This window comes from Elgaria multicarinata, chromosome 3 (genome assembly GCF_023053635.1).
Source record: "Elgaria multicarinata webbii isolate HBS135686 ecotype San Diego chromosome 3, rElgMul1.1.pri, whole genome shotgun sequence".
Classification (NCBI taxonomy): Eukaryota; Metazoa; Chordata; class Lepidosauria; order Squamata; family Anguidae; genus Elgaria; species Elgaria multicarinata.
The window spans coordinates 161,276,900-161,348,988 of NC_086173.1; the positions used below are offsets into that span (position 1 = coordinate 161,276,900).

At 44.0% G+C, this 72,089-nt stretch overlaps 2 protein-coding genes across 2 annotated transcripts; both read left to right on the top strand.

Moving 5' to 3' along the window:
• The first annotated feature begins 3,079 nt into the window (after positions 1–3,079).
• LOC134395690 (zinc finger protein 345-like) lies at positions 3,080–24,960 on the top strand. Its single transcript, XM_063121851.1, has 5 exons — positions 3,080–3,365; positions 6,106–6,116; positions 16,486–16,783; positions 23,432–24,176; positions 24,261–24,960. Exons 1-5 carry the CDS (start codon positions 3,080–3,082, stop codon positions 24,958–24,960), a joined length of 2,040 nt encoding a protein of 679 aa, XP_062977921.1.
• Positions 24,961–32,255: 7,295 nt separating this feature from the next.
• On the top strand, positions 32,256–35,984 carry LOC134395691 (zinc finger protein 501-like). The gene is made up of 2 exons (XM_063121853.1): positions 32,256–32,538; positions 34,816–35,984. The coding sequence occupies exons 1-2, from the start codon at positions 32,256–32,258 to the stop codon at positions 35,982–35,984; spliced, it is 1,452 nt and encodes a 483-aa protein (XP_062977923.1).
• The last annotated feature ends 36,105 nt before the right edge of the window (positions 35,985–72,089 follow it).

Sequence of the window (72,089 nt, forward strand, 5' to 3'; positions counted from 1 at the left end):
TCACTACCAGAAGATGTAGTGATAGCCACCAATTTGAATGGCTTCAAAAGGAGGTTGGATAAATGCCTGGAGGCAAAGGCTATCCATGGCTACTAGCCCTGATGGTTGTGTGCCATCTCCAGTATTGGAGGCAATAAGCCTGTGTGCACCAGTTGCTGGGGAACATGGGTGGGAATGTTTGCACCATGTCCTGCTTGTTCATCCCTGGCCGATGGCTGGTTGGCCACTGTGTGAACAGAGTGCTGGACTAGATGGACCCTTGGTCTGATCCAGCAGGGCCCTTCTTATGTTCTTATGGATAGCAGTCAAAGTTAGTCCCAGGTAGAGTAGACCCTTTCATTTCACTCCAGAAATGACCAACACCTGGCCCCATTTAAATGAGCAAAGACATTGACTTGAGAAGTGAGGATTGGAAGGAAGGAGGAAAACTATAAATCCCTCCTTGTATCCAGCAAGAACTCAGCCAACAACCCAGTCTGAATATCCAGAAGAGAACTTCAGGGTTGGGCCTTTCCACCCAGGTTTGTTTATTTGGAATTTATCTCACTGGCTGCTCTGTTGCAGATGTTCTTCCTCACCTGGGGTGGTTGCTGCTTTGTTCCTGGTTGTGGCTCCGTCCTTGGCTGTAGACCAGTGGTTCCCAAACTTTTTCAGGTCACCGCCCCCTTGGTTCCACAAACTCATGCCCAGCGCCCCCCTACCCTACCCTATAAAAATCATTATTCAGAATAGTGGTTTCCAACGACCCACCAAGGAAGATAATAACAATAAAATTCAAAACAGTAACAATTGAATACTTTATTCAAAATCCAATTGGTGTGCCCTGCCATGCTGGCTGCAAACAGGCATTCACTCTCTTTTCCCTCCCTCCCTCGGCAAGCCTGGGGCAGGTGCTTCCCATTTAGAGGGGATTCTAGGAGTTGAAGGACTTTTTTCTGTCTAAACATGCATAAAATTGTGCCTTTAACTTATCATGTCACACTAGCATGAATATAGGAATCAAATAGGATTTCCTTCTTCAGTGGAACACACTTACTTAGGAGTAAGCACCATTTTGTTATAGGAAAGGATAATGTATTTTAATTAAAATTTAAAAATAAGTATCTGCCACCTGGTACAGAGTTTTCCTATGGAAAATCTGGCTGGGACTGAAGTAGAGGGGCACTAATTTTACTGTACTAATTGTCTTTAAATATGGTTAAATATCCCACAGTTACCTTGCTATTCTATTTCTACAGTTCATTTTCTCCTGTCTTTTCTTCACCCTCTCTTCGTTTTCAGGCTGAATCCTATGCACATTTACCTCAGAGTAAGTTCTATTGATCTCTACTTACTTCTGAGTAGACATACTTAGGATTGTGCCACAGCCCTGTTTTTATTGTGACACAAGATACACACATACCATGTTTACCAAAAGAATGCTTGAAAAAAGGGGGTTGGACACCCTGAAATAAGCAAGGGCAGATAAGAATTGTGTCAGCAAGCATTCTGGAAAAAGGTGCTGCTGAATCTTCTTTAGCCAGGAAGGACCTGGGGAATTGTAATCCTCTCTCCCTCCCCCTTTTCTTTTCTCTCCCGATCCTGTTGTAGTCCAGATTTTTTTGGGGGTGGGAGCACACACAGAGACACACAGCATCTCTCTCTCTCTCCAACCCCCCCTCCCCCCAAGCCTCACCAAAGTTGCCGGGCTGATTAGGACAGGAGGGCAGCAGTTCAGAGGGGAGATGGCCCCAATCTGCAACTCCTGACAGGGGAAGGGAGCCTGGTGATACCTTGCAGCAGCACAAGCAGTCCTGCTCCCCACCCAGCCTGCCGGCTGACTACTGTTCTTGGCAGCTGTTCTGCCGCCCGCTGTCCTCCACATGCTCCTTCCTCTCTGCCGCAGGGCTGCTGCTCCCACCTTGTGCAGCAACAATTGTGAGAGGTCTGCTGGGGCAGCTTGTAGGAGGGGAACAGCTCTGGCCCAGGGAGCGAGCGAGCGAGAGAGAGGGTGGCAGTGGCTCCAGCAGGGAAGAAGCCGTGGGCCCTCCTAGTCAGGAGAAGAGTGGGCAGAGCAGCTGAATTCGGCACTGTTTCCTGCTCTGCTGCCTCCTGTGGGCGCTTCCCCCACCCCCTAATTCTGGTGGGGCCGCAGTGGGCTTGAGATAGGAGGAGAGAGCGGCTGCGTGAATGAGAAAGTCCTTCCTGAGCAGGAGCGGTGTGGAGGGAGCAGCTGAATTTGCCGCTCTTTCCTCCTCGGTCCCAGGGTTTTAGTCCCTTCTGGAGAGACCACCTTGAGGGTCCCCTGCCGCCCCTTTGCCTGTTAGTGCCCCCTGCCAGCACCCCCCTGCCGTCCCTTTGCCTCTTAATGCCCCCCCATGCAATCCCACCGCCCCCAAGGGGGCAATACCACCCACTTTGGGAACCACTGCTGTAGACCTTCCTTGGCTTTTGGGGAGATATTGGTGAGTTCAAGGAAGATTTGGCCTCTCTGAAGTAAAACAAAGCAGAGTTAGGGAACTCCCTGGTTAGAAGGGAGGAAGATGACCAGCAAGGCAAGGAACTACAGGAGGAGTCACCACTCCCATGGCAGCATGAGAGGTGAAAGGAACTTATTTTTTCCCCATGGCAGGATCTACACTACTGCTTTAAAACAGTAGTGGCAACTGCTGGGGCCCAGGAAACACTCCATATACAGTTTTCAAACCATTTGGATTTCATAGTGATAGAGTAAGAAAAAAACCAATATTGTCACATACCTTTGCTTGGGAGAATATTGGAAAACATTTTATTTTTGTTTGTTTGTTTGTGTTTTTTTTGTTTTGCTTTGCTTTGCTTTATTTGGTTTCTGCATGTTTGTGTGTGTGTGTGTGTGTGTGTCTGTGTGCCTATATGTATTATATTTTGCTCTGTTGTGTCTTTCATTTATGGGTGTTTGGAAAAAGAAAAAAGATTTTTTTAAAAAAGGAGCCCTGTCCTCTTTTCCATATTGTCACCCTAGTTAATTGACTCCCCTCCCTGTTTTTCATCTCCCACATTTCTCAAGTCCAGGGTATCAGTTCCTTGGGATTCTCTTGTTTCTCCAGCTGACGAAGAGTAGATGAACAGAGACGATGGGGAGGAAAATAAGGCAGAAGAACAAGGACAGGAGGGGCCACGAGAGTCATCGGTGTCGGGAATACGAGAGAACCTTTCCCAATGCGGGGGACTGGAAGCTGCCTCAGCAAGTTTGGAAAGAGCAGAAGGTCGGCAGGAAATCCACCCAACGGAGGAAGCGGAAGGCCACAGTCAACCCAGAGTCAAAGCTATTCGCAAGAGGAAGAAGATGTTATCCCGTATGGAGATGCAACATCATTCTCAGAGGATTAATCCCCAAGAACTGTTAGGTAAAGTTGCCTAATTTGACTTCTACTGACTTTTTCAAATACATAGTACAGCACCCAAAATAGTCTCCAACAATTATAATATAATATAATATAATATAATATAATATAATATAATATAATATAATAATACTACCAGCTTTATCTCTGCTGCTGGGATTCTCTTACTTCTCCACTAAATAGTCGATGATAAGAGACGATGGGGAGAAATATAGGGTAGCACATCTAGAATTCTGTTGGAAGCACAACTACCTCAGTTGAGTGTGAACGGCGGTGTGAAATAGCTGGAATGAGGTCTCCTAGAGTAGGTCATCCTTCAGCAATCCTGGATGAACCATCACAGGGAGTCAGAGTATTCTGCTTATTTCCTAGGATCATAGAATTATAGAATAGCAGAGTTGGAAGCTACAAGGCGATCTTGTCCAACCCCCTGCTCAATGCAGGAATCCACCCTAAAGCATCCCTGACAGATGGTTGTCCAGCTGCCTCTTGAAGGCCTCTAGTGTGGGAGAGCCCACAACCTCCCTAGGTAACTGATTCCATTGTCTTACTGCTCTAACAGTCAGGAAGTTTTTCCTGATGTCCAGCTGGAATCTGGCTTCCTTTAACTTGAGCCTGTTATTCCGTGTCCTGCACTCTGAGAGGATCGAGAAGAGCTGCTTGTTGCTAGAGTAGGTTTCCAGGAACGAGCAGTGGGCAGGAACTCCATGTGAGGACAAAATTAGTTTAGATGAGTGGTCTTCAACTGGTGGTTCATGACCAAAAGTGAGTTATGAGATCAGTCCAGATGGGTCATAGCAAAGCTGTTGCCACCATGTTGGGCATGGAGGAAATTGTGAAAGTGGGTTCCATGTAGCAGGTTGGGAGTCCAAGGTGGGTCTTGGAGCTGGACCAGTTATGGACCACTAGTTAAGGTGAAAGAATTAATGATGCGAACACCCAACATTGAGGAGTTCTTCATGGACTACTTTGCTAGGCTACAAAGTGGTGAGCAAGAGTCATAAAAACAAACAAAATCCCCAGCCACTCTACATGCCAGGACTACAGTCTTGCAGGAGCATTTGGGACACAGGGACGAAGTGGGCAAATGAAGAGGGCAACAAACAAGCCAGGATTGAGAGCACAAACCAGGGTTTGTTCAGTTGTCTACCAGACAACCCTTGGATAGGGCTACAAACCATGGGCCATCATGGGCACAGGCAGATGCATCCGGTGCTGGGACTGACTCCTGCCTGAGTGCTCTGGAGCCTTCCGAGAGCAGTTGGGTGCCAGTCTGCACTGACCTTGACCTTTCCCCTTCCCCCCTCCCAGCTGCATTGATGACAGCCACCATTCACACAGTGGGGGAAAACATGCTATTATTATTATTTATTACATTTATGTACTGCCCCATCGGCAAAGGTCTCTCAGCCAGAGTGGAGGGAGAAAATATGCAATTAATCCAGCCTTGGTGAAATTGCCTTTTTCTTTCACTCCTCCTGCACCAATGGAGCCCTTAAAGGCTTTATTAAATGGCCCTTGAAGCTCCCAATTGGTGGGGGAGGGGGAGAAATGCAATTTCCCGAAGACTGGGGAAATCTCATATTATTTTTGCATTTATATTGCACGTTTCTCCCTCCAAGGAACCCAAGACGGCATACTTAATCCTCTTCCATTTTATACTCACAACAAGGACCCTGTGAGGTTGGTTGGGCTGAGTGTCTGTGACTGGCCCAAAGTCACCCAGTAGGATCTCCGGATTCCCAGTCCAACACTTCAGCCACTGCACCACACTGGCTGTAGTGTAGTGGTGGTGGCCACCACTAGAGTGGAGGGAAAAATCTGCTATGTCCCCAACCAGTTGCTGGGGAATATGGGTGGGAGGGTGCTGTTGTACCATGTCCTGTCTTGTTCGTCCCTGGCCAATGGCTGGTTGGCCATTGTGTAAACAGAGTGCTGGACTAGATGGACCCTTGGTCTGATCCAGCAGGGCTCTTCTTCTGTCCTTAACCTTGGGGAAATCACATGTATGCTCCTCTGCTCCAATTGGGCCTCAAAGACCCAGTTAATGTATCAGGGAAAGGCAATGCCTACTTTCCAGGGCCTCCAGAAAGTGCACAATTCTCCTGGCACAACCGGAAATCACGTTTTGCTGCCTTAAAGGCTGTCTTAATGCACGATGAGGAGGACCTTTAAGACCCTGATCAGCATACTGTGGGGTGGAGGCAAAGCTTATTTTCTGGGACTTCCAGAAAGTGCGCAATTCCCAATCTGCACTACTGGCCCCAGAACAATGTTGTATCTAAACCCTAAGTATTCGGAATTTACTTTAATGTTTGGATTCCCGTTCTGTGCTGTAAAAGATTGATTGAATCAGGAAATGTTGCTTTACCCGTCTGGCAGATGAGCAGACACTGGCTCCAGAGACCCTGTTTGGCCAACTGCAAATGGAAACAGATTGGGACGCAGCATTGAAAAAAAAGCTAATGGTGAATGGGGTGGACCGTTGTGGGGAAATTGGCCCTCGCACATCCCTGACCCTCGCACATCCGCTGGGCTTCCTTTTGCCATCAGAGTTGGGGGCTTTCCCTCAAAATTCAGCATATTGGTCAGGTTTTTTTTTGTTCATGTTTGCTTGGGAAAATTTACCTAAACAAGCAAAAACCTCATTCCTGCCAACAGATAACTTAAAAAATGAGGTGCATTTACTTTATAATTTATCCCCCAGCTTCTCAACTCTATTTTCTCTTATTGATTCCATCAGAGGATGTCCAGGTGAGTGAGGATGAGGGAAAACAACAGAGTGGACCACCACCAAGAAGAACTGGAAGTGAGGAGATCTGCAAACAGCCTCAAAAAAGGAAGCAGGCAGGAAACAGAATGCAGGGAAGGAAGGATAAATCCGTTCCCTCAGTGAGTTGGGTCTCCATTGAACGAGGGAAACAGAAAACAAAGAGACCAAGAAAGTGCCTTGATGCCCCTTTGAGAATCCACACGGGGAAGGAACCCAGCCAAAGCTCAGAGCCTGTGAAAAGTGACTCTCTCAGCAAAAAATCTATGAAACATCCAAGGCTTGATGCCATGGGAAAGACGCATAAATGTTTGGTGTGTGGAAAGAGTTTCAGATGGGATTCAGGCCTTAAAATACATCAGCGAATTCACTTAGGGGGGAAACTTCATAATTGTACAGAATGTGGAAAGAGGTTCACTCAAAAATTAAACCTTATCATACATAAACTGTACCATAGAATGGAGAAACCCTTTATATGCAAAGAATGTGGGAAAAGCTTCAGTCAGAAAGTACACCTTACCAGACATCAACGAATTCACACTGGAGAGAAACCGTATAAATGTGAACAATGTGGAAAGTGTTTCAGTCAAAGATCACACCTTAAGCACCATCGCATGTGCCATACAGGGGAGAAACCCTATAAATGTGAACAATGTGGAAAGTGTTTCCGTCAAAGATCAGCCCTTAAGCACCATCGCATGTGCCATACAGGGGAGAAACCCTATAAATGTGAACAATGCGAAAAACGCTTCAACTGTAAATCACACCTTAAACAACATCGTAGGTGCCATACAGGGGAGAAACCCTATAAATGTGAAGAGTGTGGAAAGTGTTTCAGTCAAACATCAACCCTTAAGCAACATCGCATGTGCCATACAGGCGAGAAACCCCATAAATGTGAACAATGCGAAAAAAGCTTCATCCGTAAATCAGACCTTAAAAAACATCACATGTGCCATACAGGGGAGAAACCCTATAAATGTGAAGAGTGTGGAAAAGACTTCAATCGGAGCTCATCCCTTAACAGACATCAAAAAACTCACTCAGGGAAGAAACATTTTTAGAGTAAAGAATGTGGAAAGACCTTCAGCCTGATCTAATCACTTAAGAGACATTGACGAATTTACACAAGTGAGAAACCCTTTCAATGCAAAGACTGTGGAAAGGGCATCAGTCAAAGCAACAACCTTAATGTGCACAAAAAAATCCATACTGGAGAGAAAAGTTTTCAATGCTCTTCATGCACAAAAGCATTCCGTCCAAAGTCCCAAGTTATTAACCATCAGAGCATTCATAAACAGGAGACTCTCTAGAATTGCTCAGGGTGTGAGAAAAGGTTGAGTTGTATAGCAAACCTTACCATACATAACAAAGGTTTTCATAAACAGGAGGTCTTTTGCATCTCAGAAGGAATTCCATGTAACAGGGTCTTTTGAGTGGATGTGATACACGGATCACCTAACCTCCGTTTCATGTGCTTTATAAATAGTACATTTTAGTGAGATGCCTCTTTAATACCTTAACTGTACTTCCATATTCTTAAGAAAATTTCATGGAAGGATATGTCTTATGAATGTGTAGAGATGCGTTCAGAGTTTGGAACTTACTGCAGTTTAGAGAATGCACACAGGGAAGTCTCCATATAAACACGTAAAAATATATATTCACTTGTACAGAAAACCTTATGGAACATATTGGTGTCCGTATAGGGGAACTGTCACATAAATGATCACACTGTAGGGGTTGTTTGGATGATGAATCAAGCCCCCTGAACTTGAGAATGCACACAAGAGACATCCCATATGTGGAATGTGGTAAGTTTCAGTCTCTGCAAACACATTCTTTGTCATCAAAGAGGACACATCCCTGTTAGAACCTTCAAATATAAAGAGTTGATCAGCTGGGATTTTGATTTGGGTGTTGTTGCTTTAACCCTTGGAAGGTATCTGCATGAAGCAGGGCCTTTTTAGTGGTGGTGGTATGTAGGATTCCCTCCCTCAGGCTAAATGGCTCATTTGCTGTTTTAGGCATTTTATGGGGGATGATTTTTAGAGCTTAATATTCTATGCATGTGGTTCATTAATGGTATTAATTGCATGTTTTATCTGAATGTTTTTAGTATATTAATAGTACTGTATCATTTTATGAAATTTGGCTTTGGGAGAAACTTGATAAAATAACTCCCCCCGCCCCAAGCTGGAGAAATGCCAAGCATCTTGTTTTGACATGGCAGCGTTCCCGTGAATTCACCCAGAGGAGAGAGGAAGAAGCGAAATATTGGAACGGCTTCTGTTTTTTCTCCATTATGGAGTTGAACTGGAAACCTGGTAGAGTACCTGTTGCTGTTTTTTAGACAGCTTATGTAACTTTTAATTTGTTTGATTAGTAATAAAAGTGTGTTTGTATTTTATGTTTTATAGTCCGTATTGCTCCTTTTCAACAAAAATGGTCACAGGTTGAAAATTTAGTGAGTTGGCCACATCAAACATTGTGAGACACTTGGACTGGATTGTCCGTTTGTTAAAGCTAAATCTCTATAAAGCTTAGCTTCCCAAACTGGAACGAGTGATGCCATGGGCTGGCAATCCCCTGGTCACTGCATGGAAGGGGAAACGTGCAAAATAAAGTCCCTGCTCACCTTTTGGCTCTTTCCACGCACACCCTTAATGAGCAATGGGCTAATGGAACAACAAGGCATAAAAGCATCCTGCTAACCTAACTAGACTTTGACTCTGTTCAGATGACACATTAAGCCACAGTGGTTAAGCGTTTTGAGCTAACAAAAACATGATGTATTCTACTAAAAAGATGTGTGTGTGTGTGTGTGTTCTCTCTCTCGCTCTGTGTGTGTGTGTGTGTGTGTGTGCCCTTACATGGCTTGGGACCACAACACCTGATGGAACGCCTCTCCCGACGTGAATATACCCGGTCACTACTTACAACATCTAAGGTCCTCCTCCAGGTGCCTACTCCGAGAGAGGCTCGGAGTGTGGCAACGAGGGATAGGGCCTTTTCGGTGGTGGCCCCCAGACTATGGAATGATCTCCCTGATGAGGCTCGCGTGACACCAACGCTGCTATCTTTCTGGCTCCAGGTTAAGACACCCACATATTTAGTTTTTTAATGGTTTTTAATGCTTTATGTGTGTATGTCCTGTGTTTTAGAATTTTTAATTTTGTATACTCGTTTTTATCTTTATTTTAGAATTTCTGTAAACCGCCCAGGGAGCCCTGGCTATTCGGGCGGTATCTAAGTGTAATAATTTATAATAATAATAATAATAATAATAATAATAATAATAATACAATAGAGTGTATTATTTTAAGAGTGTTGCTATTTCTTTTAAATAACTGAATTCAAGGAATCAAGCAATTATAGAATAGTAGAGTTGGAAGGGGCCTATAAGGCCATCAAGTCCAACCCCCTGCTCGTTGCAGGAATCCACCTTAAAGCATACCTGACTTTTAAGGTGGATTGCAGCCACATGAGGGCTTACATTGCAGAAAGTTAGTCATAACAACGTAACTGTCCTGCTAGATCAAAACTAAGTTCCATCTAGTCTAGGCGGCATACATAATCCTCCTCCTCTCCATTTTAACCTCACAACAACAACAACAACCCTGCGAGGTAGGTTGGGCTGAGAGTCTGTGACTGGCCCAAAGTCACCCAGTAGATCTCCAGACTCCCAGTCCAACACTTTAGCCACTACACCACACTGGCTGTGGTGTAGTGGTTGTGACCACCACTAGAAAGACCACGTTTCTTTCCCCAACCAGTGGCTGGGGAACATGGATAGGAGGGGGCTGTTGCCCCACGTCCTGCCTTGTTGGTCCCTGGCCAATGGCTGTGTGGCCGCTGTGTGAACAGAGTGTTGGAGGTACTCCTCAAGAGCAAGCAGAGTTTTTAGAAGCTTCCCAGCAGAAACAGTAGAATCCAAGAAAGCTCACAAACTGTTTAAGTTTCAAACAGAGCTTTACTGAAATATAGGTTGGTTTAATGAAATATATATTTACGGCACACACGTAGCATAAAATATTATACAGCACATACACATACTCACATTGGTCACAGGAGAGAGAGAGAAGAACACATAATCAGGAGCATTATATATATGACAACCTGTACAATCAGTCCAGCCAATAATTGGCAATTAGACCCACCCCACTAGGATCTAATTATTTCAGTGTCCAGATGGTGGCCTTGACATTTCCAGTATGTCTTCAGTCAGAGGGCATAACTAAAGCTGAGGAACAAAGTAAAACTGATCCGTTCCAGGATCCAACACCGAGTGCTTGACTAGATGGACCCTTGGTCTAATCCCAGTTGGCTCTTCTTATTCTTCATCTTGGGGACATTGCATTTATGCCCCCGACTGCTCCAATCAGGGCATCAACGTCCCTGTTGAGGTGTGAGGGAAAGGCTGCATTGCAGGGGCTCCAGGAAGTGTGCAATTCTCCTGGCACACCCTGAAAGCATGGTTTGCTGCCTTAAAGGCCCTCTAAATTCAAGATTAAGAGGGCCTTTAATGACCTGATCGGCATGGCGGGGAGAGCCAAAGCACACTTTTCAGGACCTCCGGAAAGTGCGCAATTCCCCATCCGCACTAATGGCCCCAGAACAATGTTGTATCCAAATCCTAAGGCTTCAGAACTTTCATTAATGTGTGGATTCTCGTTCTGTGCTGTAAAAGATCGATTGAATCTGGAAACGAAGATGTTGCTTTACCCATGTGGCAGATGAGCAAACACCAATTCCAGAGACCCTGTTTGGCCAGCTTCAATTGGAAATGGATTGGGAGGCAGAGTTGAAACAAAAGCAAATGTTGAATGGGGTGGGCCGTTGTGGGGAAATCTGGCGCTTTTTAGGTGTGCCAAATTTCCCTGCCATGTCCGCTGTATTCCCCAGAAATCCAGGAAATTGGTCAGGTTTTCTTGTTTGTGTTTGTGTGGGTAAATTTACGTAAACAAACAAACCCCTCATTCCTGCCGAGACTGGGCAACTGTCCCCCCTCTAATGTGAACTTGCAGAGGGAGGCACATTTGCTTGGCAGCAGCCGTGACAACGTGGGAGCCGGGGGGGGGGGGGAAGGGCCGCAGTGCTTCCCTCTCAGCTCCCATCCTGTGGCCACCAAGCACAACCCCTCATGGACTCCTTGCTGGTGACCGTAGCATTGGCAAGGAGAGCGTGAGGCGGGGGAGGTCTGTGCCCTGGCCCAACTCACACTGGTCGAGTTAAGCCAGGTTGTGGACAAGCAATCAAACCAGAGTGCAAAGGGGGGAGGGTGATCTGCCCAAGGACAGGCCTGATCCCCTGGATGGATTCCTCTGACATCCCTAAATGGATCATGCTGCAACCTCAGGGAGGAAGGAAGGAAAGATAACTTTAAAATTGAAATACATTTCCCCTATAATTTATCCCCCGGCTTCTCAACTCTGTTTTCCCTTTTTGATTCCATCAGAGGATGTACAGGTGAGTGAGGATGAGGGAAAACAACAGAGTGCACCCACCACCAAGAAGAACTAGAAATGAGGAGGTCTGCAAACAGCCTCAAAAAAGGAAGAAGTCAGGAAACAGTATGCAGGGAAGGAAGGAGAAATCCATTCCCTTAGTGAGTGGGGTCTCCCTTGGACCAGGAAAACAGAAAACAAAGAGACCCAGAAAGTGCCTTGATGCTCATTTGGGAATCCACACAGGGGAGGAACCCAGCCAAAGCTCAAAGTCCGAAAAAAGCGTCCTTCTGAGCAAAAAAATGATGAAACATCCAAGGCTTCAGCCACAAATCAAACCTTAGACAGCATCGCAGGTGCCATACAGGGGAGAAACTCTATGAACGTGAAGAATGTGGAAAATGTTTCAATCAGAGCTCATCACTTAAGATACATCAGCGAATTCACACAGGTGAGACCCTTTCAATGCAAAGAATGTGGAAAGGGCTTCTGTCAAAGCAACAACCTTAATGTGCATAAAAGAATCCATACTGGAGAGAAACCTTTTCAATGCTCTTCGTGCACAAAAACATTCTGTCTGAAGTCCCAACTTATTAAACATCAAAGCATTCATAAACAGGAGACACTCTAGAATTGCTCAGGGTGTGAAAAAAGGTTGACTTACATAGCAAAACTTACCGTACATAACAAAGATGTTCATGAACAGGAGGCCATAAAATGCACCCACTGTACTTCTAATTTTGATGTTGAATCCATCCACATGAGAATGCACACACACTATCTCCTTGGAACGTGGTAGAATGTTCAGATCTTCCACACACTTTACATGACGGAATCCAAATGCTTTCTCATCTGATCTTCACAATATTAGTTCGTTATCAGTTAGGACCATGCTTATGGTGGTCTTTTGCATCTCGGAAGGAATTCCATGAAACAGGGTCGTTTGAGTGGATGTGATACATGGATCACCCAACCTCCATTTCACTGGCTATATTAATAGTACGTTTTAGTGAGATCAAGCTTTTAATACCTCAATTGTACTTCCATTGTCTTAAGAAAATTTCATGGAAGGATATGCCTTATGAATGTGTAGAGATACGTTTAGAGTTCGGAACTTACTGCAGTTCAGAGGATGCACACTGGGAAGTCTCCATATAAACACGTAAAAATATATATTCACTTGTACAGAAAACCTTATGGAACATCTTGGTGTCTTTTCAGGGGAATGTCACGTAAATGCTCACACTGTAGGGGTTGTTTGGATGATAAATCTAGCCCCCTGAACTAGAGAAAGCGCACAGGAGAGACATCCCATATGTGGAATGTGGTAAGATGCAGTCTCTGCAAACACATTATTTCTCATCAAATTGGACACACAACTGTTAGAAACTCCAACTATAAATAGTTGAACATCTGGGATTTTGATTTGGGTGTTGTTGATTTAACTCTTGGAAGGTAACTGAATGAAGCAGGGCCTTTTTAGTGGTGGTGACATGTAGGATTCCCTCTCAGGGTGAATGGCTCATTAGCTGTATTAGACATTTTAGGGAGGATAATTTTATAGCTTAATATTCTATGTATGTGGATCATTGATGGTATTAATTGCATGGTTTAAATAGTTTAATTGTACTGTATGATTGTATGAAATTTGCCTTTGGAGAAACTTGAGAAACAGAACTCCACCCTCCCCCACAGGGGGAGAAATTCCAGGCGTCTTGTTTTGACATGGCAGTGTTCCCGTGGCAGCAGCCATACCATGAAATGCTGAGATGGTGTTGAGAATTCTGAGAATTGGGCCAAGCTATAGAAGTTTAAATGAAAACGTTGGGGGATTTTGAACTCACCCAGAGGAGAGAGGAAGAAACGAAATGTTGGAACGGCTTCTGTTTTTTCTTTATTATGGAGTTGAACTGAAAACCTGCTAGAGTACCTGTTGCTGTTTTTTAGACAGGTTATGTAACTTTGACTTTTTTGATTAGTAATAAAACTGTATGTGTATTTTATCTGTTATTCTCTTAATTCTCTTTGCTCCTTTAAAAAAAAATGGTCACAGGTTGGAATATCAGACTGCTGTTTCCTGCAGAGAGAGTTGGCCACATCAAACATTGTGAGTCACTTGGAGTGGATTCTCCATGTGTTAAAGGTAAGCCTCTATAAGAAGCGCCTTCCCAACCTGGAACGAGTGATGTCATGGGCTGGCAATCCCCTGGTCACCGCATGGAAGGGGAAATGAGTGAAATAATGTCCCCGCTCACCTTTTGGCTCTTTCCACACACACCTTTAACGAGCAATGGGTGCTAATGGAACAACCAGGGATAAAAGCATCTTGCTAACCTAACTAGACTTTAACTCTGTTCAGATGACACATTAAGCCACGGTGGTTAAGCATGTTGAGGCTACAAAAACGTAATGTATTCTATTACAAAGTACACAAGAGCTTATTATTTTAAGAGTGCTGCTATTTCTTTTAAGCAATTGAATTGCAGCCTCATGAGAGATTACATAGGGGTAAGTTAGTCATAATAACATATGATAAATGTTATATGTTATACATACGATATAACTGGCAAATAGAGGGAGAAAACGTGGAGGCAGTGACAGATTTTGTATTTCTGGGCGCAAAGATTACTGCAGATGCTGACTGCAGCCAGGAAATCAGAAGACGTTTACTTCTTGGGAGGAGAGCAATGACAAATCTTGATAAAATAGTTAAGAGCAGAGACACCACACTGACAACAAAGGTCCACATAGTTAAAGCAATGGTATTCCCCGTAGTAACCTATGGCTGCGAGAGCTGGACCATAAGGAAGGCTGAGCGAAGGAAGATAGATGCTTTTGAACTGTGGTGCTGGAGGAAAATTCTGAGAGTGCCTTGGACTGCAAGAAGATCAAACCAGTCCATACTCCAGGAAATAAAGCCAGACTGCTCACTTGAGGGAATGGTATTAAAGGCAAAACTGAAGTACTTTGGCCCCATAATGAAAAGAAAGGGTACCCTGGAGAAGAGGCTGATGCTAGGGAAAGTGGAAGGCAAAAGGAAGAGGGGCCGACCAAGGGCAAGATGGATGGATGATATTCTGCAGGTGACAGACTTGACCTTGGGGGAGCTAGGGGTGGCGACAGCCGACAGAAAGCTCTGGCGTGGGCTGTTCCATGAAGTCACGAAGAGTCGGAAATGACTGAACTAATAAACAACAACATGATATAATAACATCTGGTGGGAGGGTGCTGTTGCACCATATCCTGCTTTTTCATCCCTGGCCGATGGCTGCTTGGCCACTGTGTGAACAGAGTGCTGGACGAGATGGACCCTTGGTCTGATCCAGCAGGGCTCTTCTTATGGATAGCAGCCAAAGTTAGTCTCAGGTAGAGTAGACCCTTCCATTTCACTGCAGAAATGACCAGCACCTGGCCCCATTTAAATGAGCAAAGATATTGGATTGGAAGGAAGGAGGAAAACTTTAAATCCCTCTTTGTATCCAGCAAGAACTCAGCCAACAACACAGTCTGAATACCCAGAAGAGAACTTCAGGGTTGGGCCTTTCCTCCCAGGTTTGTTTATTTGGAATTAAACTCACTGGATGCTCTGTTGCGGATGTTCTTCCTCACCTGGGGTGGTTGCTGCTTTGTTCCTGGTTGTGGCTCCATCCTTGGTTGTAGACCTTCCTTGGCTTTTGGGGAGATATTGGTGAGTTCAAGGAAGATTGTGCCTCTCTTAAGTAAAACAAAGCAGAGTTAGGGAACTCCCTGGTTAGAAGGGAGGAAGATGGCCAGCAAGGCAAGGAACTACAGGAGGAGTCACCGCTCCCATGGCAGCATGAGAGGTGAAAGGAACTTATTTTTTTCCATGGCAGGATCTACACTACTGCTTTCAAACAGTAGTGGCAACTGTTGGGGCCCAGGAAACACTCCATATACAGTTTTCAAAACATTTCAAAGTGTCGTGTCCTGCTTGGTACAGGTCTGGCCCATGTTTGCAGATGTGTTGGGGTGTTCCTTTCACCAGATTCTTTAAAAACAAACTATCGCCTAAGTATTTTATTTATCCCTGTTGAAGCCCACGCAGCCCTAAGTTGGGTTAGAAACATGGCTGTTCAGGAGGGGATGGGGTTTAAGCTTTCCCCACACTTATCATTTTACCAAAATTTATTCCCCCCACATTGGGGTGATGGTTATTATAAAAATAAAGAACACATCTCTAATTGAATTGGGGCTGGGAGTGCTTACAGGGAGGTCAGGTAGTCACCATAGGGAACATCTGGCTTGGCCCTAAAGTGGAGCTTTCTCCTGTCTCCTGAGAATAGAAAGGACCTGGTCGTACTAGGCAGGGCTGTTGTAGCTTTAACAGTTGTGATGAAGAGGAAATTTCACCAGGTTTTGCATATATACAAATGACACCTGCTAAAATTCCCTTTTCTGTACAACTGTTAAAGATACAGGAGCCCTGTCCTCCTTTTCATTTGATCACCCTACAAATGGAAATGAAATCCACATGGGGTTAAACCAGTAATGTAGAAAATGTTAAAAGAGTAATTAGCAATTTGGATTTGATAGTGATAGAGTGAGAAAAAAACCCATATTGTCACATACCTTTGCTGGGGAGAATATTGGAAAACATTTTATTTTTGTTTGTTTTTTGTTTTTTGTTTTGCTTTGCTTTGTTTGGTTTCTGTGTGTGTGTGTGTGTGTGTTTGTGTGTTTCTGTCTACCTATATGTATTATATTTTGCTCTGTAATGTCTTTCATTTATTGGTGTTTGGAAAAAGAAAAAAGATTTTTTTAAAAAAGGAGCCCTGTCCTCTTTTCCATATGGTCAACCTAGTTAATTGACTCCCTTCCTGTTTTTCATCTCCCACATTTCTCTAGTCCAGGGTATCAGTTCCTTGGGATTCTCTTGTTTCTCCAGCTGACAAAGTCGATGAACAGAGACGATGGGGAGGAAAATAAGGCAGAAGAACAAGGACAGGAGGGGCCACGAGAGTCATCGGTGTCGGGAGTACGAGAGAACCTTTCCCCAAGTAGGGGACTGGAAGCTGCCTCAGCAACCTTGGAAAGAGCAGAAGGTCTGCAGGAAACCCACCCAATGGAGGAAGCGGAAGGCCACAGTCAACCCAGAGTCAAAGCTATTCACAGGAGGAAGAAGGTGTTATCCGGTGTGGAGCTGCAACATCATTCTCAGAGGATTAATCCCCAAGAGCTGTTAGGTAAAGTTGCCTAATTTGACTTCTACTGACTCTGTCAAATACATAGTACAGCACCCAAAATTGTCTCCAGCTATAATATAATAAAATATAATATAATATAGGGTGACCATATTTTAGAAACCAAAAAGGAGGACAACATGGTCGCCTCCCCAAGGGGGCGTGTCCAGCACCAAGGGGGCGTGCCCACCCGAACATAGCCTTGGTCACACAGCACACATTTAAGACAAATCTGTTCTACATAACATCTTAATGTTAAAATCACTGAAATAAAGAACAAGTGAGAGATTCAATGTATCTGAAATTAACTTCACTCACTCCTACTTTTGTAGGTTTTGCTGTACTTTGAAGCTTTTGCTATGCTTTTTGTGATACAGTCTCCCCTTCCCTCAAATATCTTATCTGACTGTGTCTTCACTCATTGCAAGCTGCTCTTGTTGTTAACAGGGTTTGGTACTGGCCGGCCGGATGGCTGGCTTTTTTTAATTTCAATTTTCTTAATAAGCTTGTGTATAATTGTCACAAGTTTCTCTACTCTAACATTAGGGTGGGTGTTGTGACAGTTTACCTAAAGACTGGAGATCCCCTTAATGCCAAGGGCTGAAACTGCTCAATATGCAAAACTCCAAAGAGGAGTTTTGACAACCTGAGTTTGAAGGATATGGCTCCAGCAGTTTTAAAACACAATAATTTTAAAACTTTGAACTTTAAAAAAAAATCCTTAAAAAACAATGGATGAACAGATCTGATTCAAACCTGGCATGGCTAAATCTCTCCTTAAGAGCTATCATGGTGCCAACTTTCAGCCCTTTATCTTTAAAAAAGTCATTTTTAAAAAATAATTTTAAAACCTCAAACTTTTTTAAAAATCCTAAAACTTAATGGATAGACATATCTGATTCAAACCTGGCATGGCTAAATCTCTCCTTAAGAGCTATCATGGTGCCATGCTTCATCTCTTTATCTTTAAAAATAACACACACACACACACACACACACACACACACACACACACATATATATATATATATATATATATATATATATATATATTTAAAAAATTAAATCCTCAAATTTAAAAAAAAATCCTAAAAATCAATTGATGAACATAACTATTTCAAATTTGGTATGGCTAAAGCTCTAACTACAAGCTATTATGGTGCCAACTTTCAGCTCTTTATCTTTAAAAATGACAGTTTTAAAAATAATAATTTTAAAACCTCAATTTTTAAAAAATTCCTAAAAAATCAATGGATGAACAGATCTGTTTCAAATTTGGTGTGGCTAAAGCTCTACCTAAATCCTATCATGGTGTAAAGTTTCATCTCTTTATCTTTAAAAATGACGAAGTTATAAGCATTTTTGTTAATTCCCATTAAAGCTGCTCTCTGGGAAAAAAACCAGATTTCCCCTTCCCCTCCCAGATTTGTCACCAAAAATCCAGTCATATGGTCACCCTAATATAATATAATATAATATAATACTACCAGCTTTATCTCTGCTGCTGGGGTTCTCTTAGTTCTCCAGTAAATAGTCGATGATAAGAGAAGATGGGGAGAAATATAGGGTAGCACATCTGTTGGAAGTACAACTGCCTCAGTTGAGTGTGAACGGCGGTGTGAAATAACTATGATGAGGTCTCCTAGAGTAGGCCATCTTTCAGCGTTCCCAGATGAACCATCACAGAGAGTCAGAGTATGCTGCTCATTCCCTAGGAGTTGGTTTCCAGGAAGGAGCAGTGGCAAGGAACTTTGTGTAAGGAGAAAAGTAGTTTAGATGAGTGGGTCGTGACCCAAAAGTGGGTTATGAGGTCAGTCCAGATGGGTCATAGCAAAGGCGTTGCCGCCATGTTGGGCATGGAGGAAATTGTGAAAGTGGGTTCCATGTTGCAGGTTGGGAGTCCAAGGTGGGTCTTGGAACTGGACCAGTTCAGGACCACTGGTTTAGATGAAAGAATTAGTGATCAGAACACACAACGTTGAGGAGTTCTTCATGGACTATTTTGCCAGGCTACAAAGTGGTGGGCAAGAGTCATGAAAACAAACAAAATCCCCAGCCACTCCACATGCCAGGACTACGGTCTTGCAGGAGCATTTGGGACATAGGGACGAAGTGGGCAAATGAAGAGGGAAACAAACAAGCCAGGATTGAGAGCACAAACCAGGGTTTGTTCAGTTGTCTTCCAGACCCCTGCCTGAGTGCTCTGGAGCCTTCTGAGAGCAGTCAGGCGCCGGTCTGCACTGACCTTGACCTTTCCCCTTCCCCCCTCCAAGCTGCATTAATGGCAGCCACCATTCACACAGTGGGGGAAAATATGCTATTATTATTATTTATTACATTTATGTACTGCCCCATAAGCAAAGCTCTCTCAGCCAGAGTGGAGGAAGAAAATATGCAATTTTTTCACACAGTGGGGGTAAATATGCTATTATTATTATTTTTAATAGTAGTAGTAGTAGTATTTATTACATTTATATACTGCCCCATTGCTAAAGCTCTCTGGTCCAGAGTGGAGGGAGAAAATATGCAATTAATCCAGCCTTGGTGAAATGGCCTTTTTCTTTCCCACCCCCTGCACCAATGGAGCCCTTAAAGGCTTTATTAAATGATACTTTTAGCTCCCCATTGGTGGAGGGGGGGGAGAAATGCAATTTCCTCAAGACTGTGGAAATCTCATTTTATTTTTGCATTTATATTGCGCCTTTTTCACTACAAGGAACCCAAGGCGGCATACTTAATCCTCCTGCATTTATCCTCACAACAACAACCCTGCGAGGTGGGTTAGGCTGAGCATCTGTGACTTCCGCAAAATCACACAGTAGGATCTCCGGACTCCCAGTCCAACACTTTAGCCACTACACCATACTGGCTGTAGTGTAATCATAGAATCATAGAATCATAGAATAGCAGAGTTGGAAGGGGCCTACAAGGCCATCGAGTCCAACCCCCTGCTCAATGCAGGAATCCACCCTAAAGCATCCCTGACAGATGGTTGTCCAGCTGCCTCTTGAATGCCTCTAGTGTGGGAGAGCCCACAACCTCCCTAGGTAGCTGATTCCATTGTCGCACTGCTCTAACAGTCAGGAAGTTTTTCCTGATGTCCAGCCGGAATCTGGCTTCCTTTAACTTGAGCCCGTTATTCCGTGTCCTGCACTCTGGGAGGATCGAGAAGAGATCCTGGCCCTCCTCTGTGTGACAACCTTTTAAGTATTTGAAGAGTGCTATCATGTCTCCCCTCAATCTTTTCTTCTCCAGGCTAAACATGCCCAGTTCTTTCAGTCTCTCTTCACAGGGCTTTGTTTCTAGACCTCTGATCATCCTGGTTGCCCTCTTCTGAACACGCTCCAGCTTGTCTGCGTCCTTCTTGAATTGTGGAGCCCAGAACTGGACGCAATACTCTAGATGAGGCCTAACCAGGGCCGAATAGAGAGGAACCAGTACCTCACGTGATTTGGAAGCTATACTTCTATTAATGCAGCCCCAAATAGCATTTGCCTTTCTTGCAGCCATATCGCACTGTTGGCTCATATTCAGCTTGTGATCTACAACAATTCCAAGATCTTTCTCGTTTGTAGTATTGCTGAGCCAAGTGTCCCCCATCTTGTAACTGTGCATTTGGTTTCTATTCCCTAAATGTAGAACTTGGCATTTATCCCTATTAAATTTCATTCTGTTGTTTTCAGCCCAGCACTCCAGCCTATCAAGATCACTTTGAAGTTTGTTTCTGTCTTCCAGGGTATTAGCTATCCCACCCAATTTGATGTCATCTGCAAATTTGATCAGCGTTCCCTGCACCTCCTCGTCCAAATCATTAATAAAAATGTTGAAGAGCACTGGGCCCAGCACCCCACTCGTTGCCTCTCCCCAGTTTGAGAAGGTTCCATTGATAAGTACTCTTTGAGTCCGATTCTGTAGCCAACTGGGAATCCACCTAATAGTTGTTCCATCTAGCCCACTTTTAGCTAGTTTGTTAATCAGAATGTCATGTGGTACTTTGTCAAAAGCTTTGCTGAAGTCAAGATATATGACATCCACAGCATTCCCACAGTCCACAAGGGAGGTTATCCTATCAAAAAATGAGATCAAATTAGTCTGACAGGATTTGTTCCTGACAAATCCATGTTGGCTTCTAGTAATCACTGCATTGATTTCAAGATGTTTACAGATTGACTTCTTTATAATCTGCTCCAGAATTTTCCCAGGGATGGATGTCAGACTGACTGGTCTGTAGTTCCCAGGTTCCTCCTTTTTGCCGTTTTTGAAGATAGGGACAACGTTAGCCCTCCTCCAGTCATCCGGCACCTCACCCGTCTTCCATGATTTTGCAAAGATAATAGACAAAGGTTCTGAGAGTTCTTCCGCTAGCTCCTTCATTACTCTAGGATGCAGTTCATCGGGCCCTGGAGATTTAAACTCATTCAAGGAAATTAGGTGTTCTTTGACCATTTGTTTATCAGTCTTAAACTGCAATCCTGCCCCCTCAACTTCTGCTTCACTTTTTCCAGGGGGGTCATAGACCCGCTTTTGGGAGAAGACCGAGGCAAAGTAGGAATTGAGCACTTCAGCCTTTTGTTTGTCGTCTGTTATCAATTTGCCATCCTCATTAAGCAGTTGAACCACCATTTCCTTCCTCTGTCTTTTACTACTCACGTATCTGAAGAAAGCCTTTTTATTGCTTTTAGCATCCCTCGCTAATCTCAGCTCATTCACAGCTTTAGCCTTCCTGATGCCATTTCGGCACTTCTGCGCCACTTGTCTGTACTCTTCTTTTGTAGCCTGGCCTTCCTTCCACTTCCTATATGTATCCCTTTTTGTTTTCAGTTCATCTCTAAGCTTTTTGTGGAGCCACATTGGTTTCCTCTGTTGTCTTCTATCTTTTCTCCTTGTTGGAATTGTTTGTAACTGTGCCTTTAAAATTTCATTTTTTAGATACTCCCACCCATCCTGCACTCCTTTTCTCTTTAGACTCCCTTGCCACGGGACCTTACTTATTATAGTTCTGAGTTTATTAAAATCAGCTTTCCTAAAATCCAGAGTACGTGTATAGCTACGTTCGACTTTTGTCTCCTTCATAATCAAGAATTCAAGTATGACGTGGTCACTTTCCCCCAGAGTTCCTGTAACTGCCACTTTATCCACTAAGTCATCCCTATTGGTCAATAACAAGTCAAGGATTGCCGATCCTCTATTTCCTTCCACCACTTTCTGTAGGAGAAAGTTATCACCCATACATGTCAGGAATTTCTTGGAAGGGCCGCTTTTGGCAGTAATGGTCTCCCAACAGATATCAGGGTAATTGAAGTCCCCCATCACTACTACATCACACTTCCTTGAAACACTGGTAATTTGTTTCTCAAAAGTTTCGTCCTCGTCTTCTCCTTGATTGGGTGGTCGGTAGTAGACTCCGATTATCATATTCTTTTTATTCCTAGCCCCATTTATTTTAATCCAGATTAAAATAATTTATTTTAATGGTTGTGGCCACCACTAGAGTGGAGGGAAAAATCTGCTATGTCTCCAACCAGTTGCTGGGGAACATGGGTGGGAGGGTGCTGTTGTACCATGTCCTGTCTTTTTGGTAACTGGCCAATGGCTGGTTGGCCACTGTGTAAACAGAATGCTGGACTAGAAGGACCCTCGGTCTGATCCAGCAGGGCTCTTCTCATGTTCTTAACTTTGGGGAAATCACATTTCTGCTCCCCTGCTCCAATCAGGGCCTCAAAGACCCAGTTAATGTGTCAGGGAAAGGCAGAGCCTGCTTTCCAGGGCCTCCAAGAAAGTGTGCAATTCTCCTGGCACACCCAGAAATAATGTTTTACCGCCTTAAAGGCCCTCTTCATGCACAATAAACACGACCTTTAAGGCCCTGATCAGTATAGTGGGGGAAGGAGGCAAAGCATACTTTCCGGGCCCTTCAGAAAGTGCGTAATTCCCCATCCGCACTAATGGCCTCAGAACAATGTTGTATCTAAACCCTTAGGCTTCGGAATTTTCTTTAATGTGTGAATTCTGATTCTATGCTGTAAAAGATTGATTGAATCAGGAAACAAAGATGTTGCTTTACCTGTTTGGCAGATGAGCAGACACCCACTCCAGAAACCCTTTTTGGCCAGCTTCCAATGGAAACAGATTGGGAGGCGGCATTGAAAGAAAAGCTAACGGTGAATGGGGTGGGCCGTTGTGGGGAAATCTGGCCCTCGCACATCCGCTGGGCTTCCATTTGCAATCTGAGTTGGGGGCTTTCCCCAGAAATTCAGGATATTGGTCAGGATTTTTTGTTTGTGTTTGCTTTCGTAATTTACCTAAACAAGCAAAAACCTCATACCTGCCAACAGATCACTTAAAAAATGAGGTGCATTTACCCTATAATTCATCCCTCAGTTTCTCAACTCTGTTTTCTCTTATTGATTCCATCAGAGGATGTCCAGGTGAGTGAGGATGAGGGAAAACAACATAGAGGACCACCACCAAGAAGAACTAGAAGTGAGGAGGTCTGCAATCAACCTCAAAAAAGGAAGCAGGCAGGAAACAGTATGCAGGGAAGGAAGGATAAATCCATTCCCTCTGTGAGTGGGGTCTCCCTTGAACCAGGAAAACAGAAAACAAAGAGACCCAGAAAGTGCCCTGATGCTCATTTGAGAATCCACACAGGGGAGAAACCCAGCCAAAGCTCAGAGCCTGTGAAAAGTGACCCTCTGACCAAAAAATCGATGAAACATCCAAGGCTTGATGCCAAGGGAAAGACACATAAATGTTTGGTGTGTGGAAAGTGTTTCAGAATGGATTCAGTCCTTAAAATACATCAGCGAATTCACTTAGGGGGGAAACTGCATAATTGTACAGAATGTGGAAAGTGGTTCACTCAAAAATTAAACCTTATCAAACATAAAGTGTACCATAGAATAAAGAAATGCTTTAAATGCAAAGAATGTGGGAAAAGGTTCAGTCAGAAAGGATACCTTACCAGACATCAACGAATTCACACAGGAGAGAAGCCCTACATGTGTAAGGAATGCGGGGTCAGCTTCAGTCAAAATGAAAGCCTTAGAAGACGTAAACGAATTCACACAGGGGAGAAACCCTATAAATGTGAAGAATGTGGAAAGAGTTTCAGTGAAAGATCAACCCTTAATCGACATCCCATGTGCCATACAGGGGAGAATCCCTATAAATGTGAACAATGTGGGAAAAGTTTCAACAACAAATCAAACTTTAGCCGACATCGCATGTGCCATACAGGGGAGAAACCCTATAAATGTGAAGAATGCGAAAAAAGCTTCAACCATAAATCACACCTTAAACAACATCGCATGTGCCATACAGGGGAGAAACCCTATAAATGTGAAGAATGCAAAAAAAGCTTCAACCGTAAATCACACCTTAAACAACATCGCATGTGCCATACAGGGGAGAAACCCTATAAATGTGAACAATGCGAAAAAATCTTCAATTGTAAATCAGACCTTAAAAATCATCACAGGTGCCATACAGGGGAGAAACCCTATAAATGTGAAGAATGCGAAAAAAGCTTCAACCGTAAATCACACCTTAAACAACATCGCATGTGCCATACAGGGGAGAAACCCTATAAATGTGAACAATGCGAAAAAAGCTTCAACCGTAAATCACACCTTAAACAACATCGCATGTGCCATACAGGGGAGAAACCCTATAAATGTGAAGAATGCGAAAAAAGCTTCAACCGTAAATCACACCTTAAACAACATCGCATGTGCCATAGAGGGGAGAAACCCTATAAATGTGAAGAATGCGAAAAAAGCTTCAATTGTAAATCAGACCTTAAAAATCATCACAGGTGCCATACAGGGGAGAAACCCTATAAATGTGAACAATGTGGAAAGTGTTTCAGTCAGGGGTCAACCCTTAAGCGACATCGCATGTGCCATACAGGGGAGAAACCCTATAAATGTGAACAATGCGAAAAAAGCTTCAATCGTAAATCAGACCTTAAAAATCATCACAGATGCCATACAGGGGAGAAACCCTATAAATGTGAACAATGCGAAAAAAGCTTCAATCGTAAATCAGACCTTAAAAATCATCACAGGTGCCATACAGGGGAGAAACCCTATAAATGTGAAGAGTGTGGAAAAGACTTCAATCGGAGCTCATCCCTTAACAGACATCAAAAAACTCACTCAGGGAAGAAACATTTTTAGTTTAAAGAATGTGGAAAGACCTTCAGCCTGATCTAATCACTTAAGAGACATTGACGAATTCACACAGGCAAGAAACCCTTTCAATGCAAAGACTGTGGAAAGGACTTCAATCAAAGAAGCAACCTCAATGTGCACAAAAAATCCATACTGGAGAGAAACCTTTTCAATGCTCTTCGTGCACAAAAGCATTCCGTCACAAGTCCCAACTTATTAACCATCAGAGCATTCATAAACAGGAGACTCTCTAGAATTGCTCAGGGTGTGAGAAAAGGTTGAGTTGTATAGCAAACCTTACCGTACATAACAAAGGCTTTCATAAACTGGAGGTCTTTTGCATCTCGGAAGGAATTCCATGAAACAGGGTCTTTTGAGTGGATGTGATACATGGATCACCCAACCTCCGTTTCATGTGCTTTATTAACAGTACATTTTAGTGAGATTAAGCTTTTAATACCTTAATTGTACTTCCATATTCTTAAGAAAATTTCATGGAAGGATATACCTTATGAATGTGTAGAGATGCGTTCAGAGTTCGGAGCTTACTGCAGTTTAGAGAATGCACAAAGGGAAGTCTCCATATAAACACGTAAAAATATATATTCACTTGTACAGAAAACTTTACGGAACATCTTGGTATCCGTACAGAGGAAAAGTCACATAAATGATCACACTGTAGGGGTTGTTTGGATGATGAATCAAGCCCCCGTGAACTTAAGTTTGTGCACAGGAGAGACATCCCATATGTGGAATTTGGTAAGTTTCAGTCTCTGCAAACACATTCTTTCTCATCAAAAAGGACACATACCTGTTAGAACCTTCAAATATAAAGAGTTGGGTGTTGTTTCTTTAAATCTTGGATGTATCTCCATGAAGCAGGGCCTTTTTAGTGTTGGTGGCATGTAGGATTCCCTCCCTCAGGCTAAATGGCTCATTGGCTGTTTTAGGCATTTTATGGAGGATGATTTTTACAGCTTAATATTCTATGTATGTGGTTCATTCTTGGTATTATTGCATATTTTATCTGAATGTTTTTAGTATATTAATAGTACTGTATCATTTTATGAAATTTGGCTTTGGGAGAAACTTGAGAAAATAACTCCCCCCCCCCCCAAGCTGGAGAAATGCCAAGCATCTTGTTTTGACATGGCAGCGTTCCCATGGCAGCAGCCACACCAAGGAATGCTGAGATGGTGGTGAGAATTCTGAGAATTGGGCCAAGCTATAGAGGTTTAAATGGAAACGTTCGGGATTTTGAACTCACCCAGAGGAGAGAGGAAGAAGCGAAATGTTGGAACGGCTTCTGTTTTTTCTCCATTATGGAGTTGAACTGGAAACCTCGTAGAGTACCTGTTGCTGTTTTTTAGACAGCTGATGTAACTTCTAATTTGTTTGATTAGTAATAAAAGTGTGTTTGTATTTTATCTGTTATAGTCTTTATTGCTCCTTTTAAACAAATATGGTCACAGGTTGAAAATTTAGACTACAGTTTCCCACAGTGTGAGTTGGCCACATCAAACATTGTGAAACACTTGGAGTGGGTATTCCGTGTGTTAAAGCTTAGCCTCTACAAGAAGCCCCTTCCTAACCTGGAACGAGTGATGCAATGGCTAATGGAACAACCAGGGATAAAAGCATCTTGCTAACCTAACGAGACTTTGACTCTGTTCAGATGACACATTAAGCCACAGTGGTTAAGCGTTTTTAGCTAAGAAAAATGTGATGTATTCTATTAAAAGGTACACACGAGAGCTTATTATTTTAAGAGTGGTGCTATTTCTTTTGAGCAAGGGAATTGCAGCCACATCAGGGCTTCCACGAGGGTAAGTCAGTCATAACAACGTCAGAACTGTCATGCTGGATCAGACCAAAGTTCTATCTAGTCCAGCACTCAGTTCACACAGTTGATGAACAGCTGTTGACCCACAAAGCAGGACATAGTGCAACAGTACCCACCCACCCATGTTCCCCAGCAACTGGGGTATCTAGGCATGCTGACTCTGACACTGGAGGTAGCATATAGCCATCAGGACTAGTGACCATTGATAGCCTTTTCCACCTGGACCCTCCTGCAGGCTTACTGCTGCCTGTTGTAGCTCCCCACACCTGCTCTGTCTGACTCCCCATTGCTCAGGGGACAAGAAGATGGCAGCAGCAGGAGGCCCTCTCTCGAGCAGACCCATGGAAATGAATGAGACTCAAGTAAGTCATGATTTCCATGGGTCTGGTTATGCAGACAGCATGAAACTGTTTTCATAAAAAACAAAAACTTGGAAGGGCTGAGCACTAGGGGCACGTGGGTGGTGCTCACTTATAATGTGCTCACTTATAATGGAGAATGAGGCAAATTAATGGAGGAGGAGGAGAGGTCTATCAGTTCTCATTAGCTGTGACGGGGGAAAAGAGTATCCATGATCAGTTGGTGGTTTATACAACAAAGGAGTGGAGAATGCGAATAGGGAGACATTTTTCTCCCCCTCTCATAATACTAGAACCCAAAGGGATCATCTGATGAAGGTGATTCATGGGAGATTCAGGACAGATCAAAGGAAGTGCCTCTGTACACAGCGCAGAGTTAAACAATGGAATTCACTATCAAGATGAGGTGATGGCTAGGCTGATGATATTTTTGGGATCCAAAAAGGAGGACAATATGGCCACCCTCAAGGAGACCTGCCCAGCCCCCGAGCTGGAATCATCTTGACATGATTGGCCCCCAAGGGGGTGTGGCCTTGGTCACATGTCTAATTCTACACTTCACAACAAGATAAACCTGCTGTTCATAATATGCTAATGTTAAAATCACTGAAATGAAGAACAATGAAGATATTCAATTTGTCAGGATTTCACATTTATTTTCAGTTGTTGTACAAGTTTTCTCTTCCTCCCACTGTGCCCAGGAATATTTTTCAGTGGATCTTCTTGCTTTTGCCCTTTCAGTACGATGAACCAAAGCAGGCTTTATTGAAAGGAAAATAGGAATGTTTGCCATGAACCTGAATTCTCGGCAGCCGCAGTTAGCTGAACCACAGCTGCACTTTGCATCGTCCCAAAAGTCTCAGAAGAAAGGGCCTTTTTTGGGTTTGTGTTTTAGAATTTATCCCCAATGTCCACAGGCTGTGCAAGATGGAGGCAAGAAGTAGTTAACAGAACGGTGAGCAAAGGATGAATGGGCACAGGCAGAATAGTTGGAAAGAGATGGCAATCCCTTCAAACTGGTATATCTATATTTTATATACACATCAGCAACAGCAGCAGCAGCAGCACAAGATATGCCCTTTAGAGTTGTCTTTCAGTTCAGATTATGAAAATATACGTGGGGGTTCTTTTAGCCTTTCCTAATCACAGCTGACAAAGTGAAAAGGAAAAAAAGGAGATTAGAAGAAGGAGAAGGCAAAAACCCCAAATAAAATCCGTCTCTTACCGCCTCCACCAGGGCCTCTTGTGCTGGGTGGGTGCAAGACTGAGCATCTGACTAAGGCCACACCCACAGTGGATGAAAACAAGGGGAGACCACCTGGGAGCATGGGTGGAGTGCAGTCACTTGAAAAAGAGCAGGGCAGATACAGCCATGCACATGTGGAGCTGGAATACAGGGCTGCACTCACTGTTGGCCCAGACGGGAGCTGCCAGTGCAGCTGAATCAATCAAGCCACGTGCGGAGTGTGGCTGCCGGCTGGACAAGGAGGGTAGTGTGGGCTGCGCTGGCTGAAGGCCTGAGCAGGGAGCAAGCCCAGGCAAGCGGCATGTGCCACGTGATGCATCTAAGCAAAGAGATGGACTGGGCAGTCAAATCCCCATGTGCGTGCCACAGCTCAGAAAAAGGGGGGGCACACTGACTGGCCCAGCCTCCTCCTCCTCCTCCTCCTCCTCACAACCTCCTTTGCCCATGGACTGTGGTGCTTGCCTTCTCCTCCTTCTCCACTGCTGGTTCACTGCCTCTGCAGCTGCTTCTGTGTCCTCCTCTGCTGCTCCTCCACCAGTTCTCCTCCTCTGTCGCTTTTCGGCTGCTGCCAGGAGCTTTCACGGACCCACCCGCAGGCTTCCTTTCTAGTTCACTCCCCCAGGCTTCTTGTTGCTCGCAACGATGGTGGCAGCGCATTGTTAAATTACGGAATTCACTACCAGAAGATGTAGTGATAGCCACCAATTTGAATGGCTTCAAAAGGAGGTTGGATAAATTCCTGAAGGCAAAGGCTATCCATGGCTACTAGCCCTGATGGTTGTATGCTATCTCCAGTATTTGAGACAATAAGCATTTGTGCATCAGTTGCTGGGGAACATGGGTGGGAGGGTGCTGTTGCACCATGTCCTGCTTGTACATCCCTGTCCAATGGCTGCTTGGCCACTGTGTGAACAGAGTGCTGGACTAGACGGACACTTGGTCTGATCCAGTAGGGCCCGTCTTACATTCTTATGGAGAGCTGCCAAATTTAGTCCCAGGTAGAGTAGACCCTTCCATTTCACTGCAGAAATGACCAACACCTGGCCCCATTTCAATGATCAAAGACATTGAGGTGAGAAGTGAGGATTGGAAGGAAGGAGGAAAACTATAAATCCCTCTTTGTAACCAGCAAGAACTCAGCCAACAACACAGTCTGAATATCCAGAAGAGAACTTCAGGGTTGGGCCTTTCCACCCAGGTTTGATTATTTGGAATTTAACTCACTGGCTGCTCTGTTGCAGATGTTCTTCCTCACCTGGGGTGGTTGCTGCTTTGTTCCTGGTTGTGGCTCCGTCCTTGGCTGTTGACCTTCCTTGGCTTTTGGGGAGATATTGGTGAGTTCAAGGAAGATTGTGCCTCTCTTAAGTAAAACAAAGCAGAGTTAGGGAACTCCCTGGTTAGAAGGGAGGAAGATGACCAGCAAGGCAAGGAACTACAGGAGGAGTCACCACTCCCATGGCAGCATGAGAGGTGAAAAGAACTTATCTTTTTCCCATGGCAGGATCTACACTACTGCTTTAAAACAGTTTACAACAGTAGTGGAAACTGTTGGGGCCCAGGAAACTTTCCATATACAGCTTTCCAACTCTTTTCAAAGTGTCGTGTCCTGCTTTGTATAGATCTGGCCCAGTGGCCCATGTTTGCAGATGTTTTAGGGGTGTTCCTCCCTACAGGTTCTTTAATAACAAGCTGAAACAATTTCCTAAGTATTTTACTTACCCCTGTGTAAGCCCACGCAGCCCTAAGTTGTGTATGAAACATGGACGTTCGGGAAGGGGTAGGATTTAAGCTTTCCCCTCACTTATTATTTTACCAAAATTTCATCCCTCCCCCACATTAAGAGGACAATTCTGATAAAAATAAAGAACACATCTCTGATTGAATTGGGGCTGGGAGTGCTTACAGGGAGGTCAGGTAGTCACCATAGGGAACATCTGGCTTGGCCCTAAAGTGGAGCTTGATCCTGTTTCCTGAGAAAAGAAAGGAAAAGACTTGCTGGATTTTATACTAGGGAATGCAACCTTTAATTGATTAATCGTTAAGGGGGCAATCCTGTGCATGGCTGGCTGAGGAATACTGGGAGGACTTTTTTCTGTCTAAAAGTGCATAAGGTTGCTATCTGATCTACGGCTTATGTCAAATCATTACAAATATATAATAAAAATCTTGAAATAACACTATTGAAGTGGTATATGGAATGTGTATTGCACCCCAACAGTTATGATGAACCGACCCTGCATTGAGCAGGGGGTTGGACTCGATGGCCTTGTAGGCCCCTTCCAACTCTGCTATTCTATGATTCTATGACCCATCCACTGCACTCAACATCTATGGTCCTCCTGCTAGTGCCTACTCTGAGGGAAGCTCGGAGGATGGCAGTTAGGGAGAGGGCCTTTTCAGTGGTGGCCACCCAATTATGGAATGATCTCCCAGACGAAGCTCACCTGGCGCCAACATTGTTTATCTTTTCGGCACCAGGTCAAGTCCTTTCTCTTCTCCCAAGCATTTAACAGCATTTAACAATATATGCTGAGTTTGTTTGCTTTCTAAAGGACCCCAGAACTGTTGATTTTTTAAAATTTTGTGTACTTTTAAATGTTCACTGTTTTTAACTTTTATAAAGCTCCCAGAGACCTTTGGCTATGGGGCAGTATATAAATTCAATAAATAAATAAATAAATAAATACAAGTAAATATCAGTGCACGTCAGTACCTGCTCTAGCCTTCAGACTATTTAAAAAGCTTTTGACCAGGGGCTTATCTGGCGATGAAATTCAGGGCTCTGCAACCCCAGCGTCCCTGAATCATACCAGGAGGAGCAGGGGCTCAGGACAGAGGGAAGTAGGCCTGGTGCCAGCATCTAGGCCCGCACATGCAAGCTTAGGGTGACCCATCAGGGCAGTCTCTGGAATTCTTGCTTTTTAAAAATTGTTCACATTAAGTGAGATGTTTTTGTTCCGTGTTTGTCTAAGGATTTTCAGTAATCTCACATAGATACTTGGCCTCTCTTAGTGCCCCCTGGTCGATGGCAGGAGCACTTTTCTTCACAGACCTCCATTCTCATAAGGTCTCTGAGGAGAAAATATCCTTCTTGAGTTTATTTAGGGTGACCATATCTTTAACAGTCGTATAGAAAAGGGAAATTCAGCAGGTGTCATTTGTATGCCTGCAGCACCTGCTGAAATTCCCTCTTCATCACAATAGTGAAAGCCGCAGTAGCCCTTCCCTCTTTTGTATCTGGTCATACTAGGCAGGGCTCTTGCAGCTTTAACAGTTCTGATGAAGAGGGAATTTCACCAGGACATGCATGCATTCAAATGACACCTGCTGAAATTCCCTTTTATATACATCTGTTAAAGATACAGGAGCCCTGTCCTTCTTTTCATGTAATCACCCTACAAATGGACATGAAATCCACATGGATTCAACCAATAGTGTAGAAAATGTTAAGAGAGAAATTAGAGATTTGGAATTGATAGTGATAGAGTAAGAAAAAAACACAATATTGCCACATACTTTTGCTGAGGAGCAAAAGTAAGAACATTGGAAGAATGTACTAGACGAACATTTTGGTTTTGTGGTTTTTTCTGTGTGTTTTTTTTTACTTTGCTTTGTTTGGTTTGTGTGTGTGTGTGTGTGTGTCTGCTTATATGTATTATATTTTGCTCCGTAGTGTCTTTCATTAATGGTGCTTGGAAACATTTTTTTTTAAAAAAAGAAAAAGCCCTGTCGTCTTTTCCATATGGTCACCCTAGTTAATTGACTCCCTCCCCTGTTTTTCATCTCCCACATTTCTCTAGTCCAGGTATCAGTTCCTTGGGGTTCTCTTGTTTCTCCAGCTGACAAAGAGTAGATGAACAGAGATGATGGGGAGGAAAAGAAGGCAGAAGAACAAGGACAGGAGGGGCCACGAGAGTCATCGGTGTCAGGAGTACGAGAGAACCTTTCCCCATGTGGGGGACTGGAAGCTGCCTCAGCAACCTTGGAAAGAGCTGAAAGTCGGCAGGAAATCCACCCAATGGAGGAAGTGGAAGGCCACAGTCAACCCAGAGTCAGAGCTATTCGCAGGAGGAAGATGTTATCCCATGTGGAGCTGCAACATCATTCTCAGAGGATTAATCCCCAAGAGCTGTTAGGTAAAGTTGCCTAATTTGACTTCTACTGACTTTTTCAAATAAATAGTACAGCACCCAAAATTGTCTCCAGATATAATATAATATAATATAATATAATATAATATAATATAATATTACCAGCTTTATCTCTGCTACTAAGGTTCTCTTACTTCTGCAGTAAATATTTGATGATAAGAGAAGATGGAGAGAAATATAGGGTAGCACATCTAGAATTCTGTTGGAAGCATAACTGCCTCAGTTGAGTGTGAATGGCGGTGTGAAATAGCTATGATGAGGTCTCCTAGAGTAGGTCATCCGTCAGCGATCCTGGATGAACCATCACAGGGAGTCAGAGTATGCTGCTCAATCCCTAGGAGTTGGTTTCTAGGAAGGAGCAGTGGCCAGGAACTCCATGTGAGGAGAAAAGTAGTTTAGATGAGTGGTCTTCAACTGGTGGATCATTACAACTGGTGGTTATGAGGTCAGTCAAGTTGGGTAATAGCAAAAGCATTGCCGTTATGTTGGGCATGGAGGAAATTGTGAAAGTGGGAGTCCAAGGTGGGCCTTGGAGCTGGACCAGTTATTTAGCACTGGTTTAGATGAAAGAATTAGTGATGAGAACACACAACGTTGAGGAGTTCTTCATGGACTATTTTGCCAGACTACAAAGTGGTGGGCAATAGTCATAAAAACAAACAAAATCCCCAGCCATTCTACATGCCAGGACTACAGTCTTGCAGGAGCATTTGGGACACAGGGATGAAGTGGGCAAATGAAGAGGGAAACAAACAAGCCAGGATTGAGAGCACAAACCAGGGTTTGTTCAGTTGTCTACCAGACAACCCTTGGATAGGCCTACAAACCATGGGCCTTCATGGGCCCAGGCAGATGCATCCGGTGCTGGGACTGACCCCTGCCTGAGTGCTCTGGAGCCTTCTGAGAGCTGTCGGGCGCCAGTCTGCGTGACCTTGACCTTTCCCCTTCCCCCCTCCCAGCTCCATTAATGGCAGCCACCATTCACACAGTGTGGGAAAATATGCTGCTATGATGATGATGATGTTACATTTATATACTGCCCCATAGCCCAAGCTTTCTGTTCCAGAGTGGAGGGAGAAAATATGCAATTAATCCAGCCCTTGTGAAATTGCCTTTTTCTTTCCCACCCCCTGCACCAATGGAGCCCTTAAAGACTTTATTAAATGGTCCTTGAAGCTCCCCATTGGTGGGGGAGGGGGAGAAATGCAATTTCCTCAAGACTGGGGAAATCTCATATTATTTTTTCATTTATATCGTACCTTTTTCCCTCCAAGGAACCCAAGGCGGCATATATAATCCTCCTCCTCTCCATTTTATCCTCACAACAACGACCCTGTGAGGTAGATTGGGCTGAGAGTCTGTTTGGCCCAAAGTCACCCAGTAGGATCTCTGGACTCCCTGTCCAACACTTTAGCCACTACAACACACTTGCTGTAGTGCAGTGGTGGTGGCCTCCACTAGAGTGGAGGGAGAAGTCCACTATGTCCCCAACCAGTTGCTGGGGAACATAGGTGGCAGGGTGCTGTTGCACCTTGTCCCGCTTGTTCATCCCTGGCCGAAGGCTGGTTGGCCCCTGTGTGAACAGAGTGCTGGACTAAATGGACCCTCGGTCTGATCCAGCAGGGCTCTTCTGATGTTCTTAAACTTGGGAACATGGCATTTTCCGGGGCTTCCGGAAAGGGCAAAATTTCACATCCACACTAATGGCCCCAGAACAATGTTGTATCTAAACCCTGAGGCTTCGGAACTTACTTTAATGTGTGGATTCTCATTTTGTGCTGTAAAAGATTGATTGAATTAGGAAACCAAGATGTTGCTTTACCCGTTGTGGGGAAATCTGGTGCTTTTTTGGTGTGTTGAATTTCCCTTCCACATCCACTGTACTTGTATTTCCAATCTGAGTCGGGGGTTTTCCCCAGAAATCCAGGATATTGTTCAGTTTTTTTTATTCATGTTTGCTTGGGTAAATTTACCTAAATAAACAAAAACCTCATTCCTGCCAACAGATAACTTAAAAATTGAGATGCATTTTCCCTATAATATATCCCCCAGCTTCTCAACTCTGTTTTCTCTTATTGATTCCATCAGAGGATGTACAGGAGAGTGAGGATGAGGGAAAACAACAGATAGGACCACCACCAAGAAGAACTAGAATTCGGGAGGTCTGCAATCAGCCTCAAAAAAGGAAGCAGTCAGGAAACGGTACGCAGGGAAGGAAGGATAAATCCATTCCCTCTGTGAGTGGGGTCTCCCTTGAACCAGGAAAGCAGAAAACAAAGAGACCCAGAAAGTGCCTTGATTCTCATTTGAGAATCTACACAGGGGAGGAACCCCGCCAAAGCTCAGAGCCTTTGAAAAGTGACCCTCTGACCAAAAAACCGATGAAACATCCAAGGCTTGATGACAGGGGAAAGACACATAAATGTTTGGTATGTGGAAAGAATTTCAGATGCGATTCAGTCCTTAAAATACATCAGCGAATTCACTTAGGGGGGAAACTGCATAATTGTACAGAATGTGGAAAGAGGTTCACTCAAAGATTAAACCTCATCATACATAAACTGTACCATAGAATGGAGAAACCCTTTAAATGCAAAGAATGTGGGAAAAGCTTCCGTCAGAGAGTATACCTTACCAGACATGAACGAATTCACACAGGAGAGAAACCCTATAAATGTGAAGAATGTGGAAAGAGCTTCCATCAAAGATCAACCCTTAAGCAACATTGCAGGTGCCATACAGGGGAGAAACCCTATAAGTGTGAACAATGTGGAAAACGTTTCAACTGGAAATCAAATTTTAGACGACATCAAAGGTGTCATACAGGGAAGAAGAAACCCTATAAATGTGAAGAATGTGGAAAGAGTTTCAATCAAAGATCAACCCTTAAGCAACATCTCATGTGCCATACAGGGGAGAAACCCCATAAATGTGAGCAATGTGGAAAACGTTTCAACTGCAAATCAAACCTTAGACAGCATCAAAGCTGCCATGCACGGGAGAAACCCTATAAATGTGAACAGTGCGGAAAACATTTCAAACTCAAATCAACCCTTAAGCAACATCGTAGGTGCCATACAGGGGAGAAACCCTATAAATGTGAAGAGTGTGGAAAAGGCTTCAATAGGAGCTCATCCCTTAAGAACCATCAACAAAATCACTCAGGGAAGAAACCCTTTTTGTGCAAAGAATGTGGAAAGACCTTCAATCAGAGCTCACACCTTAAGTCACATCAACTAATTCACACAGGCGAGAAACCCTTTCAATGCAAAGAATGTGGTAAGGGCTTCAATCGAAACAGCAACCTTACTGTGCACAAAAGAATTCATACTGGAAAGAAACCTTTTCAATGCTCTTTGTGTACAAAAACATTCCTTCACAAGTCCCAACTTATTAAACATCAAAGAATTCATAAACAGGAGACTCCCTAGAATTGCTCAGGGTGTTGTGAAAAGGTTGACCTGGATAGCAAACCTTACTATACATGACAAAGATGTTCATAAACAGGAGTCCATAAAAATGTACCCACTGTAATTCTAATTTTGATGTTGAATCTAGCCTTCATGAAAATTGTTTTAAGAAAATTGCATAGAACGATATAGATTTAAATGTGTAGTGATGCGTTCAGAGTTTGGAACTTACTTGCATGTTGAAGAATGCACACAGAGAAGTCTCCAGATGAGCACGTAAAAATATATATTCACTTGTACAGCAAACCTTTCGTACATCTTGTCACATAAATGCTCACACTATAGGGGTTGTTTGGATGATGAATCAAGCCTCCTGAACTTGAGAATGTGCACAGGAGGGACATCCCATATGTGGAATATGGTAAGATTCAGTCTCTGAAAACACATTCTTTCTCATCAAAGCAGACACATCCCTATTAGAACCTCTAAATATAAAGAGTTGATCAGCTGGGATTTTGATTTGGGTTTAGTTGCTTTACATCTTATTACGTAACTGCATGAAGCAGGCCCTTTTTAGTGGTGGCGGCATGTAGGGTTCCCTCTCTCAGGGTGAATGGCTCATTGACTGTATTAGACAATTTACGGGGTGTGTGATTTTTAGAGATTAATATTCTATGTATGTGGTCCATTGATGGTATTAATTGCATGTTTTATCTGAATGTTTTTAGTATATTAATTGTATGGTACCGTTTTATAAACTTTATCTTTGGGAGGAACTCTAGAATCAGAACTTTGCCACCCAGTTGGAGAAATGCTAGCCATCTTTTTTTGACGTGACGGAGTTCCCGTGGCAGCAGCCACACCAAGAGATGCTGAGATGGTGATGAAAATTCTGAGAACTGGGCCAAGTTATTGATGATTAAATGGAAACATTGGGGGATTTTGAACTCACCCAGAGGGGAGATAAAGAAGTGAAAGGTTGGAACGGCTTCTGTTTTTTCTCCATTATGAACTGGAAAACTGGTAGAGAGTACCTGTTGCTGTTTTTTAGACAGCTTATGTACCTTTTAATTTGTTTGATTAGTAATAAAACTGTGTGTGTATTTTATCTGTTATAGTCTTTATTCTATTTGCTTCTTTTAAATGAAAATGGTCACAGCAGAATGAGTTGGCCACACCAAACGTTGTGAGACACTTGGGCAAGATTCTCCGTGTGTTAAAGCTAAGCCTCCATAAGAAGCGCCTTCCCAACCTGGAACGAGTGATGGCACTACATGGAAGGGGAAACGGGCAAAATAACATCCCCGCTCATCTTTTGGCTCTTTCCACGCACACCCTGAATGAGCAATGGGCTACTGGAACAACCAGGGATAAATGCATCTTGCTAACCTAACTAAACTTTGACTCTGTTCAGATGACACATTTAGCCACAGTGGTTAGGCATGTTGAGCCAACAAAAACATAATGTATTCTACTAAAAAGAACATAATAGAGCATATTATTTTAAGAGTGTTGCTATTTCTTTTAAGTAACTGGATTCAATGAATCATACAATCATAGAATAGTAGAGTTGGAAGGGGCCTATAAGGCCATCAAGTCCAACCCCCTGCTCATTGCAGGAATCCACCTTTTAAGGTGGATTGCAGCCACATGAGGACTTACATGAGAGTAAGTTAGTCATAACAACGTAACTGTCCTGCTAGATCAAAACTAAGTTCTATCTAGTCCAGCACTCAGTTCACACAGTAGCTGAACAGCTGTTGACCCACAAAGCAGGACATTGTGCAACAGTACCCTCCCACCCATATTCCCCAGCAACTGGTGCACACAGGCTTACTGTCCCAGATACTGGAGATAGCAGAGATAGCAAGCAACCATCAGGGCTAGTAGCCATTGATAGCCTTCTCCTCCTGGACCCACCTGCAGGCTTACTGCTGCCCGTTGTAGCGGCCCATACGTGCCCTGTCTGACTCTCCATTGCTCAGGGGTCAAGAAGATGGCAGCAGCAGGAGGCCCTCAGTCGAGCAGACCCCTTGAAATGAATGAGACTCAGGTAAGTCATGATTTCCATGGGTCTGGTTATGAAGGACTAAGCTTGTATACTACCCTTGGTTTCGAACCACTCCCAGCAACCAGCAAGAAAATGTGTTCATAAAAAACAAAAACTTGGAGGGGCACATGGGTGGTGTGCGAGTGCAGGGCCCATTAGCTGTGACTGGGAAATAGAGCATCCATGGTCAGGTGCAGCATACCTCTGAATATTCAGTGGTGGTTTATACAACAAAGAAGTGGAGAATGCGGATAGGGAGACGTTTTTCTCCCTCTCTCATAATACTAGAACCCAAAGGGGTCACCCAATGAAGCTGATTGTTGGGAGGAACAGGACAGAAAAAGGGAGGACTTCTGACCCAGGCAGGGGCAAGGCAAACCATGAGCACCACCACGGGCCTCCTCTTTCTCACCCCCTTCACCCATGGACTGTGGTACTTGTCTCCTGCTCCTGCTCCTTCTCCGTTGCTGTTCCCCTGCCACTGGTTCTGTCCTCGTCCCCCGCTGCTTCTGTGTCCTGCTCTGATGCTCCTCTGTCATTTCTCCTCCTCTGCCACTTCTCTGCCACCAGTTCTCCTCCTTGGCTCTCCTCCTTTGACACCATTTCTCTGCCATGTTCTGCCACCAGTGCTGCCACCACCGCTGCTCCTCTGCTGCTGGCGGTGGCTTCTTCTTCTTCCTCTTCTTCTTCTTCTTCTTCTTCTTCTTCTTCTTCTTCTTCTTCTTCTTCTTCTTCTTCTTCTTCTCCTCCTCCTCCTCCTCCTCCTCCTCCTCCTCCTTCTCCTTCTCCTCCTCCTCCTCCTCCTCCTCCTCTTCCTCTTCTTCCTCCTCCTCTCTTCACTCTTCTCCTCTGCCGCTGACTCACCGCTGCTCCTTGGCCCGGCTACCTCTGATGCTGATAGCCAGGTTTTTTTTCTGTTTGGTGCATATGTGTGCCCTGCCTCAACTTTTCCAGGAGTCTCAAAACTCATGAGACATCCAGGACAAAATGGGTCTTGATGGAAGTATCATGAAGGTTGAGGCTTTACTTCCGGGGTTCCTGATACTGCCTCCCAGGCTGTCTTCTGAGCTGGCTCAGGAGCCAGCAAGGGACGGCAGCCAGCCTGATTTCTCTGGAGTTTTACTCAATAGAGTAAATCTCCATTCAGAAGCCTGGTTCCAGGCTCCAGAACTGGATCAAACTTGGTTTTCCTGCTGGGTTGGTCAGTCTAGGGCCACCAATTTAGATGATTTAAAAGGGAGTTGGATGAAATCCTAAAGGAGAAGGCTATCAATGGCTACTAGTCCCAATAGCTATGTGCACCCTACAGCACCAGTATGCCTGTGTACACCACTTGCTGGGGAACATGGGCGGAGAATGCTATTGCATCCGTCTCCTGCTTGTGGGTTACTGGTTGACAGCTGGTTGGCCATTGTGTGAACAGAATGTTAGACTAGATGGACACATTGGGCTGCATTAATAGAAGTATAGCTTCCAAATCACGTGAGGTACTGGTTCCTCTCTATTCGGCCCTGGTTAGGCCTCATCTAGAGTATTGCATCCAATTCTTGGCTCCACAGTTCAAGAAGGACACTGACAAGCTGGAGCGTGTTCAGAGGAGGGCAACCACGATGATCCGGGGTCTGGAAACAAAGCCCTATGAAGAGAGACTGAAAGAACAGGGCATGTTTAGCCTGGAGAAGAGAAGATTGAGGGGAGACATGATAGCACTCTTCAAATACTTAAAAGGTATTTAAAAGGTATCCCTCATCACTTACTGGACATGAGAGAATTCACAAAGGAGAGAGATCTTAGCAATGTTCTGTGTGCAGTGAAATATTCCGTTGTAGGAAACCGCTTGTTAGACATCAAAGAATTCATACCCGGGTGACTCCCTAGAAATGTTCAGTGTGTGAGGAAATCTTTACTGGCCTACTAAACCTCGCAATACATTACAATGACGTCCATAAACTGCAGTGACAATACAAACACCCTAGTTCTATGATGTGTTTTGATGGTGAATTGATCCATCATGAGCATGAGAATGCAAAAATTCCATCATGGCCTGAAATGTGGTCAAACGTTCAGTCTCTGCTCAAACTTCACATTAAAGAAGCCATGTCCTCCCGTTTGATCCTCGCAGCATAAGTAGGTTTTCAGCCCGGGGGGATCCTTAAGACAGGTCTTGATGTCCTGGAAGGTGATTTCAGGAAGCCAGGCCTTCTGAGGGGATGGATACATGGGACACCCTACCTCAGCTTCAGTGGTTAAATGGCTGTATTACTTCTATGTTCTCATGGGTTGTTTTTATTGCTTCATTGTATTTTATCATTTTAGGAAAATACCAGAAAAGGATATGTCACATGAATGCTCAGAGATGATTTCAGAGTTCAGAACTTTCTGGAGAGCAAAGAATGCACACATGTTAAATTCCCTACATATGCTTATTATGTGGGGAAACATTCACTTGTATAGCAAACTTTACAATACATCCAAGTGTCCATTTAGAGGAAGGGCCACACAAATGTTCACACTGTAGAAATTTTTTGAATAACCAGTCCAGCCTCCATGAATTTGGGAGTCCACATAGCAGGGAAATACCTTCACCGTTTGGAAGGTGGTAAGATGCAGTTTCAGCCCATATATTGTTTTCATCCACATTTGGGTGGATGCGATATGTGGAACTCCCTGCCTCGCGTTTTGTGACTGTATTAAACATTTTAGTGGGATGTTTTTAATAGCTTAAAAGAGAAACCTTATTTATGTGCTTCTCTGATGTTATTCATTGTATGTTTTATCTGGATGGTTTTAAGAGTGTAATCGTACTGTACCATTTTATGACAACTGCCTTTGGGAGAAGCTGGAGAAATAGAACTTCCCCCTCTGCCAGAGAAGTGACAACCAACTTTTTCAGTTTCTTGTCTTATGTGAGGGCCTTTACAAGGCAGGAGCCATACTAAGAAATGCCCAGGCAGGGTTGAGGGGTCTTCGGATTATTTGGCCAAGTTATAAATATCTGAAAGGTCAATGTGGGGAATCCTGAATCCACACACAGGAGATATTAAGATGTGAAATGTTTCAAAGTCTTCTGCAGTTTCTCCCTTCTGGCATTGAAATGGAAATCTGGTCCAGCAGCTGTGGCTGCTTTTTAGATGGCTTCTGTAACTTTCAATGTGTTTGAATACTAATAAAGTTCTGTGTGTGTTTTCTCTGTTTCGTACTCTTGATTTCAATTGCCTCATTAAACAAGAATGATCCAAGGTTGGATTTTCAGGCTGCCATTTTTTATAGAGTTCTAAGCACTTTAACCAAAGGGAACACAGGGAATTTTATCATGGGGAAAGAACAGTTGGACTGCATTTTCAATGTACTGAAGCCAAGGGTAATTTCTTAATTCATAACACTTCTTTTATTGGGTGATGTTGTCATACTCTGTGCAAGCAAGGGGAAACTGGAAAATATTGTCCCCTCCTTCTTTTTGGTTCTTTCCACTAGTTGGAAGTCTTTGTGATTTGAAAGTGGAGCAACTGCAAGAAAAATGGACCGCTGAAGGGTTCACTTCCTACTCCTCTGATGACATCCAAGTGCTCCTGCCTGCAGTTCCTCTGGACATCCAATTGGGGCAGGATGGAGAGGGGCTGTTTATCCAGGAACCTTCATTTCTCTGTCTTCCTCCATGAAACCAGTATTTATAAAACAAGAACAAACAAAGAGAAACCCTGGGTCTCCTGCAACCACTTTTAGATAAGCATTGGGGGTGTTAACTGTAGATGTAGGGTGGGGATCATAACAAGGAAATAAACTATAATGGTTCAAAGAAAGAAAAAATAGAAAACTTTACTTGACAAGTATAAATGGGAAAGGAGTTTTACATCTGGACAAAATCTACACAGATACTCCCTCTTCAAATTGTAAGAGCTGTAAAGTATATGTAATAACCAGGTTCAATGAGACAGCTACACTGAGCCCTGATTCTATCCAAGTTTCTTCCCAGTAAGATCTTTTTCCATGGAGCCCAAGGTGGCACATATGATCTCCCTCCTCCATTTTATCCTCACAACAACCCTGTGAGGTGGGTCAGGCTGAGAGTCAGCGACTCGGCCAAGGTCACCCAGTGAGCTTCATGGTCAAGAAAGTAATTCAGGCTTGATCTTCTCCTTTTCAGCTGCTACATTAACAGTTACACCCCAGTGATTCCAGTTGGGGCAGGATGGAGCGGGGCTGCGTTTATCCTGCAACCTTTGTTCTCTGTCTTCCTCCATGAAACCACTATTTATAAAACAAACATAAACAAACAAAGAGAAACTCCTGGGTCTTCTGCAACCATTTTTACATAGGTGTTGGGTGGGGGCGTTGCCTATTAGATGTAGGGTGGAGATCTTAACAACAAAATAAACTATAATGGTTCAAAGAAACAAAAGAAATAAAAAAACTTTACTAGACAAGTATTTATTAATGGGAAAGGAGTTTCACATCTGGACAAAATCAACATGGATACTCACTCTTCAAAACTATAAGAGGCATAAGGTAAATACAATAACAAGGTGAAATGCATACAGCTAGCCTACCAACACCGTTTCCCCATTCTCTCCAAGTTTGTTCCCAGTAAGAACTTCTCCCAAGGAGCCCAAGGTAGCAGATGTGATCTCCCTCCTCCATTTTATTGTCACAACAACCCTGTGAGGTGGGTCAGGCTGAGAGTCAGTGACTCGGCCAAAGTCACCCAGTGAGCTTCATGGTCAAGTAGGCACTTGAACCTGGATCTTCTCATTTTCACGAATCCTCTAACCATAATGGTTCATGAATGCAAATGGAACCTCCATGTTCAGGGGTCATATACCTCTAAGCACAAGGAACTGGGAGCCACCAACAGTGGTGGTGGCGTTGGTAGTGGGGAGGACTTCATGCTTTCCTTTCAGGCTTTTGAGGGTCACATGATAGGCTGTGTTAATAGAAGTATAGTTGCCAAATTATGTGAGGTACTTGTTCCTCTCTGTTCAGCCCTGGTTAAGCCTCATCTAGAGTATTGCGTCCAGTTCTGGGCTCCACATTTCAAGAAAGACACAGACAAACTGGGGCGTGTTCAGAGGAGGGCAACGAAGATGATCAGGGGTCTGGAAGCAAAGCCCTATGAAGAGAGACTGAGAGAACAGGGCACGTTTAGCCCAGAGAAGAGAAGGGTAAGGGGAGACATGATAGCATTGTGGGTTTGTTTAATTGCACTTAACTACAGCTCCCGGTAGCCCTTGCAAGTCCTGTGTGAATGTCCCACAGCTGGCCCCATTTATCTGAGCCAGGTGCTCAGCTTGGAGTGAGAAGACAATTAAGAGTCAGAGGAGAAAGAATAAATCCCCCTTCTGCAGGCCAGACAAGTAGTGCAGGGAACTTGCTGCTCTCTGCTTTCATTTTTCTGAGGATGAGGGCTGTTTCCTTGATGTTCTCAGGTCAGTGATGCCTCCAGGTTTTTGAGGAGCTTTACAGAAGAACCCTCCCTCTGTGAGTATATGTTCTTACTGCTGTATTACCAGCTTTATCTCCTCCTCCTCCTCCCTGTTATGACCTGCTTGCTTGGCAGTCAAGAGAGATACTGAGCAATAAGACAATGGTGTCTCCTGCTCCTCCTTCTCACCACCACCATTGTCTGGGCCAGAAGGAGAAGTAGGTGAATGAACAGGTTGAAATGCTGAAGAGAAGAAGCAGGTCATGGGAGATTTTCCCTGTGGGCCCCTGCTGGGGGTGGGCCTTCAGTTGGTATCTCACAATGCCTGCCCTTGATGCTGGCTCCATCTAAGGTCATGCTTTGTGGAAAGTGCTGCTTGAAGTGAACCAGACAAAAAGGAGTATCTATCCAGGGTCTAAGTCGGGGCTTCCAAATTAATTGGTATGTTAAGTCTGTCAGAGCAGAAACACTTTTCTAAGGAAGGGTTTTTTTTCTTCTTGATGTTCTCAGATCAGTGATGCCTCCAGGTTTTTGAGGAGCTTTACAGGAGAACCAGCTCCCTCTATGACAATTTCAAGTAGAGCTGATGAGAATTAAGAGAAAACTTGAAGTACATTTTGAGAACCATCAGGACAGCGTTATCTCACCTTAGGCCACACTGCTAAAATCAAACTTGCAGATTAGCAATCTCATGCTAGGGCTTTTCTTTGATATTCTTGTGTTTAAGTATTGCAGTGGAAGGCTGTCCCGAAAATATGTAATGGTCTCCCCCTGTTGCCTCTCGACCTCTCTCTGTCTTACTGAATTACCCTTGAAGAACCGTTCAGTATTCAGGTAACCAGTACTAACAGAAATGCTTACAGCTCCCTCATTTTTAAAAATAAAGAGATAGAACATTGCACAGGGATAGCTCTTAAGGAGCACTGTAGAACCACCAAGATTGAATCATATTGGTTCATGCTTTGATTTTTTAGGAATTTTTAAACGGAAGATAACAAAAATCCTTACATCTGTGTACTTTTTATACATAAAGATATGAAACATGGTAAGGTGATAGCTCTTAAGGAGGGCTTTTGCCAAGTTGAATCAGATCTATTCATGCCTTGAGTTTTTAGCATTTTTTATAAAAATTCCCCACTCCAGCCTTCTCCAAGCTGTTGCCCTCCAGATCTACAGGATGGACCTCCCCCACCCACCCAACCACTGAAATAAAAAGGTTTCCTGTGCCTAACTCAGGCGTAGAAGCTTTCTCACTCACCATGCCAGCCAGCCAGCCCAACAGTACTTTCACATTGTGGAAACGTGGATGATTGACTTTAATGAGCATGAGCAGAAATGTGCTCCCTCTCTCCCTCCCCACCCCCGGCCAGAATCCGCAACCTGTTTGTGCTTCCCACTCCCCCAAACACTCGATTGGAGGAGAACATGGTCAGGGACAGTGCTGTGGCGATTCCTAATTGGGTAGTCACAGAAGTCAATATCAAAGCTACACCTTACCACACTCAGCATCTTCCAAAGTTGGAGATATTCAGTTCATACAAACACGCACAGAGAGAGAGAGAAGGGAGGGGGGTAGAGAGGGAGAACACACAGGATAATTCCAGAGACCTTAGGAGCTCCGACTGGGCACATCTCCGCTGTGATATTAATGAATGGGTTTGGCAGCAGCTAGTCTCTGCTCTGGAAGATCGAATGCTCTGCAGATGTTCGTGGTTACCAGATAATTCCTTCTGGTGTGCACACCCCTAAATGATAATGATAATGATGAATCCAGATTTACATGTGCAAATGTATATTTTGTGGCCAGGAGGAATCATTCCTTTTTCTGTTCTTTCTGGTTTCCACTTCCTTTTCCCTAGGCCATAGGAAAGCACAACAATCTAAATGACCATCCTTCTAGTCGCCTATAGTCCAAGACTACTTTTGTGACGTGACCCATGGAGCAACAAAGGTCAATTGACCAAACTTCAGAGGAAGGATCAGAAGAGACAGGAGAAGAACCCCATGAATCTCAGGCAAGAAGGATTTCAGTAATGGGTTAGCAGTTGAGATTCTTCCTGTCTCATCTCCATGACATTGAGCCAAAGGCTGGTTATTTGTCATATGGAATGATAGTGACTGCTGTGGCTGGTTCTAACCACCACCTGTAACCTGAGATTGGGCCAAGTTGGGTGTGGGTGATTGGTCAGATGAATGGAGTGTGTGTTTCTGAATGTTTGAGTTGTGAGCGGGTGTGGAAAGAGTGTGGAAATTTCTGGTGTTATAAAGATGTGCTTGGAAAACTTTTGACACTGCAATCCATGGACGTGGTACCTCCATTCCAGGGACTTGCAGCAAAAGGGGTTATAGCAGCAGGATGGGGTTTGGGCATCGGAGTAGAATGGGTTGCACATGTTTATATACTTGCTGCGAAATCTCAACAAACCACAGATTTTTTCCTGCACCCACGTGTATAAAAGATGGATCACTACAGATCAATCAGGTGGATTTTGTTATCACCCCCACCCATGCCCAAACTTCAGCTTGAGCACTATGGAAATTCTTGAAAGATCAAAAGCTTTCAAAGCTTGAGCTTTAATAGCCAAACAGTATGTTTCAGTGCCTTTTCCAGGAGCCTGAGGCCTTCAGGGAACTAGAGCTACTAGTCAGGTCTGTGCCGCACAGCACGTAGGCAGAAAAACACAAAGGCAGGGATGAAAGGAATGCCTTGCGCTTTGCAAGTCAGGGATGGAGGTGGTGGACTTAATGTTCTGAAATTAAGGTGGGGGGAGGAAAAGAAGCGGCCCTAGGCAAAGGCATGTTTTAAAATGTGGGGGAAGAGGCAAGGAGTCCTGGCCAAGTCCGGTCGACCACCTGTGTGCTTGCCCCTTGCCCCTCGTGGCTCATTACATCAAATAAGGAGGGGATCGCCGGCTGGGTCCAGGAGGTTGTAAATGCCTCCTTGAGAGAGGGAGTGGTGCCGGCCTCTTTAAAAGAGGCGGTAATTAGACCACTCCTGAAGAAGCCTAATCTGGACCCGGAGGATGTTAACAATTACAGGCCGGTGGCTAATAACCCTTTCCTGGGCAAGGTGCTTGAGCGGGTGGTTGCAGGACAACTCCAGGCACTCTTGAATGAAACGGATTATCTAGATCCATTTCAATCGGGTTTCAGGCCTGGTTTTGGAACGGAAACTGCCTTGGTCACCCTGTGGGATGACCTCTGTCGGGAGAGAGACAGGGCGAGTGCGACCCTGTTGGTTCTTCTAGACCTCTCAGCGGCCTTCGATACCATCGACCATGGTATCCTTCTGGATAGGTTGTCTGAGCTGGGAGTTGGAGGTACTGCGTTGCAGTGGTTCCGCTCCTACTTGGATGGCTGATTCCAGAAGGTGGTGCTGGGGGATTATTGCTCTGTGCCGTGGCTCCTAAGCCATGGGGTTCCGCAGGGCTCTATTTTATCCCCTATGCTGTTTAAGATATACATGAAGCCTCTGGGGGAGGTTATCCAGAGATGTGGACTGAGGTGTCATCAATATGCGGATGACACCCAGCTCTACCTTTCCTTTTCATCAAACCCAGGTGAGGCAGTGACTGTTCTGAACCAGTGCCTGGGCACGGTAATGGACTGGATGAGGGCTAACAAACTGAGACTCAATCCAGACAAGACGGAGGTACTGTTAGCGGGTGGTTCATTTGTCCGGCGAGGTGATGTTTGCCCTGTCCTGGACGGGGTTGCACTCTCCCTAAAGGATCAGGTCCGTAGTTTGGGGGTGCTCTTGGATCCAGAACTGTCACTTGAGGCACAGCTGAACTCAGTGGCAAAGAGCACCTTTTATCAGCTTAGGCTGATATACCAACTGCGCCCTTATATGGACAGTGATAGCCTAGCTACAGTTATCCATGCTCTGATAACCACTCGTTTGGATTACTGCAATGCGTTATACGTGGGACTGCCTTTGAAAACGGTCTGGAAACTTCAGCTGGTACAAAACAGGGCAGCCCGTTTACTAACAGGGACTGGCTGGCGAGATCACATTACGCCAGTCCTTTTACAACTTCATTGGCTGCCAGTCCAGGTCCGGGCCCGATTCAAAGTGCTAGTATTAACATTTAAAGCCCTAAACGGCTTGGGGCCAGGCTATCTGAAGGAACGCCTCCTCCCGTATGTACCTGCCCGGACCTTAAGATCATCCAGATGGGCCCTTCTCCGTGAGCCCCTGCCAAAGGAAGTGAGGCAGGTGGCTACTAGGAGGAGGGCTTTCTCCGCTGTGTCACCCCGGTTGTGGAATGAGCTCCCCAGAGAGGTCCGCCTGGCGCCTACACTGTACTCCTTTCGTCACCAGCTGAAGACCTTTTTATTCACTCAGTATTTTAACACTTAATTTTAACTTAAATTTAAATTATTCTGTTTTAACTCTGTATTTTAACCTTATATCAATTTTGCTGCGTGGTTTTTATCCTGGTTGTGCTTTTTATATTGTATTTTGTATTTGTATTTTTAACTTGTTGGTTGTTTTATGCTGGTTTTAATTTTTGTGAACCGCCCAGAGAGCTTCGGCTATTGGGCGGTATAAAAATATATATATAAAAAAAAGGAGCTGGACTTGGGACTGATGGAAATGCCGTTTTGGGGCAATAGGTGTGAGGAAGCAAGGGCCAAAAGACCTCCATTGCATTGAAAAAAAGTAACCTTCATATAGCTCCTGGAGGACTGACATCGCAGAAATCAAAGAACCATAAGCATTGGCACTGGATGTGCTGGGTGTCCCCAGGAACACCCTAATGCCTTTGAGAACACTTCCACTTTAATGTGTCTTTAAGGAGGAAGTGAAAGCGCTTTGCTGAATTCTGCCAGGCTCGCTAATGGGGGCTTCCATTAGCATGCATGGAGGAAATATGCACTTTCTGAAGGCCCCTTTAATCCCCAGTTGGAGCAGAGGAGAGGAGAGCGCACTTTCTGGGGCCTCCAGAAAGTGCCTAATTCACCCCACTATGCTAATGGCAGCCACCATTACTGTGGTGGTGGAGAATTGCGTACTTTCTCAAGGCCAAGGAACGTGTGACTTCTCACCCCATTGAAAGGGGACTTGGACAGGGCTCTATCCCCTCTCCTGCTCCAATCAGGGCCTTTAAGAGTGCAGGACCTATACAAAGAACAGTGTGTTTTGTGATCTGACTACTAGCAGCCTTGGTGACATGGACTTTACAGTGGTATATATAGATATAATTAACATATGCAGAATAGGCCCTATATCATCAGGCACAATCAACCTAACCTGAAAGGGCTCCTCTCTCTGGTTTCAGAGAGAATTTGAAGAGGGGGCTGAGAGGTCCACCATTTCAAGCCAGGCTGTGTCTGATGTTGAGCAGAGTTCAGGCCGTACTGAAGTGGGGGAGGAAGATGAAGATGCTGAGGCCAGACCATCAGGTAAGGGGGAAATATGCCATTTTGTTCCTGGGTTCTGGATGCTCTGAAACTCCCTTCTTGGCTAGATTCAACAATAGCTGCAGCAGCATTGCTTGTTGGAGGATGAAGCAGTAAATAACACACAGACACATAGCTTGGATACAACTTGGGCCTCTTTATTTATAATTAACTGGAGAAATCAACCCTCCCTGAATCTTCCTGTGAATTAATCATCACTCAGGCCATACTGCCTGTCCATATGGGCAAGCCACACTCAAAGTGAGCAGCTGGTTAACCCGGCTCCTTGCTTATCAGTCACTTATGTAAGTGTGGGGATACCGCCCTGTTCCACCCCCGCTCGTTGCCATCACGACAGAGAGTAGATTAAACAGGAGGATCTCCAAAGGCATACCATTTCCTCACACGTAAACCGCGGAGCCCCACGGAGCAGGCCGTCTGGATATGCCAATCACCCAAACAGGTGCCAGTGTGCTGACCATCCAAGCTAAACTCTGTAATTCCCGCACATCCCTGCCAACAGATTAACCTATTTGTTCACCCTTCCCCTAAAACCTCCAGTATGGAGTAGTAAAAAAACCCGTGGGTAAAAATTCCTACTCAGCCCCCTCTCCAAAGAGAACGACTGGCTAATCCCATACTAGAAGCGGAGGGAGGGTGGGGTCAGCAAACCCGAAAGAGGCCGAGAGGCTGGTGCGGGCTGCTTATATAGCGCAGCCCCACCCAGCCCCTTGCACGTAACCCGGAAGAAGCTAGAAAGTTCTTTATGGCTCCTCCCCAAACGCAAGGACCGGCTTCCCGCCCAAACCTTCAGCTGGGCGGAGACGGTTTTCTCTGAAAATCGATCCCCAAGAGTTCTCAGGTACAGCTACCCAATTTGACTTCTATTGACTTTTTCTTAATAAGGCAACTGAAATTGTCACTAATGTGAAAACTGCCAAGTTGATCTGTGATGCGGCGGTTTACTTATTTCTCCAGCAGAAAAAGATGGATTATGGGGAGAAATCTAGGGCAAAAGGAGAAAAGCCTGTGGGATTACATTAATCATCAGTTAGGACTCTAGATGAGAGAAGGAAAGGGATGATCCCGTTTCTTGCAGGGAGGGGGATTCAGAGCTTCAGATTTAGCCTTGTTCAGCTTGAGTCAAACCTGCTTCAGACTCCAGATGTGATATTAGATTCAGAAAGCTGAGTTGTTCAGATTTTACATTTTGTCCAATGATTTGCATTGGAAATTAGAAGTGCTGACAGTTATAAATTTTTATGATAAATACATGAAATTTGGGGACCTCAGCCTTTTCTCTTTTCCACACTTTTGTACTAGCCACTGGTTAAAGTTGTTTTTTTCCACCCCATGAATATCTATTAAAACAAAGAATTATTTTTGTGCTTTCACAGAAGTGCTTCGAACTTGTAGATATAGAAAATTTCTGTCAGATAAATCCAGTGGCTTTTGTGTTAGCTACGCATAAAGTTTCCTTTTCTCAAAAACTAAAACAAAAGGTGAAAAAAACACCTGTCAAGCCTCATAGGAAATTAGAGTTCCTAATCAGAAGATATTTAATGTGACAATTGGGAAGTCACTATCCCTAATCTCTGGTGTAGGTTTTTCTTTCTTTTTTCTTTTTTCTTTCTTTTTTCTTTCTTTCTTTTAGAAGAGCAAAACAAACCTTCTCCCCTAATACTTTCCTTTTGTCTGTCCTTAATCGGCCACTATTCAGCTTCAATGGATGGTCTTCTCATTAAGGAAAGGGAAAAAATGGATAAACCTTTCTTTGGCTGCAATACCCATTACCAACACAAATGCCACTAGCTCTAATAAGACTCACATGGAAGAACAAGCAGCAAACAAAGTACATCTTAATAATATTGAGGAAGGATTTAAGGGAAAGGGATGGTTTGAAATGGAATTGAGAATGCCCGGGTAATTAGCAAGGGATGAATAAACAAGTAAAACTGCACTATCACAACCAGAGAGAGGGCCTTCTCTGTGGTGGCCCCCCAGCTGTGGAACAATCTACCTGACAACTTCTGCCTGGCACTGAAATTATTATCTTTTTGGCACCAGGCCAAGACTTTTCTCTTCTCCCAGGAATTTAGTAATATAAATTGAGCCTGGGTCTGTTTTTTTAGGCTCATAATTTTTATAGTTGTTATAGTGGTTTTATATGTGGTTTTAAATATGTGTATATATTGTATGTTTTGTGGTTGTTAATTTTAGTATGTTGTTTTTAAATGTCTTAATATCACTAAAACGTCCCATAGAGCTTCGGCTATGGGTCAGTATACAAATGCAATAAATAAATAGATTCGTCTGCATTTTTACAAAGCAATTTCGATCAATTTAAACTACTTCAGACCAGTTTGGCTCAATTCAGCCTGCTCCGGTTTCAGAATTTGCAGTGGAGCAATGCACATCTTTAACATTTTCTCTTATTTATTCCATCAGATGCTGTGCCGGAGAGTGAGAATGAGGGAGAAAAACTTAGGACATCAGCAGGAAGAGCGAGAGTTGAAGAGGTAAAAGTGGTCTTGTGCAATCAGGATGGATCCAGAAGGCAGAGGGGAAACCATACACAGGAGAAGAAGGATGAATCCATTCCATCCTGCACTGGGCTCCACATTGAACAAGAACAACGGAAAGGAAGGAGACACAGAAAGCGCCTTGGTGCTCATTTAAGAATCCACACAGAGGAGGAAGACAGTCAAAGCTTAGAATCTGTGAAAAGCAGCTGTCTGAGCAAACCAACTTTAAAACCTCCAATGCTTGACAAAAAGAGAAAAGGTCATAAATGCTTCAAGTGTAAAATGAGGTTCACATGGAGCTCGCAACTTACAAGACATCATCAAGAAATTCATTCTGGAGAGGAACGGTATGTTTGTAAAGAATGCGGAAAGAGCTTCCAAGAACAACAAAAACTCACAAAACATCAAAGATGCCACAATACAACCTTTAAGTGCTCATGGTGTGAAAAATACTTCTGTTATAAAAAACACCTTACCAGACATGAAAGAATTCACACTGGAGAGAGACCCTTTAAATGCTCAACATGTGGAAAATGCTTCAGGGACAGCTCACACCTTACCAACCATGAAAGAATTCACACAGGAGAGAAACCCTTTAAATGCTCAAAATGTGGGAAATGCTTCAAGCAAAGTGCACAGCTTACCAACCATGAAAGAATTCACACAGAAGAGAAACCCTTTCAATGCTCAAAATGTGGAAAATGCTTCAAGCGAAGCGAACACCTTACCATTCATGAAAGAATTCACACAGAAGAGAAACCCTTTCCATGCTCAATTTGTGGAAAATGCTTCAGGACGAACTCAAACCTTACAAGGCATAAAAGAATTCACAAAGGGGAGAAACCTTTTAAGTGTAAGGAATGTGGGAAAAGCTTCAGTAGTGGCTCCAACTTTAAGAGACATCAACAAACCCATTCAGGAAAGAAACCATCTACATCTTGAGAATGTGGAAAGAGCTTCAACCAGAGAGCAACACTCATCAAACATCAGTGCTGCCTCACACAAGAGAGAAACCCTATAAATGCAAAAATGTGGAAAGAGATATGCAGACCCCTCATCCTTTACTGGACATGAAAGAATTCACAAAGGGAGAGAGATGTTAGCAATGTTCTGTGTGCAGTGAAACGTTCTGTTGTAGGAAACCACTTGTTAGACACCAAAGAATTCATACATGGGTGACTCCCTAGAAATGTTCAGTGGGTGAGGAAATCTTTACTGGCCTACTAAACCTCGCAATACATTACAATGACTTCCATAAACTGCAGGGACAATACAAACACCCTAGTTCTATGATGTGCTTTTATGGTGAATTGATCTGTCATAAACATGAGAATGCAGAAACTCTGTCATGGCCTGAAACGTGGTCAAACGTTCAGTCTCTGCTCAAACTTCACATGAAAGAAGCCCATGTCTTCTCCCATTTGATCCTTGCAGCATAAGTAGGTTTTAAGCCAGGGGGATCCTTAAGACAGGTCTTGATGTCCTGGAAGGTGATTTCAGGAAGCCAGGCCTTCTGAGGGGATGTGATACATGGGACACCCTACCTCTGCTTCAGTGGTTCAATGGCTGTATTACTTCTATGTTTTCATGGGTTGTTTTTATTGCTTCATTGTATTTTATCATTTTAGGGAAATACAAGAAAAGGATATGTCACATGAATGCTCAGAGATCATTTCAGAGTTCAGAACTTTCTGGAGAGCAAAGAATGCACACATGGGAGATTCCCTACATATGCTTATTATGTGGGAAAACAGTCACTTGTATAGCAAACTGTACGATACATCTAAGTGTCCATTTAGGGGAAGGGCCACACAAATGTTCACACTGTAGAATTTTTTTGGATAGCCAATCCAGCCTCCATGAATTTGGGAGTCCACATAGCAGGGAAATACCTTCACCGTTTGGAAGGTGGTAAAATGCAGTTTCAGCCCATATATTGTTTTCATCCACATTTGGGTGGATGTGATATGTGGAACTCCCTGTCTCTCGTTTTGTGACTGTATTAGACGTTTTAGTGGGATGTTTTTAATAGCTTAACAGAGAAACCTTATTTATGTGCTTCTCTGATGTTATTCATTGAATGTTTTATCTGGATGGTTTTAAGAGTGTAATTGTACTGTACCATTTTATGACAACTGCCTTTGGGAGAAGCTGGAGAAATAGAACTTCCCCCTCTGCCAGAGAAGTGACAACCAAGTTTTACTCTTTCTTGTCTTATCTGAGGGCCTTTACCAGGCAGGAGACATACTAAGAAATGCCCAAGTTGGGTTGAGGGTTCTTCAGATAAGTTTGCCAAGTTATAAATGTCTGAAAGGTCGATGTGGGGATTCCTGAATCCACGCACAGGAGATATTAAGATGTGAAATGTTTTAAAGTCTTTTGCAATTTCTCCCTTCTGGCATTGAACTGGAAATCTGGTCCAGCAGCTGTGGCTGGTTTTTAGATGGCTTCTGTAACTTTCAATGTGTTTGAATACAAATAAAGTTCTGTGTGTGTTTTCTCTGTTTCGTACTCTTGATTTCAATTGCCTCATTAAACAAGAATGGTCCCAGTTTGGATGTTCAGGCTGCCATTTTGGATAGAGTTCCAAGCACTTTAACCAAAGGGAACACAGGGAATTTTATCATGGGGAAAGAACGGTTGGACTGCATTTTCAATGTACTGAAGCCAAGGGTAATTTCTTAATTCATAACACTTCTTTTATTGGGTGATGTTGTCATACTCTGTGCAAGCAAGGGGAAACAGGAAAATATTGTCCCCTCCTTCTTTTTGGTTCTTTCCACTACTTGGAAGTCTTTGTGATTTGAAAGTGGAGCAACTGCAAGAAAGATGGACCACTGAAGGGTTCACTTCCTACTCCTCTGATGGCATCCAAGTGCTCCTGCCTGCAGTTCCTCTGGACATCCAGTTGGGGCAGGATGGAGAGGGGCTGTTTTTGTCCTGCAACCTTCATTTCTCTGTCTTCCTCCATGAAACCAGTATTTATAAAACAAGAACAAACAAAGAGAAACCCTGCGTCTCCTGCAACCACTTTTAGATAAGGGCTGGGGGTTTTGGATATTAGACGTAGGGAAGGGATCTTAACAAGGAAATAAAGTATAATGGTTCAAAGAAAGAAAAAATAGAAAACTTTACTGGACAAGTATAAATGGGAAAGGAGTTTTACTTCTGAACAAAATCTACACATATATTTCCTCTTCAAAAACGTTGGAGCTGTAAGGTAAATATAATAACCAGGTGAAACGCAGACAGCTATGCTGAGCCCTGATTTATTTATTTATTTATTTCATTTTTATACCGCCCAATAGCCGAAGCTCTCTGGGCGGTTCACTTGGATTCTATCCAAGTTTCTTCCAAGTAAGATCTTTTTCCATGGAGCCCAAGGTAGCACATATGATCTCCCTCCTCCATTTTATCCTCACAACAACCCTGTGAGGTGGGTCAGGCTGAGAGTCAGTGACTTGGCCAAGGTCACCCAGTGAGCTTCATGGTCAAGAAAGTAATTCAAACTTGATCTTCTCCTTTTCAGCTGCTACACTAACGATTACACCCCAGTGATTCCAGTTGGGGCAGGACGGAGAGGGGCTGCGTTTATCCTGCAACCTTCATTCTCTGTCTTCCTCCATGAAACCACTATTTATAAAACAAACATAAACAAACAAAGAGAAACTCCTGGGTCTTCTGCAACCATTTTTACATAGGTGTTGGGTGGGGGCGTTGCCTATTAGATGTAGGGTGGAGATCTTAACAAGAAAATAAACTATAATGGTTCAAAGAAACAAAAGAAATAAAAAAAACTTTACTGGACAAGTATTTATTAATGGGAAAGGAGTTTCACATCTGGACAAAATCAACATGGATACTCACTCTTCAAAACTATAAGAGGCATAAGGTAAATATAATAACAAGATGAAATGCATACAGCTAGCCTACCAACACTGTTTCCCCGTTCTCTCCTAGTTTGTTCCCAGTAAGAACTTTTCCCAAGGAGCCCAAGGTATCACATGTGATCTCCCTACTCCATTTTATTGTCACAAGAACCCTGTGATGTGGGTCAGGCTGAGAGTCAGTGACTCGGCCAAAGTCACCCAGTGAGCTTCATGGTCAAGTAGGCACTTGAACCTGGATCTTCTCATTTTCACGAATCCTCTAACCATTACACCATAATGGTTCATAAATGCAAATGGAACCTCCATGTTTAGGGGTCATATACCTCTAAGCACAAGGAACTGGGAGCCACCAACAGTGGTGGTGGCGTTGGTAGTGGGGAGGACTTCATGCTTTCCTTTCAGGCTTTTGAGGGTCACATGATAGGCTGTGTTAATAGAAGTATAGTTGCCAAATTATGTGAGGTACTTGTTCCTCTCTATTCAGCCCTGGTTAAGCCTTATCTAGAGTATTGCGTCCAGTTCTGGGCTCCACATTTCAAGAAAGACACAGACAAACTGGGGCGTGTTCAGAGGAGGGCAACGAAGATGATCAGGGGTCTGGAAGCAAAGCCCTATGAAGAGAGACTGAGAGAACAGGGCACGTTTAGCCCAGAGAAGAGAAGGGTAAGGGGAGACATGATAGCATTGTGGGCTTATTTAATTGCACTTAACTACAGCTCCCAGTAGCCCTTGCAAGTCCTGTGTGAATGTCCCACAGCTGGCCCCATTTATCTGAGCCAGGTGCTCAGCTTGGAGTGAGAAGACAATTAAGAGGCAGAGGAGAAAGAATAAATCCCCCTTCTGCAGGCCAGACAAGTAGTGCAGGGAACTTGCTGCTCTCTGCTTTCATTTTTCTGAGGATGAGGGCTGTTTCCTTGATGTTCTCAGGTCAGTGATGCCTCCAGGTTTTTGAGGAGCTTTACAGAAGAACCCTCCCTCTGTGAGTATATGTTCTTACTGCTGTATTACCAGCTTTATCTCCTCCTCCTCCTCCCTGTTATGACCTGCTTGCTTGGCAGTCAAGAGAGATACTGAGCAATAAGACAATGGTGTCTCCTGCTCCTCCTTCTCACCACCACCATTGTCTGGGCCAGAAGGAGAAGTAGGTGAATGAACAGGTTGAAATGCTGAAGAGAAGAAGCAGGTCATGGGAGATTTTCCCTGTGGGCCCCTGCTGGGGGTGGGCCTTCAGTTGGTATCTCACAATGCCTGCCCTTGATGCTGGCTCCATCTAAGGTCATGCTTTGTGGAAAGTGCTGCTTGAAGTGAACCAGACAAAAAGGAGTATCTATCCAGGGTCTAAGTCGGGGCTTCCAAATTAATTGGTATGTTAAGTCTGTCAGAGCAGAAACACTTTTCTAAGGAAGGGTTTTTTTTCTTCTTGATGTTCTCAGATCAGTGATGCCTCCAGGTTTTTGAGGAGCTTTACAGGAGAACCAGCTCCCTCTATGACAATTTCAAGTAGAGCTGATGAGAATTAAGAGAAAACTTGAAGTACATTTTGAGAACCATCAGGACAGCGTTATCTCACCTTAGGCCACACTGCTAAAATCAAACTTGCAGATTAGCAATCTAATGCTAGGGCTTTTCTTTGATATTCTTGTGTTTAAGTATTGCAGTGGAAGGCTGTCCTGAAAATATGTAATGGTCTCCCCCTGTTGCCTCTCGACCTCTCTCTGTCTTACTGAATTACCCTTGAAGAAACGTTCAGTATTCAGGTAACCAGTATTAACAGAAATGCTTACAGCTCCCTCATTTTTAAAAATAAAGAGATAGAACATTTATTTATTTATTTATTTATTTATTACATTTTTATACCGCCCAATAGCCGAAGCTCTCTGAACATTGCACAGGGATAGCTCTTAAGGAGCACTGTAGAACCACCAAGATTGAATCATATTGGTTCATGCTTTGATTTTTTAGGAATTTTTAAAGGGAAGATAACAAAAGTGCTTACATCTGTGTATTTTTTATACATAAAGATATGAAACATGTTAAGGTGATAGCTCTTAAAGAGGGCTTTTGCCAAGTTGAATCAGATCTATTCATGCCTTGAGTTTTTAGCATTTTTTATAAAAATTCCCCACTCCAGCCTTCTCCAAGCTGTTGCCCTCCAGATCTACAGGATGGACCTCCCCCACCCGCCCAACCACTGAAATAAAAAGGTTTCCTGTGCCTAACTCAAGCGTAGAAGCTTTCTCACTCACCATGCCAGCCAGCCAGCCCAACAGTACTTTCACATTGTGGAAATGTGGATGATTGACTTTAATGAGCACGAGCAGAAATGTGCTCCCTCTCTCCCTCCCCACCCCCGGCCAGAATCCGCAACCAGTTTGTGCTTCCCACTCCCCCAAACACTCGATTCCTAATTGGGTAGTCACAGAAGTCAATATCAAAGCTACACCTTACCACACTCAGCATCTTCCAAAGTTGGAGATATTCAGTTCATACAAACATGCACAGAGAGAGAGAGAATGGGGGGGGGGGGAGAGGGGGAGAACACACAGGATAATTCCAGAGACCTTAGAAGCTCCGACTGGGCACATCTCCGCTGTGATATTAATCAATGGGTTTGGCAGCAGCTAGTCTCTGCTCCGGAAGATCGAATGCTCTGCAGCTGTTCGTGGTTACCAGATAATTCCTTCTGGAGTGCACACCCCAAAATGATAATGATAATGATGAATCCAGATTTACATGTGCAAATGTATATTTTATGGCCAGGAGGAATCATTCCTTTTTCTGTTCTTTCTGGTTTCCACTTCCTTTTCCCTAGGCCATAGGAAAGCACAACAATCTAAATGACCATCCTTCTAGTCGCCTATAGTCCAAGACTACTTTTGTGACGTGACCCATGGAGCAACAAAGGTCAATTGACCAAACTTCAGAGGAAGGATCAGAAGAGACAGGAGAAGAACCCCATGAATCTCAGGCAAGAAGGATTTCAGTAATGGGTTAGCAGTTGAGATTCTTCCTGTCTGATCTCCATGACATTGAGCCAAAGGCTGGTTATTTGTCATATGGAATGATAGTGACTGCTGTGGCTGGTTCTAACCACCACCTGTAATCTGAGATTGGGCCAAGTTGGGTGTGGGTGATTGGTCAGATGAATGGAGTGTGTGTTTCTGAATGTTTGAGTTGTGAGCGGGTGTGGAAAGAGTGTGGAAATTTCTGGTGTTATAAAGATGTGCTTGGAAAACTTTTGACACTGCAATCCATGGACGTGGTACCTCCATTCCAGGGACTTGCAGCAGAAGGGGTTATAGCAGCAGGATGGGGTTTGGGCATCGGAGTAGAATGGGTTGCACATGTTTATATACAGTTCCACCTTTGCTTGCTCTGAAATCTCAACAAACCCCAGATTTTTTCCTGCACCCACGTGTATAAAAGATGGATCACTACAGATCAATCAGGTGGATTTTGTTATCACCCCCACCCATGCCCAAACTTCAGCTTGAGCACTATGGAAATTCTTGAAAGATCAAAAGCTTTCAAAGCTTGAGCTTTAATAGCCAAACAGTATGTTTCAGTGCCTTTTCCAGGAGCCTGAGGCCTTCAGGGAACTAGAGCTACTAGTCAGGTCTGTGCCGCACAGCACGTAGGCAGAAAAACACAAAGGCAGGGATGAAAGGAATGCCTTGCGCTTTGCAAGTCAGGGATGGAGGTGGTGGACTTAATGTTCTGAAATTAAGGTGGGGGGAGGAAAAGAAGCGGCCCTAGGCAAAGGCATGTTTTAAAATGTGGGGGAAGAGGCAAGGAGTCCTGGCCAAGTCCGGTCGACCACCTGTGTGCTTGCCCCTTGCCCCTCGTGGCTCATTACATCAAATAAGGAGGGGATCGCCGGCTGGGTCCAGGAGGTTGTAAATGCCTCCTTGAGAGAGGGAGTGGTGCCGGCCTCTTTAAAAGAGGCGGTAATTAGACCACTCCTGAAGAAGCCTAATCTGGACCCGGAGGATGTTAACAATTACAGGCCGGTGGCTAATAACCCTTTCCTGGGCAAGGTGCTTGAGCGGGTGGTTGCAGGACAACTCCAGGCACTCTTGAATGAAACGGATTATCTAGATCCATTTCAATCGGGTTTCAGGCCTGGTTTTGGAACGGAAACTGCCTTGGTCACCCTGTGGGATGACCTCTGTCGGGAGAGAGACAGGGCGAGTGCGACCCTGTTGGTTCTTCTAGACCTCTCAGCGGCCTTCGATACCATCGACCATGGTATCCTTCTGGATAGGTTGTCTGAGCTGGGAGTTGGAGGTACTGCGTTGCAGTGGTTCCGCTCCTACTTGGATGGCTGATTCCAGAAGGTGGTGCTGGGGGATTATTGCTCTGTGCCGTGGCTCCTAAGCCATGGGGTTCCGCAGGGCTCTATTTTATCCCCTATGCTGTTTAACATATACATGAAGCCGCTGGGGGAGGTTATCTGGGGATGTGGACTGAGGTGTCATCAATATGCGGATGATACCCAGCTCTACCTTTCCTTTTCATCAAACCAAGGTGAGGCAGTGACTGTTCTGAACCAGTGCCTGGGCACGGTAATGGACTGGATGAGGGCTAACAAACTGAGACTCAATCCAGACAAGACGGAGGTACTGTTAGCGGGTGGTTCATCTGTCCGGCGAGGTGATGTTTGCCCTGTCCTGGACGGGGTTGCACTCTCCCTAAAGGATCATGTCCGTAGTTTGGGGGTGCTCTTGGATCCAGAACTGTCACTTGAGGCACAGGTGAACTCAGTGGCAAAGAGCACCTTTTATCAGCTTAGGCTGATATACCAACTGCGCCCTTATATGGACAGTGATAGCCTAGCTACAGTTATCCATGCTCTGATAACCACTCGTTTGGATTACTGCAATGCATTATACGTGGGGCTGCCTTTGAAAAACGGTCCGGAAGCTTCATCTGGTACAAAACAGGGCAGCCTATTTACTAACAGGGACTGGCTGGTGAGATCACATTACGCCAGGCCTTTTCCAGCTTCATTGGCTGCCAGTCCAGGTCCGGGCCCGATTCAAAGTGCTGGTATTGACATTTAAAGCCCTAAACGGCTTGGGGCCAGGTTATTTGAAGGAACGCCTCCTCCCGTATGTACCTGCCCGGACCTTAAGATCATCCAGAGGGGCCCTTCTCCGTGAGCCCCTACCAAAGGAAGTGAGGCAGGTGGCTACTAGGAGGAGGGCTTTCTCCGCTGTGGCACCCCGGTTGTGGAATGAGCTCCCCAGAGAGGTCCGCCTGGCGCCTACACTGTACTGCTTTCGTCGCCAGCTGAAGACCTTTTTATTCACTCAGTATTTTAACACTTAATTTTAACTTAAATTTAAATTTTACTATTTTAACTCTGTATTTTAACCTTATATCAATTTTCCTGCGTGGTTTTATCCTGGCTGTGCTTTTTATATTGTATTTTGTATTTGTGTTTTTAACTTGTTGGTTGTTTTATGCTGGTTTTAATTTTTGTGAACCGCCCAGAGAGCTTCGGCTATTGGGCGGTATAAAAATGTAAAAAAAGAGAAAAAAGGAGCTGGACTTGGGACTGATGGAAATGCCGTTCAGGGGCAATAGGTGTGAGGAAGCAAGGGCCAAAAGACCTCCATTGCATTGAAGGAAAGTAACCTTCATATATCTCCTGGAGGACTGACATCGCAGAAATCAAAGAACCATAAGCATTGGCACTGGATGTGCTGGGTGTCCCCAGGAACACCCTAATGCCTTTGAGAACACTTCCACTTTAATGTGTCTTTAAGGAGGAAGTGAAAGTGCTTTCCCGAATTCTGCCAGGCTCGCTAATGGGGGCTTCCATTAGCATGCATGGAGGAAATATGCACTTTCTGAAGGCCCCTTTAATCCCCAGTTGGAGCAGAGGAGAGGAGAGCCCACTTTCTGGGGCCTCCAGAAAGTGCCTAATTCACCCCACCATGCCAATGGCAGCCACCATTACTGTGGTGGTGGAGAATTGCGTACTTTCTCAAGGCCAAGGAAAGTGTGACTTCTCACCCCATTGAAAGGGGACTTGGACAGGGCTCTATCCCCTCCCCTGCTCCAATCAGGGCCTTTAAGAGTGCAGGACCTATACAAAGAACAGTATGTTTTGTGATCTGACTACTAGCAGCCTTGGTGACATGGACTTTACAGTAGTATATATAGATACAAATTAACATACGCAGATTAGGCCATTTATCATCAGGCACAATCAACCTAACCTGAAAGGGCTCCTCTCTCTGGTTTCAGAGAGAATTTGAAGAGGGGGCTGAGAGGTCCACCATTTCAAGCCAGGCTGTGTCTGATGTTGAGCAGAGTTCAGGCCGTACTGAAGTGGGGGAGGAAGATGAAGATGCTGAGGCCAGACCATCAGGTAAGGGGGAAATATGCCATTTTGTTCCTGGGTTCTGGATGCTCTGAAACTCCCTTCTTGGCTAGATTCAACAATAGCTGCAGCAGCATTGCCTGTTGGAGGATGAAGCAGTAAATAACACACAGACACATAGCTTGGATACAACTTGGGCCTCTTTATTTATAATTAACCGGAGAAATCAACCCTCCCTGGATCTTCCTGTGAATTAATCATCACTCAGGCCATACTGCCTGTCCATATGGGCAAGCCACACTCAAAGTGAGCAGCTGGTTAACCCGGCTCCTTGCTTATCAGTCACTTATGTAAGTGTGGGGATACCGCCCTGTTCCACCCCCGCTCGTTGCCATCACGACAGAGAGTAGATTAAACAGGAGGGTCTCCAAAGGCATACCATGTCCTCACACGTAAACCGCGGAGCCCCACGGAGCAGGCCGTCTGGATATGCCAAACACCCAAACAGGTGCCAGTGTGCTGACCATCCAAGCTAAACTCTGTAATTCCCGCACATTCCTGCCAACAGATTAACCTATTTGTTCACACTTCCCCTAAAACCTCCAGTATGGAGTAGTCAAAAAACCCGTGGGTAAAAATTCCTACTCAGCCCCCTCTCCAAAGAGAACGACTGGCTAATCCCATACTAGAAGCGGAGGGAGGGTGGGGCCAGCAAACCCGAAAGAGGCCGAGAGGCTGGTGCGGGCTGCTGATATAGCGCAGCCCCACCCAGCCCCTTGCACGTGACCTGGAAGAAGCTAGAAAGTTCTTTATGGCTCCTCCCCAAACGCAAGGACCGGCTTCCCGCCCAAACCTTCAGCTGGGCGGAGACGGTTTTCTCTGAAAATCGATCCCCAAGAGTTCTCAGGTACAGTTACCCAATTTGACTTCTATTGACTTTTTCTTAATAAGGCAACTGAAATTGTCACTAATGTGAAAACTGCCAAGTTGATCTGTGATGCGGAAGTTTACTTATTTCTCCAGCAGAAAAAGATGGATTATGGGGAGAAATCTAGGGCAAAAGGAGAAAAGCCTGTGGGATTACATGAATCATCAGTTAGGACTCTAGATGAGAGAAGGAAGGGGATGATCCCGTTTCTTGCAGGGAGGGGGATTCAGAGCTTCAGATTTAGCCTTGATCAGCTTGAGTCAAACCTGCTTCAGACTCCAGATCTGATATTAGATTCAGAAAGCTGAATTGTTCAGATTTTACATTTTGTCCAATGACTTGTATTGGAAATTAGAAACGCTGACAGTTATTAATTTATATGATAAATACGTGAAATTTGGGGACCTCAGCAACCGCCCGCCTTTTCTCTTTTCCACACTTTTGTACTAGCCACTGGTAAAAGTTGTTTTTTCCACCACACGAATATCTATTAAAACAATTAATTATTTTTGTGCTTTCACAGAAGTGCTTGGAACTTGGAGATATAAAAAAAATCTGTCAGTTAAATCCAGTGGAGTTTATTTTAGCTATGCATAAAGTTTCCTTTTCTCAAAAACTAAAACAAAAGGTGAAAAAACACCTGTCAAGACTCATAGGAGATTAGAGTTTCTAATCAGAAGATATTTAATGTGACAATTGGGAAGTCACTGTCCCTAATCTCAGGTGTAGGTTTTTCTTACATTTTCTTTCTATTTTTTGAAGTGCAAAACAAACCTTCTCCCCTAATACTTTCCTTTTGTCTGTACTTAATCTGCCACTATTCATCTTCAGTGGATGGTCTTCTCATTAAGAAAGAAAAAAAATGGATAAACCTTTCTTTGGCTGCAATACCCATTACCAACACAAATGCCACTAGCTGTAATAAGACTCACATAGAAGAACAAGCAGCAAACAAAGTATTATTATTATTATTATTATTATTATTATTATTATTATTATTATTATTATTAATTTATTTATATAGCACCATCAATGTACATGGTGCTGTACAGATAACACAGTAAATAGCAAGACCCTGCCGCATAGGCTTACAATCTAATAAAGTTGTAGTAAACAATAAAGAGGGAAGGAGAATGCAAACAGGCACAGGGAAGTGTAAACAGGTAGGGTGAAGCTAACAGTATAGAGTCAGAACAAACTCAATATTTAAAAGCTATAGGGAAAAGAAAAGTTTGTAGCTGAGTTTTAAAAGCTGTGATTGAGTTTGTAGTTCTCAAGTGTTCTGGAAGAGCGTTCCACGTGTAAGGGGCAGCAGAAGAAAAAGGACGAAGCCGAGTAAGGGAAGTGGAGGTCCTTGGGCAGGCGAGAAGCATGGCATCAGAGGAGCGGAGAGCACAAGCGGGGCAATAGTGTGAGATGAGAGAGGAGAGATAGGCAGGAGCTAGACCGTGAAGAGCTTTGAAGGTCAGCAGGAGAAGTTTATATTGGGTTCTGGAGTGAATTGGAAGCCAATGAAGAGATTTCAGAAGTGGAGTGACATGGTCAGAGCGGTGGGCCAAGAAGATGATCTTAGCGGCAGAGTGGTGGACAGAGACCAGCGGACGAGGGAAGGCCAGTGAGACGAGGGAAGGCCAGAGAGAAGAAGGTTGCAGTAGTCCAACTGAGAGATAACCAGTGCGTGAACGAGAGTCTTGGCAGAAGAGACAGACAAAAATGGTCGAATCCTGGCAATATTATACAGGAAGAAACGACAGGATTTAGCTACTGCCTCGATATGAGGAGTAAAGGAGAGCGAGGAATCAAATATAAAGCCAAGACTACGAGCTTCCTTGACCGGAGTAAGCGTGACATCGTTGACAGTAAATGAGAGGTGAGGAGGAGGTTTAGGAGGAAAAACAAGCAGTTCAGTTTTTGCCATATTAAGTTTCAAACGACGATGAAGCAGCCAGGCTGAGATATCTGAAAGACATGCCGAGATACGATCGTGAACATCAGGAGAAAGTTCCGGAGATGAGAGATATAATTGTGTATCGTCGGCATACAGGTGATATTGGAGGCCGTGAGATTGAATAAGCTTACCCAAGGGCAGCATGTATAGAGAAAACAACAACGGGCCAAGCACCGAGCCTTGCGGAACCCCAACAGAAAGGGGAAAAGAGGAGGATGAGCTGCCGTTAGCCGACACGCTGAAAGAGCGACCCTCTAGATAGGAGGCGAACCAGTTATCATGGAGGGAATCTAAGAGAAGATCGTGATCAACCGTGTCAAAGGCTGCAGTTAGATCAAGGAGAATAAGAACAGAATAATGGCCTTTAGACTTGGCAGTAAGAAGATCATTGGTGATCTTGATAAGGGCTGTTTCAGTGGAATGCAAAGGACGGAAGCCAGATTGAAAGGGATCCAGAGCAGAGTTACTAGAGAGAAAGTCAAGACAACGAGAGTAGACCACACGTTCCAGGATCTTCGAGACAAAGGGCAACAGAGAGACAGGTCGGTAGTTAGACAGGGATAGTCGATCAAGAGTGGGTTTTTTGAGAATGGAAGAGACTGTAGCATGTTTAAAAGCAGAAGGAAATGAACCAGAGGACAGAGAAGAATTAATGATGTGAAGCAAGGATGGGAGGATAGCGGGGATAAGATTAATAAAAACGTGAGAGGGAATCGGATCACGGGAACAAGTGGAAGGCTTCGACGAGCGCAGTATTTTAGACAGTTCATCAGCTGAGACCGAAGGGAACGCCGAGAGAGTTGCAGGAGGAACTGACAGGTGAGGGACAGGAGCTGGAAGCGGAGCAGAGCTGGCTAGATCAAAGCGAATAGTTTGGATTTTAGCATTGAAGAAAGAGGCAAAGTCATTGGCAGACAAGGAGGCGGGGAGAGATGGTGGATTAGGCTTCAGAAGAGAATTGAAGGACGCGAAGAGCCGCTGAGGGTGCCTAGCATTTGACTGGATCAACGTTGAGTAGTGCTGTTGTTTGGCCAGTGAAATGGCAGAAGAGAAAGAGGAGAGAACAAATTTGTAATGGACAAAGTCCGCCCAGTCCTTGGTCTTACGCCACAGGCGTTCGGCTGCCCGGGAACAAGAGTGAAGGTAGCGGAGGAAAGAGGTGAGCCACGGTTGGGGTTGAGAGGGGCGAACTATCCGAGTTGTAGATGGAGCAAGATTATCAAGAGTTGAAGATAAGGAGGAGTTAAAGGAGGAGACGGCTGAGTCCAAGGAGACGGCTGTGAAGACAGAAGGAAGAGAGGAGGCTAGAGACTGAGAAAAAGCCTCATAGTTGATAGAATGCAGGTCACGACAAGGGCGTGAAGCGGGACGTGAAGGAGGGGGATTGTGAGTAATATTGAAAGAGACTAGATGATGATCTGACAGAGGAAAGTCAACAATAGAAAAGTCCAGTACAGAGGATTTAAGGAAAAGGGATGGTTTGAAATGGAATTGAGAATGGCTGGGTAATTAGTGAGGGATGAATAAACAAGTAAAGCTGCACTATCACAACAAGAGAGAGGGCCTTCTCTTTGGTGGCCCCCCAGCTGTGGAACAATCTACCTGACAACTTCTGCCTGGCACTGAAATTATTATCTTTTTGGCACCAGGCCAAGACTTTTCTCTTCTCCCAGGAATTTAGTAATATAAAATGAGCCTGGGTCTGTTTTTTTAGGCTCATAATTATTTTAGTTGTTATAGTGGTTTTATATGTGGTTTTAAATATGTGTGTATATTGTATGTTTTTGTGGTTGTTAATTTTAGTATGTTGTTTTTAAATGTCTTAATATCACTAAAACATCCCATAGAACTTCGGCTATGGGTCAGTATACAAATGCAATAAATAAATAGATTCGTCTGCATTTTTACAAAGCAATTTTGATCAATTTAAACTACTTCAGACCAGTCTGGTTTGGATCAAGAATCCAAACCAGTTTGGCTCAATTCAGCCTGCTCCGGTTTCAGAATTTGCAGTGGAGCAATGCACATCTTTAACATTTTCTCTTATTTATTCCATCAGATGCTGTGCCGGAGAGTGAGAATGAGGGAGAAAAACTTAGGACATCAGCAGGAAGAGCGAAAGTTGAAGAGGTAAAAGTGGTCTTGTGCAATCAGGATGGATCCAGAAGGCAGAGGGGAAACCATACGCAGGAGAAGAAGGATGAATCCATTCCATCCTGCACTGGGCTCCACATTGAACAAGAACAACGGAAAGGAAGGAGACACAGAAAGCGCCTTGGTGCTCATTTAAGAATCCACACAGAGGAGGAAGACAGTCAAAGCTTAGAATCTGTGAAAAGCAGCTGTCTGAGCAAACCAACTTTAAAACCTCCAATGCTTGACAATAAGAGAAAAGCTCATAAATGCATCAAGTGTAAAATGAGGTTCACATGGAGCTCGCAACTTACAAGACATCATCAAGAAATTCATTCTGGAGAGGAACGGTATGTTTGTAAAGAATGCGGAAAGAGCTTCCAACAACAACAAAAACTCACAGAACATCAACGATGCCACAAGACAACCTTTAAGTGCTCATGGTGTGAAAAATGCTTCAGTTATAAAAAAGACCTTACCAAACATGAAAGAATTCACACTGGAGAGAGACCCTTTAAATGCTCAACATGTGGAAAATGCTTCAGGGAAAGCTCACACCTTACCACTCATGAAAGAATTCACACTGGAGAGAGACCCTTTAAATGCTCAAAATGTGGGAAATGCTTCAAGCAAAGTGCACAGCTTACCAACCATGAAAGAATTCACACAGAAGAGAAACCCTTTCAATGCTCAAAATGTGGAAAATGCTTCAAGCGAAGCGAACACCTTACCAGTCATGAAAGAATTCACACAGAAGAGAAACCCTTTCCATGCTCAATTTGTGGAAAATGCTTCAGGACGAACTCAAACCTTACAAGGCATAAAAGAATTCACAAAGGGGAGAAACCCTTTAAGTGTGAGATATGTATGGAAAGCTTCAGTGATAGCTCCAGCTTTCAGAGACATCAACAAACCCATTCAGGAAAGAAACCATCTACATCTTGAGAATGTGGAAAGAGCTGAAACCAGAGAGCAACACTCATCAAACATCAGTGCTGCCACACAAGAGAGAAAACCTATAAATGCAAAAATGTGGAAAGAGATATGCAGACCCCTCATCCTTTACTGGACATGAAAGAATTCACAAAGGAGAGAGATGTGAGCAATGTTCTGTGTGCAGTGAAACGTTCTGTTGTAGGAAACCACTTGTTAGACACCAAAGAATTCATACATGGGTGACTCCCTAGAAATGTTCAGTGGGTGAGGAAATCTTTACTGGCCTACTAAACCTCGCAATACATTACAATGACTTCCATAAACTGCAGGGACAATACAAACACCCTAGTTCTATGATGTGCTTTTATGGTGAATTGATCCGTCATGAACATGAGAATGCAGAAACTCTATCATGGCCTGAAACGTGGTCAAACGTTCAGTCTCTGCTCAAACTTCACATGAAAGAAGCCCATGTCTTCTCCCATTTGATCCTTGCAGCATAAGTAGGTTTTCAGCCAGGGGGATCCTTAAGACAGGTCTTGATGTCCTGGAAGGTGATTTCAGGAAGCCAGGCCTTCTGAGGGGATGTGATACATGGGACACCCTACCTCTGCTTCAGTGGTTCAATGCCTGTATTACTTCTATGTTTTCATGGGTTGTTTTTATTGCTTCATTGTATTTTATCATTTTAGGGAAATACAAGAAAAGGATATGTCACATGAATGCTCAGAGATCATTTCAGAGTTCAGAACTTTCTGGAGAGCAAAGAATGCACACATGGGAGATTCCCTACATATGCTTATTATGTGGGGAAACTATCACTTGTATAGCAAACTTTACGATACATCTAAGTGTCCATTTAGGGGAAGGGCCACACAAATGTTCACACTGTAGAAATTTTTTGGATAGCCAATCCAGCCTCCATGAATTTGGGAGTCCACAGAACAGGGAAATACCTTCACCGTTTGGAAGGTGGTAAAATGCAGTTTCAGCCCAATTATTATTTTCATCCACATTTGGGTGGATGCGATATGTGGAACTCCCTGTCTCACGTTTTGTGACTGTATTAGACATTTTAGTGGGATGTTTTTAATAGCTTAACAGAGAAACCTTATTTATGTGCTTCTCTGATGTTATTCATTGAATGTTTTATCTGGATGGTTTTAAGAGTGTAATCGTACTGTACCATTTTATGATAACTGCCTTTGGGAGAAGCTGGAGAAATAGAACTTCCCCCTCTGCCAGAGAAATGACAACCATTTTTTTTTCTTTCTTGTTTTATGTGAGGGCCTTTACAAGGCAGGAGCCATACTAAAAAAATACCCAGGCTGGGTTGAGGGGTCTTCGGATTATTTTGCCAAGTTATAAATATCCGAAAGGTATTCCCGAAAGGGAATCCTGAATCCACGCACAGGAGATATTAAGATGTGAAATGTTTCAAAGTCTTCTGCAGTTTCTCTCTTCTGGCAGTGAAATGGAAATCTGATTGGGCAGCTGTGGCTGGATTTTAGATGGCTTCTGTAACTTACAATCTGTTTGAATACTAATAAAGTTCTGTGTGTGTTTTCTCTGTTTCGTACTCTTGATTTCAATTGTCTCATTAAACAAGAATGGTCCCAGGTTGGATGTTCAGGCTGCCATTTTGTACAGAGCTCCAACCCTTTACCCAAAGGGAACATGGGGGAATTTTATCCTGGGGAAAGAACAGTTGGCTGCATTTTCAATGTATTGAAGCCAAGGGTAATTTCTTAATTCATAACACTTCTTTTATTGAGTGATGTTGTCATATTCTGTGCAAGTAAGGGGAAACTGGAAAATATTGTCCCCCCCTTCTTTTTGGTTCTTTCCACTAGTTGGAAGTCTTTGTGATTTGAAAGTGGAGCAACTGCAAGAAAGATGGACCACTGACGTGTTCACTTTCCACTCCTCTGATGGCATCCAAGTGCTCCTGCCTGCAGTTCCTCTGGACATCCAAATGGGGCAGGATGGAGAGGGTCTGTGTTTATCTTGCAGCCTTCATGTCTCTGTCTTCCTCCATGAAACCAGTATTTATAAAACAAGAACAAACAAAGAGAAACCCTGCGTCTCCTGCAACCACTTTTAGAGAAGGGGTGGGGGTGTTAACTTTAGATGTAGGGTGGGGATCTTAACAAGCAAATAAACTGTAATGGTTCAAAGAAAGAAAAAATAGAAAACTTTACTTGACAAGTATTAATGGGAAAGGCGTTTTACTTCTGGACAAAATCTACACAGATATTTCCTCTTCAAAAACGTTGGAGCTGTAAGGTAAATATAATAACCAGGTGAAACGCAGACAGCTACACTGAGCCCTGATTCTATCCAAGTTTCTTACCAGTAAGATCTTTTTCCATGGAGCCCAAGGTAGCACGTATGATCTCCCTCCTCCACTTTATCCTCACAACAACCCTGTGAGTTGGGTCCGGCTGAGAGTCATTGACTTGGCCAAGGTCACCCAGTGAGCTTCATGGTCAAGAAAGAAATTCAAACTTGATCTTCTTCTTTTCAGCTGCTACACTAACGGTTACACCCCAGTGATTCCAGTTGGGGCAGGTTGGAGAGGGGCTGCGTTTATCCTGCAACCTTCGTTCTCTGTCTTCCTCCATGAAACCACTATTTATAAAACAAACATAAACAAACAAAGAGAAACTCCTGGGTCTTCTGAAACTATTTTTACATAGGGGTGGGTGGGGGTGTTGCCTATTTGATAGGGTGGCCATATGAAAAGGAGGACAAGGCTCCTGTATCTTTAACAGTTGCATAGAAAAGAGAATTTCAGCAGGGGTCCTTTGTATGCATATCACACTTGGTGAAATTTCCTCTTCATCACAACAGTTAAAGCTGCAGGAGGTATACTGTGATCAGGTTTACAGGAGGGCAGGGCACCTGCAGCTTTAACTGTTGTGGTGAAGAGGGAATTTCACCAGATTCCCCATATATACAAATGACACCTGCTGTAATTCCCTTTTCTATGCAACTGTTAAAGCTACAGGAGCCCTGTCCTCCTTGTCATAGGGCCACCCTACTATTAGTTGTAGGGTGGAGACCTTAACAAGAAAATAAACTATAATGGTTCAAAGAAAGAAAAAAGGACAAAACTTTACTGGACAAGTATTTATTAATGGGAAAGGAGTTTCACAACTGGACAAAATCAACATGGATACTCACTCTTCAAAACTATAAGAGGCATAAGGTAAATATAATAACTAGGTTAAATGCATACAGCTAGCCTACAAACACTGTTTCCCCATTCTCTCCAAGTTTGTTCCCAGTAAGAACTTTTCCCAAGGAGCCCAAGGTAGCACATGTGATCTCCCTCCTCCATTTTATTGTCACAACAACCCTGTGAGGTGGGTCAGGCTGAGAGTCAGTGACTCGGCCCAAGTCACCCACTGATCTTCATGGTTAAGTAGGCACTTGAACCTGGATCTTCTCATTTTCACGAATCCTCTAACCATTACACCATAATGGCTTGTGAATGCAAACGGAATCTCCATGTTCAGGGATCATATATCTCTAAGAACAAGGAACTGGGAGCAACCAACAGTGGTGATGGCGTTGGTAGTGGGGAGGACTTCATGCTTTCCTCTCAGGCTTTTGAGAGACACATGATAGGCTGTGTTAATAGAAGTAGTGCTTCCAAATTATGTGAGTTACTGGTTCCCCTCTGTTCAGCACTGGTTTGGCCTCACATTGAGTATTGCGTCCAGTTCAGGTCTCCACTAATTCAAGAAGGACGCAGACAAACTGGAGGGGGTTCAAAGGAAGGCAATGAAGATGATCAGGTGTCTGCAAACAAAGCCCTATGAAGAGAGAGACTGAGAGAACAGGGCATGTTTAGCTTGGAGAAGAGAAGGCTGAGGGGACACATTATAGCATTGTGGGGTTGTTTAATTACACTGAACTCCATTTCCCTGTAGCCCTTGCAAGTCCCGTGTGAGTGTCCCACACCTGGCCCCATTTAGCTGAGCCAAGTGCTCAGCTTGGAGTGAGAAGACAATTAAGAGGCAGAGGAGAAGGAATAAATCCCCCTTCTGCAGGCCAAGAAAGCAATACAGTCAGCTTTCTGCTCTCTGCTTTCATTTTTCTGAGGATGAGGGCTGTTTCCTTGATGTTCTCAGGTCAGTGACACCTCCAGGTTTTTGAGGAGCTTTACAGGAGAACCCTCCCTCTGTGAGTCTACGTTCTTACTGCTGTTGTTACCAGCAGCTTTTTCTCCTCCTCCTCCTCCCCCCTGTCTGTTGTTGCTGGCAGCCCATGACACTTTCAAGTAGAGCTGATGAGAATTAAAAGAAAACTTGAAGTACATTTTGAGAATAAACAGGACAGTGTAATCTAACCTTAGGCCACACTGCTAAAATCAAACTTACTGATTTGAAATCTCATGCTAGGCCTTCTCTTTGACATTCTTGAGTTTAAGTATGGCAGTGGAAGGCTGGCCTGAAAATATGGAAAGGTCTCCACCTGGATTCTAAATATCGCCGTATCTGGTGCAATATTTGGGACCATGTCTCCTTTTAGTAGGGCATTTATTGCTGGTAT

Excerpts from the sequence above, each read along its gene's own strand:
- LOC134395691 (XM_063121853.1), top strand. The coding sequence starts at position 32,256 with ATGAACAGAGATGATGGGGAGGAAAAGAAGGCAGAAGAACAAGGACAG. Across the intron at positions 32,539-34,815 it reads TAATCCCCAAGAGCTGTTAG|GAAAGCAGAAAACAAAGAGA; the intron begins GTAAAGTTGCCT and ends CCCTTGAACCAG.
- LOC134395690 (XM_063121851.1), top strand. The coding sequence starts at position 3,080 with ATGAACAGAGACGATGGGGAGGAAAATAAGGCAGAAGAACAAGGACAG. Across the intron at positions 16,784-23,431 it reads TAATCCCCAAGAGCTGTTAG|GGGAGAAACCCAGCCAAAGC; the intron begins GTAAAGTTGCCT and ends GAATCCACACAG. Across the intron at positions 24,177-24,260 it reads CACCTTAAACAACATCGCAT|GTGCCATACAGGGGAGAAAC; the intron begins GTGCCATACAGG and ends AAATCATCACAG.